At 36.8% G+C, this 72,089-nt stretch overlaps 3 protein-coding genes across 3 annotated transcripts; 1 reads left to right on the top strand and 2 right to left on the bottom strand.

Moving 5' to 3' along the window:
* Positions 1–20,336: 20,336 nt before the first annotated feature.
* On the bottom strand, positions 20,337–31,361 carry LOC125259417 (lipopolysaccharide-induced tumor necrosis factor-alpha factor homolog). The gene is made up of 8 exons (XM_048177078.1): positions 30,969–31,361; positions 28,062–28,165; positions 26,964–27,222; positions 22,922–22,954; positions 22,769–22,801; positions 22,610–22,642; positions 22,019–22,166; positions 20,337–21,339 (listed from the first exon to the last, which is right to left on the bottom strand). The coding sequence occupies exons 3-8, from the start codon at positions 27,208–27,210 to the stop codon at positions 21,234–21,236; spliced, it is 600 nt and encodes a 199-aa protein (XP_048033035.1). The 5' UTR covers positions 27,211–27,222; positions 28,062–28,165; positions 30,969–31,361; the 3' UTR covers positions 20,337–21,233.
* An 8,786-nt stretch (positions 31,362–40,147) lies between these two features.
* Positions 40,148–50,075, bottom strand: sstr5 (somatostatin receptor 5). The gene is made up of 3 exons (XM_048176972.1): positions 49,652–50,075; positions 45,367–46,527; positions 40,148–41,173 (listed from the first exon to the last, which is right to left on the bottom strand). The coding sequence occupies exons 2-3, from the start codon at positions 46,456–46,458 to the stop codon at positions 41,093–41,095; spliced, it is 1,173 nt and encodes a 390-aa protein (XP_048032929.1). The 5' UTR covers positions 46,459–46,527; positions 49,652–50,075; the 3' UTR covers positions 40,148–41,092.
* A 6,961-nt stretch (positions 50,076–57,036) lies between these two features.
* LOC125259272 lies at positions 57,037–67,967 on the top strand. Its single transcript, XM_048176849.1, has 16 exons — positions 57,037–57,435; positions 57,826–58,173; positions 58,257–58,607; positions 59,098–59,202; positions 59,293–59,379; positions 60,495–60,584; positions 60,774–60,842; positions 61,095–61,187; positions 61,606–61,758; positions 61,937–62,017; positions 62,394–62,489; positions 62,709–62,792; positions 64,543–64,638; positions 64,761–64,847; positions 65,333–65,358; positions 65,516–67,967. Exons 1-16 carry the CDS (start codon positions 57,390–57,392, stop codon positions 65,654–65,656), a joined length of 1,953 nt encoding a protein of 650 aa, XP_048032806.1. The 5' UTR covers positions 57,037–57,389; the 3' UTR covers positions 65,657–67,967.
* Positions 67,968–72,089: the final 4,122 nt, after the last annotated feature.

Here is a 72,089-nt window from a genome sequence, read left to right as displayed (position 1 = left end):
GCAGAGTTAAAGTAATCACATGATCTTTTACAGTAATAATATTGACACTTTTTTGCTCACCGGCCACTGTGGCTAGTGGTTTTTCAAAGTTTCTAGCCACTCAGCATTTTTTCTGGCCACAATTTTGACATTAATACCATGGAGAAAAACTGCCATATAGATATTTTTAATATCTCTAATAATAATATATTTGGCAGCAGGTATATTAGGCTGCTGTCACTTTAAGGCTTGACACAGAGATCTATTATACTGTTGCACATGCGTTTTCTTTCTTAACTGTTTACGTTCACTTAAAACATAAGTGACTGTGTTTAAGTGAATACTCACCAACACTGGTATTTTAACATTATTTTGTGTGTATTTGACTGTTTAAGCGCAATAAGTAGTGAAAATTTATTCAATTTGGTACCGAGAGACGGTTTTATGTGCATGCACTTTGGGTGTGAGCACAAAATCAATGGGAATGAGTGAAATTATGCGCAATATAATCCAACAATTAAATGTATATAAAATTCAACTAGTGACTAGTATGAGTGACTGCGTTACACGCCACTGCTGAAATCCACCTGCATATATATATATATATATATATTATTTGACTTTTTTGAAGTTTTTTTATGACAGTATCTTACATTTAAAGATGCTTTTCTGAACAAAATGTGCTGCAGTAATAATGATAGGAAATATTATGAATATGAAGAATAAGTTAAAAGGTTTAAAACCAACATAAATAAACAACCTTGGTGCAGCAAAACTCTAAACGTGAACTCAAAGCAACAACACAGTACATTCATTTCCTAACATTAATTTTGCATAAATAATCTTTTAGATACTAATCAAATCACTGATTATATGACAATGATGGAAAGCACATGCTCTCCATTGCTGTGGGTCACAGAGTGCATTTCTTCGGCACCTGTTTACTTTGCATACTTGATCAGTCATATGTGTGATGTGGAAGGGAAAAGGCTGATTTTCTCCATGTCGTCCTTCTCATAAAGTCATTTTCCTAGAGCCCAGTAAATGAGTGTGAAGTGATAGAGAGAACACGGGCCGTTTAATAAAATATAGCTCAGTGACTCGCATTGATTACCGCGAGCGACAGAATGGCAGGTCTTTCCTCATGTTCACATACAGGCCTGAGGCTAAATGGAGCAAACACTACTCTACACTCAATGATCTACTTTACTGATACTCATTGCTTATTAGACTGCAGAGCAGATCTTTAAAAACAATAATAACTGGTATGAATTTATTTTTTAATATTGATTTGAATATTAATCACTAGATAAGGTTTTATTGGATCACTCCAACAAAGCTTTACTATTATGGCACAAGTTCATTTCAGAGAGACATAGAAAGAGATTCCATCTCTAACAGCATTATCCATCAGCTCGGCTCTAAGCGATAGACTGTATTAATAATAAATCACAAGCTTTAATAGCAGCCCGGTATGCATAACTGTTAAATTAGATGTTTGATTTTGGTAAAGGGGTGAAGGAGTTCACACATGCCTTTTCATTTGTCTGCTGTCGCTCTCTCGCTTGTGTTCATCCTTATAAGAAAAAGACCTGTGTGTTGAAAAGGTCCAATAAAGAATAAATTACAAACCCGATTCCAAAAAAGTTGGGACAAATTGTGAATAAAAAAGGAATGCAATAATTTACAAATCTCATAAACTTATATTTTATTCACAATAGAATATAGATAACATATCAAATGTTGAAAGTGAGACATTTTGAAATATCATGGCAAATATTGGCTACAGATTCCAAAAAGTTGGGACAGGTAGCAATAAGAGGCCAGAAAAGTTAAATGTACATATAAGGAACAGCTGGAGGACCAATTTGCAACTTATTAGGTCAATTGGCAACATGATTGGGTATAAAAAGAGCCTCTCAGAGTGGCAGTGTCTCTCAGAAGTCAAGATGGGCAGAGGATCACCAATTTCCCCAATGCTGCGGTGAAAAATAGTGGAGCAATATTAGAAAGGAGTTTCTCAGAGAAAAATTGCAAAGAGTTAGAAAGAAGTTATCATCATCTACAGTGCATAATATCATCCAAAGATTCAGAGAATCTGGAACAATCTCTGTGTGTAAGGGTCAAGGCAGGAAAACCATACTGGATGCCCGTGATCTTCGGGCCCTTAGATGGCACTGCATCACATACAGGAATGCTAGTGTAATGGAAATCACAACATGGGCTCAGGAATACTTCCAGAAAACATTGTCGGTGAACACAATCCACCGTGCCATTCACCGTTGCCGGCTAAATCTCTATAGGTCAAAAAAGAAGCCATATCTAAACATGATCCAGAAGCGCAGGAGTTTTCTCTGGGCTGAGGCTCATTTAAAATGGACTGTGGCAAAGTGGAAAACTGTTCTGTGGTCAGACAAATCAAAATTTGAAGTTCTTTTTGGAAAACTGGGACGCCATGTCATCCGAACTAAAGAGGACAAGGACAACCCAAGTTGTTATCAGCGCTCAGTTCAGAAGCCTGCATCTCTGATGGTATGGGGTCGCATGAGTGCGTGTGGCATGGGCAGCTTACACATCTGGAAAGTCACCATCAATGCTGAAAGGTATATCCAAGTTCTAGAACAACGTATGCTCCCATCCAGACGTCGTCTCTTTCAGGGAAGACCTTGCATTTTCCAACATGACAATGCCAGACCACATAATGCATCAATTACAACATCATGGCTGCGTAGAAGAAGGATCGGGGTGCTGAAATGGCCAGCCTGCAGTCCAGATCTTTCACCCATAGAAAACATTTGCCCATCATAAAGAGGAAGATGTGACAAAGAAGACCTAAGACAGTTGAGCAACTAGAAGCCTGTATTAGACAAGAATGGGACAACATTCCTATTCCTAAACTTGAGCAACTTGTCTCCTCAGTCCCCAGATGTTTGCAGACTGTTATAAAAAGAAGAGGGGATGCCACACAGTGGTAAACATGGCCTTGTCCCAACTTTTTTGAGATGTGTTGATGCCATGAAATTTAAAATCAACTTATTTTTCCCTTAAAATGATACATTTTCTCAGTTTAAACATTTGATATGTCATCTATGTTGTATTCTGAATAAAATATTGAAATTTGAAACTTCCACATCATTGCATTCTGTTTTTATTCACAATTTGTACAGTGTCCCAACTTTTTTGGAATCGGGTTTGTAGAATTACTGCATGTAAAAAATAACAAAAATGGGTGAATGCAGACAGTGAGTAGAACAGCATCACACCTGATACTGTTAAAGTAGTGTGAAGATCAGCAGAGCGAAGACTTTCTCACTCAATATCTCTGAGTAATCGCTCAAAAACACGTCTGAACCTGTCAGAATCCCAGAGTACTTGTGCTCTGCTCCGAAACCTAGTAAGCTGTCTATGTAGGCAGCATTTTCAGGCATTATAGGCATGCTGTTGAGACAAAAGTTGTGCCAATAATTTTAATTACACTGCAAATGCTCTTTTGGCCAAATAATAATGCAGCATCACATTTAATTTCATTTGCAATGAAATGCACTGCAACAACTTCAATGAAAATATAAATCCAAGATGATCTGAGAGAAATATAACATTATTTAAAAATTATATTAGAAAGATAAATTAAAAACATATTTTATTTTACATATTTTGTTTTTTAACTATGCTTTTTGTCTGGTACTTTATACAAGACATGTATTTAAAAAAAAAAATCTGTGATTTTGGCGCCCCCTTCGTTTGCACCCTGAATCGAGGTGTTACATATGTTGCATGTCCTCTCTCGAGAGAGATATGCTGATCATGTTTTCAGTTGTCTCAGCCTGGAGGCGTTTGTATATTGAGCATATTTCAGATGACATATTTAAATCATAAATTAGAATCACCAAAGACAGGCCTATTCTTAACAAGGCGGGACACGTGATTGAAACACGCGTGTGCTTCTGCGCACCTACCTTTCGTAACGCCAATTACTCCAAACTGCAGATGAGATCTGTAAAAAAAAAATGCAGCTCTCGCGATCTTGGGTTACAGTAACGAGAGAGTACTGCCGAATCGTGATTTAAAAAAAAAAATAACGACCGATTTTTGTCAGCCAATCGATTGATACCAAAGTCCCTTTCAAGGAAAGTCTGTTCACTCTGCGGCCATATTTGCAACGCCTCTGGCCAGCTATTCCGGGCATCCAAGACCAATTCATATCTGTTTGAATGGGGGAATCCTGAAATCTCAAAAACTGTTTGGCGAACTCACAATTAAATAACATATTTCAAATCAGCAACAAAATCTGACATGAACTGTCCCATAAATGTTGTTTCTTATGCTCAATTAGCATTAAAAAGCTTATTTTTCAGGCTAGAAGAGTCAACGCGCATGTGCGGTCCTAATCGCGAGTGTTCGGTTTCTATGGGAACTGGAGCCTCTAACGGCAGCTGCAGTGACGCAATGACTTTACCAATCAGCGATTGGCTCTTTTACTTAAAAGGCGGGATGTATTCTGCCATATTGCGCGTTGTAGTTTCTCCCATTCATAACTAATAGTATACTACATAACTACTCAGAGGAATATCATATAAAATTTATTCGATGATTCACTCATGTAGGCTACACTTACAAAACATGGTAATGCCAAAATGCAATTGACCATTCGCAAAGACCTGCCGCCTTTAGTTACTGTTGCTATGTCCAACAAGCCATACCGATCTCTGGCCACACATCATGTTCTCACAGTGAAAAATACATCGCGGAGCAAAGAGGACACTGACAATGCGTCAACAGACAAGACAGAGCAGGTTACTTTTGATATGAAACAAAGTCTCAAATTTCAAATTTTGTCATTTTTAAAGAAATTTAAACAATAAATACTGTTTTGTGGCTCTTTAATGTATCATGACAGATCACTGTAGCACCCCAGTTCAAGCGGCTCGTGAACCGACCATCTCTTCCAACTAGTTCATTTATAGCATCAACATGAATGAACATCATAAGGAATGTTGTTTCAATCGCGGAAAGACATAAATACACACCATTTTTCAAGTTCAAGTCCATCTACGTTAATCTGCTAACACCCCTGACTGCTTTGTCGGACAAAATGGCGGATTTGGCGTTATGACTGGTTAGATCGCCTGTCAATCAAACTCCTGGCGAAGGGTCAATTGTTGCCACAGTTATTTTTAATATGATAAAACTACTTGACATTTCTTTTTACTATTATCATAAAAATATACATATATGAAGAGTGATTCAGACAGTTTTCTATACAAGGAAATATCATGTTAATATTATTATATTGAATATGGAAAGTGTAGGACGTAGCGAATCGTTTTGAACTGCTAGAGGCATTACACTTTCTTTGTAACTTGAATACAGAAGGCGGTCTGGTGGAAGCTAGTTATTTTACTTTATAACTTGTTAAATATGGATATTTTTCTTATACAAATGCATCACTTCGCTTCAGAAGGCCTTTATAAGTTCATTAAAAATGAACAGAGACTTTTGATTTCCTGTTCCTCTTTCTACCACTAGGGCCATTTGGAATTCCTAATGGCACAAGAGGTGCTGATAGTGATCAAGGCCTGTAGGCCAAGATTTGTGTACATCGAGGGTCTGCTAATTGTCAAATATTTACTATGGCGGGGGGAATCTGTAATCCGCTGATTGGTCAGTTTGAATGTCTCACATTTGGGTTTCAGTCACAGGGTCAAGGAAGGAATAAAAGACTGTTGCTCTGTCTCTTCTTTTCCTCTAGATCCCTTTCTTGGGGCACTCTTTCCTTGCCTCCACTTTTCTTTGTCTCCTCTTCTTGGGGACTTTGCTTTCCCTCACTTTTTTCTTGCACTTGCTACACTTTCTCTCTCTCATTACTAGTAACCGTTACTAGATATTGTCATTAAACCCTTTCAATTACAAATGATGTGCTAACTAGGTTTGATTCTGTATTAACTTTCAAGTGCTACTTATTGCTATACAATATATAGACACACTGTGACTATAGCAAAGCTCTCCCACATATTTTGCTATTCTAACTGCACTTATTTCCTTCATTGGTATCCACCTTATTCCAACGCCCCATGACACTTTGCGTGAATTATGGGTGTAACTTCTGTTTAGCTGTAAACAGTCAGTGAAAGGCTCGCTTTATGAACCCAATAATGCATTTAAAAAAAAAAAAAAAAAAAAAAATGGGTATAATGAGATGCCATTTTTCTTCTCACCCTTCAACCAACAAACATTAAAAGGACATTTAAAAGTGTAAAAGCATCAACAAGGTACTTTCAACAGGCCATGAAAAGTGTGATTCTTTCCATAGCAATAACAGACAGGTTAAATATAACTATAGTGATATCTGTATTATGTAATATATATTCCTTAATAAAAAATGTAAATGAACTTCAGCACTGTGTGACACTGTTTTAAAGTGATTTCCATAATTTTTACAGATAATACATTGTATTTACCTGTGAAAATATCCCTGGAAAGAGACGTGATGTTTTGAGGAGAAAAACGAGAGATTCTTCATGCATTCCAGTGAATTATTAATGGGATATATCATAAATTATATCGGGAGAACAGACCACAAATGTGCAGTATATGTTGTCCATTTTCAAACTATAACAGCGGTATGCAAATGGACAAGAAAATAATCACGATAGAAAGCAGCGACTGAAAAGACCTCCTGCCATAGATATTCTTGTTATAACATGTTAGGTTAAAATACCAAGTTATTTTCATGATGTCTAAAATAAAAACATGAAAATCATGTTTTATTTTATCTTTCATGTTTTATAAAATAAAACATGAAAGAAACATTGACAGCTCATTCAGTCAAACTGACGGTTAAGCTTTATTTTTAGGGCAACCTTATGATTTGAAATGATTCATTTCAGTCTTTAAATGGAAGTTTCCCAAACCGGAAGTGCAACCCATAATTCGAAACGCATTAGGCTAGTCAGGAACAAGGTGGATAAGTAGGAGTGGGTAGTAATAGATGAGAAATGTACAATTTTACACCATCATACTGCTAATGTTTCTTCAGATAATGTCAAAACCACCCTTACAAAAGCATCTGCCAAATGCATAGACATGAATCTAAATAATGAAGGGGTTCGAGCCCCTGCTGGACTACTTAAAGAAGAAATATAAATGGATAGATAATGTGAACACAAGGAATTGATTTTTGCTTCACAGTCTGTGATGACCAGCATTATTGCGACTATTTATAATAAGTTGAGTGCATTGCCTGCATTTGTTGGGACTTTGTGTTCTTTGGTATCATTTTTCTTAAACACATTGTCATCATGACAGTGAACAGTGCTGACATTTCAAAAGACACTTTTTTCAGACACTACGACTGTTTCTTAGCATCCACATGCTTGTGTCGGTGCATATTTAGGGATTTCCAAGGGCTGTTCCTGATTCACATATCAATTTCAAAAGCAGAACGCCACATGAATATGCAGAGATAAATTAAGAGCTCTGTTTTGTTCAGACAATGTGTGGAGTCCGTGTGACGTGCACGATGAGCTTTGCACTTCAAACACTTTCCCATCTGCCTCTCTCATTAATACTATTCTTTGAAAAGCATCAAAAACCCAAAGAAAGGTTTGACGGCTTTTATTTCCCTTTATTAAACCTTCAGAAGTGTTTATTAAACCATTCATCTCCTCACATCTCCCTTTATTGCTAGTTAGTGCGTTATTAATGACTGTTTAATGTATTCTGTCTCTCTTGGGCTCTGTGCTGCTCGTCTCTCTCCCCGCAGCCTTGATCTGTGCGAGCTGTTGCTGAATAAACACAGTGTTTTAACACCCCATACAAAAACTGCTTAATCTGAGGATGCATCTACAAAACAACAAAGTCAAGCTGACATGTATTGAACCTGAGTGGAGGCCACTGTGAAACCTTCAATGAGAGACTGAACCAAGTGCAGCTATTTGTGCATTTGACAGGGTTTTTCATATTTCATTTTATACTGTTTATTAATCCTGGAGATTCAGGTATCACAAAACTGGACCACTGAAACAAATTTTCAGAGCGTATCCCTTCTTCACTCCAATTAACATGCATGAAAGTTTCTGTGATTGTAGAAAGCTCATGAATGAACAATGAACAATGCAAGAGGTGTGTAGTTTATGATTGGTCATTTGCTTCCAAACAACTGGCCATTACATTTTAACATGGCATCATTTCACACTATATACACATTGTGTGGTTGGCATCGCAAAAGCAAGGGTTAAAAATGATGAGGATTAAAAGTGAAGTTTAAAAACAACCCCAACAAAAATAATTGTTGTCAGTTTGTATTTGTGAAACTTTAGAACATGTTAATGTAATGAAAATCTGTAAATCAGATCTCTGCAGCAAATATTATCTCTAAATCTACATTATCCCCTAATTACAAGCTGTATTTGCATTCATCTTTGATTAATATCTTTCACTTCTCTTCTATTTGCCATAGTTTTTCGCATCAGATCATCCAGTTAAATGGTGTTCAGAGTGAAGCATTAAAGAGGTCAGCGCTGCAAGGTTATAGGAGCAGCTTTGTTTGCTTTTCAGAGCTTGCGTCTGATTATATCTGATTTTCTAACCCTTAAGCTGATCTCTTTTTGGATGGTCAGATTGCCTCAGAATGAACTGGCTGGATGATTTACTACTTCCTATTTCTAGTCAGTAGCAGGTGTAATTAGGAGGAAGAACATTAAAATTCTTGGAGAGCATTTAATTAGACAAAACTTTAGACAAGCCCTTGAGTGCAGGATGATTCATCAATATTTTTGTTCAATTTTCCAGGAAGAGAAAGATTAAAATTTGCTTGTCATATTTTAGAGCGCATAGCATAGCGAGATTCACTAATATACACTGACAGGGTGAACGTGATTTCACCAAGTACAACATGCTCCTGTATCCACATCTTTGTTGATCCTGGAACAACATTTGAAAATGAAAGTGACATGTGAAAGCCAAGGTAACCCATACTCAGATTTTGTCATTTGCATTTAACCCATCCAAGTTAGTGCACACACATGTGGCACCAGTCTGACACTCTAACAATTAGGCCACGTACAATTAGGTTTTCAACCAATTAGGTTTCATACAACCAATCAGATCTGAGGGTTTACATGTCCCTCAAATATCAAGTTTAGGCTTACAACCAGGGTTAGGTGCTTCTACACTGATGTAATTTACCTATTATTTCCCCTATATAAGGGATAAGTTATGGTTCACTCAAAAATGAAAATAATGTCATTTAGTACTCACCCTCATGTTGTTAGGGTTAGGGTTAGGGTTACACCTGTAAGACCTCCATTTATCTTCGGAACACAAATTAAGATATTTTTGTTTAAATTTGATGGCTCCGTGAGGCCTGCATAGGGAGCAATGACATTTCCTCTCTCAAGATCCATTAATGTGCTAAAAACATATTTAAATCAGTTCATGTGAGTACAGTGGATCAATATTAATATTATAAAGCGACGAGAATATTTTTGGTGCGCCAAAAAAAAAAAAAAACTTATATATTGATGGGCAATTTCAAAACACTGCTTTAGGAAGCTTCGGAGCGTTATGAATCATTTCTGATTCGGATCACATATCAAACTGCTGAAATCACGTGACTTTGGCGCTCCGAACCTCTGATGCGACGCGCTGATTCATTATGCTTCGAAGCTTCCTGAAGCAGTTTTTTTAAATCGGCCATCACTATATAAGTCGTTATTATTATTTTTTTTTTTTGGCGCACCAAAAATATTCTTGTCGCTTTATAATATTAATATTGAACCACTGTACTCACATGAACTGATTTAAATGTGCATTTAGGACATTAATGGATCTTGAGAGAGGAAATGACATTGCTGGCTATGGAGGCCTCACGGAGCCATCAGATTTCAACAAAAATATCTTAATTTGTGTTCCGAAGATTAATGAAGGTCTTATGGGTGTGAAACGGCATGAGGGTGAGTAATAAATGACAGAATTTTCATTTTTGGGTGAACTAACCCTTTAATCATTTAGCAGAAGCTTTTATCTAAAGCGACTTGGAAATGAGAGCAATAGAAGCAAATCAAACAGCAATAGGGCAACAGTATGCAAGTGCTATGACTAGTCCCAGTTAGTCTAGCAGCACAGTACACATGTACATTTTTTATTATTATCATTATTTAATAGATATATAGAATAGTAAGTGTTAGTATTAATGGGTCAAGTGTTGATGAAAAAGATTTCTTAAAAATGCACTGTAAAAAATTTTACGTAAAATCAACAGTAACTTACTGGCAACAAATAGCCAGCAAGCTTCAGTATTTTATTCCACGGTAATATTACTGTAAATCTGACTACAGTAGTTCACAACATACTGTATAATAACTTACAGTATATTTATACTGTAAAATTAATTACAGTTCATGTTTTTGCACTGTATTTTAAAATACTGTAAAATTACTATGCAGTATAATTGATTACGGTAGTTTTTATATTCACATATACGCATATATACACAACATATAACTAACTACAATCTGTTACATGCTTAAAAAAAAAAGAAATATAAAGGCTTGTATGCAAAAAAATTCACACAGTTATATTACTGATTAAAGATGTCACGTAAATTATGACAACACTCGGAAGTCCATTTAAAAACTTTTATTACAATTTAATTCATTAAACGGTAAAAACACTCTCCAGACTTGACAGGGCCAATGCAGATCCCAGGTTTTTGCTGCCTATAGAGAACAAAACACAAAAACTGAGTTGCACTACAGCTTGACAGACATCAATGTGATAAACAGACTTGAAAATGACTTATATGCTAAAGAGCAGCAGCTTGGGTTGAGTTAGACAGGTTATTCCACCAGCAGGGAACAGTCAAGGTAAAGGTCCATGAAAGTGATTTTGTGCCTTTTTGGGATGGCACCAGAAGGCGCCGTTCACTTGCAGAATGCAAGCTCCTGGAGGGCACATAAGTCTGAAGTAGTGAGTTGAGGTATGGGGTGCAGAGCCAATGGCAAACATCAGTGCCTTGAATTTGATGCTAGCTGCAATTTTCAACCAGTGCAAATTGATGAAGAGAGGCATGACATGTGCTTTCTTTGGCTCATTAAAGACCACTCTTGCCAAAAAAGCATTACAGTAGTCCAGTCTGGAGAGAACAAGAGCTTGGACAAGGAGTTGTGTAGGGTAGGGATAGGGATAGGGTTAGGAATGAAATATTGCTCCAGGATCAACAAAATATGTTGATCGAGAATATGTTTTTTATGACTTTGCAAAATCACTGTGACCACACCAACAGCCAGAAAACTCTCTCTCTAAAGTTTGATTTGAGGTCTTTACAGGAATTCGATGTTTAATATCTAGTGTTTGACCTTGTCATCTTTCGATCACTATTACTATTGCTTACACTCTAAAAAACACTGGGTTAAAAACAAACCAGATTGGGTTGTTTTCAACCCAAAGGCTGGGTAAATATAGGACAGAACACATGTTGGGTTAATTTTACCCTGCAAATTGGGTTGTTTATTTAACCCAGCATAATGGGTTGATTCATTTTTATTATAATACTAGGCTATTTTTTCTTTAACTTCATACATGAATTAATGTTTACGGATTAACTTTAATCCTCTAAACTTTTTTTTTAAATACTCCAGACAAGCACTGGTTTGCACGATAATTCCTTTATTTTCAGTCATATTTTATACATTATAGCATATTTTATATCGTTTTTAATACATATTGCCTACATTTAAGCTTGTTTAACAAATATTATAAGTAAAAATTAAACATTTAGAAGTAATTCAAGTGTAATTGACCAGTCTCTGTTGTCCTGTTTCCAACGGCGCTGGATCTCGTGCCGGGGGAACTGCTAAATTTAGACCGCTGCCTGCGTTTCACTCGTAGCCGGAAAAATCAGCGACTGGCTCCATAACCTGTCCATAAATAATCACTGTACAATTCTGATAACATATTTTAACATCTAAATATTTATATTTTGTATCTTTTTGAATAAAATCGTAAGATTTTATGGAAAGCATCAGGCGTTTCCATCACGCAAAAAGACCGACGCGACACTGTTGCTTTGCATAAAACTAAACAATATACAGATAACTAACAAATTTTTATATAAAATAAAATGTGCACAAACCTGTATTTTACCGAAGACATGCACCAATTTGATGTAGCTGCACTGCTCTCTCTTGAAGAGGACACAAAAATCCAGTGATAAATAACTCAACCCATGGGTCTGACCCAGGATCTGGGTAAAACAAAAACTACCCAAAACTGGGTTTTTTTATTTTATTTTATTTTTTTATTTAACCCTTATTTAACCAGGAAGAGACTCACTGAGATCAAAAATCTCTTTCACAGGAGTGACCTGGCCAAAATGGCAGCAATACAAATAGTTTCATCACAAATTTACATCATACATACAGAATTAAAAACACAGAATTAAAAACAATTACATTTCACTGCATCATCTTCCATTTGCCGGATAACTGTTTTAAATTGATCTAAAGACAGCCAATTTTTAAAGTTCAGTTTCGATTGAAGGTGATTCCAATCAAACGGGGTTGCATACACAAAGGCTTTCTTACCAAATTCGGATTTAGCAAATGGAACAAAATAATTAAAACAATTTTGTGAGCGTAGGAAATATTTCGTAACAGATTTCTGTTGAAGAAGACAAGAAAGATACGAGGGCAGCATCCCCAAGATGGCTTTGTAGATGATTAAGTACCAGTGTATTTTTCTCCTACTAGGCAAAGATGGCCAACCCACTCTACTATTATTATGTCTGACCCAGGAGCTGGGTAATGTAAAATCTACCCAAACTGGAAAAATAACCAAAAAATGGCTCTTGGGTAGAAAAATAACCCAAGATTTTTTTAGAGTCTATGTCCAAACTTTTGGGCTTTTTGAGGAGAGTTGTGCTATATCCAAGTGATTAGACTTTGTAAGGAAAACAGACTTAAGATGAGGTCATGTTTGCTGTTGCTTGGGTGAAATTTAGCAGACAAATTCCAGGCTTTCCAATAGAAATCCACACAATTGGGAGTGAAGTTCACTCAAGTTGGTCGTGCAAATTTTGAAAGTGACTTCTATGTGAGCAGTGCTTCATTTCTAAGCTATTGACAATGGACACCGAACCTGTTTTTTGCTAATATGACCGCACCATAAGGCCGTTTGAACCTGGCATGTTTTCTCCCTTTGGATCATTTCAGCGTATGTAAACATGGCAATTTAATTCGGATCCACACCAAAATAATCGGTCCGAGACTGTCTGAAGTCTTATGGTGAGAAAGCAAACTGACCCAATGGACCAGTGAACCAAGCTGTATTATAATTTATAATGGGAATATGATAGATGATTGTTTACTTGGACTAGTATGCAAGCACCTTAGATGAAACAATATGTATTACTTGTCAGTGACATTGCATGTAAAGTGGAAATGAAATAAAATACATGAGCAGTCAGCGTAGATACTTAATTGATAATGTGTATATAAATTAGTTAATATCAGCACAGTTGGTTGGGTCCGGATGTCATTTCAGTCATGCATAATATCTCAGTACAGTACAGAACATATAAAGGTATTAGTATTGTGTGTGTGTTTCATCATGTGGGTGTTGTTTACAGTTGCAGTAGACCTCTGCGTTGCCCCCCTATCCCTCTATGAAAGGAGCAATCTAAAGGTCACTGCCTCCCACATGTGAGGATGTTACAGTTAAAACAGTGCAGCTCCATACACATCGTTTCATGTCCCCGGGGGGGTTTTCTTTGAGCCGCGGGCCCCTCTGGCCACATGCGAGGCCCCGGCAATGCAACTCTTTGAGGGATGAAATGATAAGGCTTGATTATAGAGTGATTATATCTGACACTAGCCAGGCATGAAAGGCGTTTGTTTTAGAGGAGCCTTGTTTTCGAGGTCCGGTTTAACATCAAAGACGAAGAGGACATGTGATATTTATTAAAAGGGAAAAGAGCAATGGCAGGTCACTTTCATTTCCTTACTGTATGTCATTTTCTGGCTCAACTCGCTGCACTTTCTTATCTTCCATAGAAACAAATACAGCTTTACATTTTTCAAAGAGGTGGGAATGGTGCTTCCCAACACAATCTTATGAGAAAATTTAATTGTTTTATGTTCTGTGATTCATATGTAACTTTAATTTTTTTACGTTAATTTAAAAAACAAAAAACAAAACAAAAAACAGAAGTATTAACTGAAGGTCCAACACTAAGCCTGACTGTCTGTGGGGCTTAAGCTCATTGTACACAAATGTACAAATGTCATAAACAATTCAAATGAATTGGCCAACAATTTGGCAATACATCAAATAGTTACGAATTTGCATGACAGTGTGCTGGTGATTTCCCATGGAAAACTCATTGCAACTGATGTGTGGTTGCCATGGCATTGCTATGCAAATGCTAGGGTGTTCTGGGTGGTTGCTAGGGCTTTTCTATGTTGTCATTGACTGGTCAGAAAGAGCCCACCTTTAAGTCTGTCTAATCAACTGTTTGGTTCTGTTTGATCTAATAAAATAAAGGGAAAATCAATGCTGAATGCAAATAATAAATTATACTGATAGTCTTGCGTAGTTAAATAATAAAGTTTAATAAATAAGTGTATCATTGTTTAAGGGAAAAGACACTACAGGTGAATTTGGTAACATTTTAATTAATAGAGATATTACCATACTTTTGGATGTTATTTGATATTACATACTTTCCCAGTTGTTTAACCACAATTGTTAGACATTTGTTTTGTATAAGTTTTCTGAAATTGTATAAATTTAGAAATTGTATAAATATTCAAAATAGGTATTATCTAATTTAATATACTCCACTAATTTGCATACATTTCCAGAATAGGTCTTTAGATAAAGCCAGGTTCAAAATTCTTGATTTATTTTGTTGACATAAAGGTTTTACACTTCTTAGGTTTTGCACAAGGAAAAAAAAAAAAATCACTTCAAGAAAACGGCCTTTAAAGATATGTATTGTAATTGAAATCTACAGATGCAAATAGATAAAGCGTAATAAATAAACAGTTAAATGTGTATTTTGGATGTTTTCTTTCCACTAGTCTGAAAGAAGACAAGTTATGGAAGCAAAATAGCCCAAAATTGAAGAGAGCCTGAAAAAACAAAGGGTTTGCTTGCAGTGTTTTAAGGGTGTTAGTGTTAAAAGGGTGAAAAAAAACACTTCATATATTATTTGTTGTTGACATTATAGGTTGTACATCCAATCAAGCTTGGTATATTGGTGTAAAATGCATCATTTCTAAAGGATGTGTTCATATCCTTGCTATGAGCAATAGTAAGGATATGAACACTATGGTTTGCCAAGTTAGTGATGCTTAACTTGGCAAACAACACCACAAATAAAAGACAAATCAGCCATTTTAGCTTTTGTCTTTCCTACAAAGTGAAGGGGTGGTGTGGGGTTTGTCTGACAAATTTGAGGCTCTAAACAGAGCCCTGAAAGTCTCCCCCTCCAGCTTTTCCTTTGATTCATTTTCTGAATCGGGAGACATAAATGGATGTTCATTGACAGGTTATCAGTCAGTAGGGCCGCCTCTCCCTTCTGTTCCCTGCGGTGAGCCTGCAGCACCTGTCTGCAGAAGCACACGTGCAGCAGATGCATGGACACCTGTGAGCACGCCCGGAGGAACGTTTACTGCTCATATGTTCAACTTTCAAAGCTCATGAGTCTTAAAGGAATAGTTCACCCAAAAAATGTATTTTTGTATTTTTATAATTTACCCCCAAGCCATCCTAGGTGTATAAGACTTCTTTTTTCACCCAAACACAATTGGAGTTATATTAAATATTATCCTGGCTCTTTCCAGTAATGGCGTTGAATAGTGTCCAAGTTTTTGAAGCTACAAAAAGCGCATCCATCCATCATAAAAGTAATCCAAAGGACTCAAGTGGGTTAATAAATGCCTTATGAAACAAAATGATGGGTTTTTGTAAGAAAAATATCCATATTTAAAACTTTATATACTATAATCACTGGCTTCTGGCAACAGCCGTACACGCATTCACTAGAGTCGAGTTCTGGCGCAAGGGTGACCTCTGACCTGATGTATGATGTAGCTCCTCTTCTCTTATATGGAAATCTTCTGACTTTTTTTTTTTTTTAAACTTTGCATTTTAGACTTTTAGATTTGATTCTCTCGTGAGACTCTCTTGTTGCCGGAAGAAAATCGTATACTCCTAGGATGGCTTGAGGGTTGGGGTGTGACGAGACAAGATTGAGTTCACGAGAATGAAATTAGATTTTTCAAAATTATTTTTAAGGAATCCTCAATGACGAAATACATAACTAGAAAAATAGTCTGCAGGTGCATTTGAAATGTTTTAACTGATCATCATGTAATGAATGTCATTTCAGTTCTACTTTCTGAGTATGAATTATCAAATGCAGTAAAAGACAACAATTCTCAAGCACTGTAAATGGATTTGCCACAAACTCAACTGACTGGCTTCTCTCCTGTATGATTTATCTTCAGTATGATATGAGTCTCTTCAGACCTTAGAACTGTACTTGATTTATGAGCTTTTGACAACACAACTTTTGACCTCCTAACTGAACTCCTTTCCACAAATTGATCACAGAAATAAAAACAGTATAAATAAAAAATGAACACAGTTTTCTCTTATTAAGTGTAAACAATAAGTGCAACTATAATCAAAGTGCTCTCTCAATATTCAAAGTGCAAATAGAGACCAAATTTTCTTCAAGCATGATACTGAGCTGAGAAATGGAAACTATACAACCCGGCCTAAGATATATTTTATATTGGGAGATATTTGCATGCATCAGGGAGCCACTTTCAAAATGTGTTATATTGAAATAGCTTTGAATGCGTGCTCGCGTTTTACTCTGTTATTAGGGAGCTGCAGTGCTGAGCATGCATTCTGCAAAATAAGACATACACTATATTGCCAAAAGTTTTGGGACGCCTGCCTTTACATGTACATGAACTTTAATGACATCCCATTCTTAATCCGTAGGGTTTAATATGCAGTTGGCCCACCCTTTGCAGCTAACAGCTTCAAATCTTCTGGGAAGGCTTTCCACAAGGTTTAGGAGTGCGTTTATGGGAATTTTTGACCATTCTTCTAGAAGCGCATTTGTGAGGTCAGGCAGTGATGTTGGCAAGAAGGCCTGGCTCGCAGTCTCCGCTCTAATTCATCCCAAAGGTGTTCTATGGGGTTGAGGTCAGACTCTGTGCAGGCCAGTCAAGTTCCTCCACACCATCCATGTCTTTATGGACCTTGCTTTGTGCACTGGTGCGCAGTCATGTTGGAACAGGAAGGGGCCATCCCCAAACTGTTCCCACAGTTGGGAGCATGAAATTGTCCAAAATGTCTTGGTATGTGAAGCATTAAGAGTTCCTTTCAGTGGAACTAAGGGGCCAAGCCCAACCCCTGAAAAATAACCCCACACCATAATCACCCCTCCACCAAACTTTACACTTGGCGCAATGAAGTCAGGCAAGTACCGTTCTCCTGGCAACTGCCAAACCCAGACTCATCCATTAGATTGCCAGACAGAGAAGCGTGATTCGTCACTCCAGAGAACACGTCTCCACTGCTCTAGAGTCCAGTGGCAGCATGCTTTACACTATTGCATCCGACACTTTGCATTGCACTTGGTGATGTAAGGCTTGGATGCAGCTGCTCGGCCATGGAAACCCATTCCATGAAGCTCTTTACACACTGTTCATGAGCTAATCTGAAGGCCACATGAAGTTTGGAGGTCTATTAGCTATTGAAAGTTGGCGATTTCTGTCACGGTACAATACCTTGAATTCACTGAGCTCCTGAGAGTGACCCATTCTTTCACAAATGTTTGAAGAAGCAGTCTGCATGCCTAGGTGCTTGATTTTATACACCTGTGGCCATGGAAGTGATTGGAACACCTGAATTTAATGATTTGGAGGGTGTCCCAATACTTTTGGCAATGTAGTGTATGTCAGATGCTTTTAGGTTCTGTTGTGCAACAAATCCTCTGCCATGGTCTTGTCAGTCATCTTGTCACTTACTCTCGTCACATGATCAGTTAACTCTGATTCCTGCTGCATACATACGACTCTGCAGCTTGCGTTGGATGGGATAGAAGCAACCATTATCCAACTGAATTACATGGTTTTTATTTCTATAAAAAGCAAAACGACAGTGGAGGCGTAATGTAAATGTAGCGGTGGCATATTCTATCCTAATTTCACCCTCACACTCCGTCATGGCAGTATGGCTAGATAGCTTTTCAACTCGATGAGAAATCTCGTCACATTTTAATCTCATGAGATCTCATGGCATGAGATCTTGTCACCCCCCTACTCAAGGATGATAAATTAGGGGATAATTAAATTTTTGGGTGAACTATTCCTTTAATGGTTGTGATTCATTTAGGCTCAGATGTTTTGGGGCAGAAGTACACTGTAAAATTGATTTTCCGAAGTAGTAAATACAACAAAGATTATGTTTTTGAGTATGATGTTACGTTATGTTATGTTAATATGTTTTACAAGCAAATACTGTTTCAGGCTTCCTACTTCAAAATTTCATATTTAATTCAATGTGTTACTTGCCATTTCTTTTTGATTAAATGTTATACTAGCAATTTCTGAGTGAAATTGTAAGTCAAATTTGTGTAAAAATATATACAAGTGAGAATATTTCCATACAGTAAGATCATATTGCTATAAAATCAATGTGGATAGAAGCTCAGATAATTTGGTCTCAGAACAATATGATGAGGATTTTTTGAAATCATATTCAGATCTCTAACTTTTGATGGCAGACTTTATCATCTTGGCAATTCTGAGCACATTTTGTAATGTATTCTGAAACTCTAGAGGAGACACAATAGATTACCGGGGTTTATTTCACAGAAGAAAATTGCAAAACTCTAGAACAAAATCTCTGAAAGTTTGAGTGGTTGCTGTTGTTTGCTTGAGTAGAACATTTCAAAAAGGTATTTGCCATAGGAAAAACTTGTTGTCCTTCCTTCACTCTTAAAAATAAATGTTCCAAAAGGGGGGGTTTGCAGTTGTGAAGAACCATTTTTGGTTCCAAAAAGAACCTTTCATTGAACAGTTCTTTTGTGCAATGAAAAGGTTCCATGGATGTTAAAGTTTCTTCTTGGAGCCATCACTGTCAATAAACAACCTTTATTATTTGGAGTTTACGAATGTTAAATAAGTTTCAAAAAGGTATCTGCCATAGGAAAGACTTTGCTGTCCTCCCTTGGGTCATATACCTCATTGAGGGTGTTTAACACTCCTGTTCATCTGATTTAACTCCACCTGCGCTTCATCTTCAGCCCTGCGGTTCACTGGGTTCATGCAGTTCAGCAGTGTTGGCACACTAATCTCTCTCACCTCACGCCTTTCTACACCTCTCGGCCTGACACAGTTTGATTAATTAGTATTGCATACAGCAGAGTGGTGGCCACCATTCCCCTTACGGCTCAAACATACACACACACACACACATACACATGGACTCTCCCTGCCATTTCTCCTTTACTCTTTCTATCATAAAGATTTTATGGGGCACCAAAATGGATGATAAAATTTCCCAACGGACTATGCGGAGAAATAATGCAAAAAGGACAGTGATAATGATAAAGACATACTACTTCTTCTTTTTTTTTTTCTTTTTTTAATCAGTCTCATAGCTTGTGATTTATTGGGTTTTGTGGACAATTCTACCTTATGTTTTTTAATCAGCTGGTAAAATTCAAAGCTGCTGATATGAAGCTTATCTTTATATAGTCCATACTAATACAGTTAGTAATACTACTGAGCAAGTATTGAAATTTTAATCACTTCTTGTCTTATTCTGCAACATGAATTTTTTGGCAGACAGTTGAAATAAAATTATATGTATGTATGTATGTATGTATGTATATGTATATGTGTGTGTTTTTTTTTTTTTAATTAGTAAATTAAATTGTGTTTCCTGTCTGTTTCTCAACAGAGGGACTTGCTTATGAAATAGCTTACTACGCCATCTATTGGTTCATGGACAGACTGCAGGCAAACATTTGTGGATTTTTTTTTAATATGCTCCAGAATATGGAATACTATATTTCTGACAAATCTTTAAAATAAAAATTACTTTAATTTCAAACAAACCTGCAGATCACAGATCAATGGGACTGGCATGTTATGATGAACTGATTTTAGTATACAGAGCAGATTATGTAAAAAAAAAAAAAAAAAAAAAAAAAAAAAAAAATATATATATATATATATATATATATATATATATATATATATATTGATTAATGTTTACATATGTATCTTCAGTGAAACAGTTGTTGTTACAAAATTCCACAGAGCCTGAATACTAATTTTTACACAGATCATTTCAGCCTCTCAGAAACATTTATTAATTTCTGCATGACTGTAAATTAAATTTTACATTTTTTTTTTTTTTTTTTTTTTGGTGTAATCAAATTATTCAATCATGCTACCCTGTAAATCTCTCTGGGGAAGAGAGTCTAAATTACTAAATTATTCCTTGTTATTAAATGTAGGTCACAATCAACAAAATTACTGTTGATAAAAGTGGTTGGCTTCACATATTCTTTCTGAGAAGAACTCAATATATTTAGTTTGATTTATTTAAACCATTTTATTTTATTGATAATAACAGTTGACCTTGAAACCTTTCATTTAAGAGAGGCTAATTGAAAAACTGAGTGTGAGAGGTAACAATTACAGTAGAACTGGGTAGCATAGCAATACAATTTATTTATTTATTTATATAAGCTTATGAATCTAACATTTATTAACATTTATATCATTAACCCTAGCTAGCTATGCTAGTTTACATTTTTACTTTAAAAGTTCATACTTAAAATTCATTAAAATAACAAAAACACTAAAAGTCATAACTACGATCTACATTTACAGGCAGAATTCAGACAGAAGTTAAATGCAAAGCTTTAAAATAGTTCTGAAATATTCTATTTCATACAATATTTATATTTGCAAGTAATATAAATAATATTTCATACAATGTGAACACTTACCATAGTCTTACTACCTGTAGCTGTTGCATTCAGATAAGTGATAAAATTATTTATGTGAAATCACTTTTCTTAGAAAGTTGTGTTGAAATGTATTTTTACATAGGCTGTTAAGTACTGTGCAATTAAATTCAGATATATCCCTTTTTCTTATACCCATTAGATCCCATTAAATTCAAAGACTAAGTGGGACATGTTTGCATCCAGATTACATTCGCTTGTAGAAAGACAAGATGTTGTTGCAGTTGGGGCAGCGATGCTCAACATCTTTACATGAATCCATCCAGAAAGGTGCTAGACAACACAGCCAGCACCTGCAAAACAGACATGAGAATCAATCACTCATCTATCTAAGTCTGTCTACGCACAGTTACTTCCTGGTTTTCGTTAAACCAGCTTGGTCAATTTGGGTGAACTGTACTCGCTGTACATCAAAACAAAATAAAGCAGTTATCACACTTGTCTAATTTGCCAATAAACCAGTTTTACTGATTGCAATAAAGATGAAGCCAATGAACGTTTGACTAAGAAACACAGCGTCTGTATTTAGACACGCACACACAACAGTTTTCCAGCACTTCAAATATTAATTTTGATGTTATGACCAAAAACATAATTTGTTCAGATTGTCCCCATTTGTAAAACCAAACATTTCAAGATGAAATCTTTATTTATTGTCTCATTTTAGCCATTTTCTGTAACTGTTTTTCCACTCAGTTTCACTTTTGAATAAATATAAAACATTATAAAATTACTAGGTTTAAAAATACATTTTGTCAAGGTGAAGTATGTATGAAGTACTCATAAAATCTCATGAAAAACAATAACTTTTCTTGGAAATTAATTACACAGCGCGAGCACCGTGCTCTCCCTTTTTAATCACAGACCCTTTTGTTCTTCATGGAACTATCGATGCCGATAAAGAACCTTTATTTTTAAGAGTTCATAGTATGTTCTATGGAATTATCAAGGAGTAAGAAGGTTGAATTTTACCCAATGAGAGCAAGGCAGCCGCAGGCCAGCCAGGTCATGAGTCCGGAATAGTGATTTGTTATAGTGATCACTTGATGCTTACAGTGAGGGCACATGGTCTGAGCAGGTAATTCACGCAGGCTAGGGAGCATCACTGTGGTTGTTACAGCTGTAATGCACAATAAACACAATAAACGATCCTCTGTGTTGATAATCGAACAGCTGCTGAGCTAGTTCTAGAATTGCATAGCAGCATTTAACCTTGTTGCTATAGGAAGTATTTTATTGACAATCAAACAACTTAAATGGTAGCATATGGGTATATTTGGAGATATCAAGTTGAATATTTCACATCTGACTTTGAATGGAGTGTAGGATTACACTGAAAAAAATGGCGTTGGATTCACTTTCAAACCATTTCCATTTTCACTCAAAAATTGTTTGTAAATTTCACAAATAATTACAAAGAAACTGTTACAAGTATCACATTGATTTGAACATGAAGTAGGATGATTCAAATAGTATTTTCTTGTAAAACATACTCCAATATTCATTAAATGTTAATCATTAAAAGTTTTTGTCTGAGATCGATATTTGAAAACTAAAACTTACTTGTAGTTTGAGGATACATCCCAGGGTTTGGACCTTTAAAAGATTTTAAAAGGGTGTTATTGCAATAATATCAGTGATTTACAAAAGATAAAATATTATTGATTCATTTGGGGTATTATCTACTGAAATAACTGTTTAAGATTGAATACTGCAACTTACTGGTAGCTTGAGGGTACATCCCAGGGTTTGGTCCTTTAGAAAAACATTAAAAAAATAAATAAAATTTTTTTACTTTGATTGAAAGATTGCTAATGTAGTAACTATTAAGTCATTAAGTTTTCTATTATTTGACAGTTAAAAACGGCAACTTACCGTTCAGTTGAGGATATATTCCCTGTTGTGGACCTTTAGAATAGGATTTTAAAGCAGTAAAAGTTGTCATTGACATGAAATAAATTTTGTTTTCCTTAAAAAAAATATATATATATATATATATATATATATATATAAAAAAAAAAAAACAATAATAAACCACAGTTGTCAACATGCTCTGTATAACCTTCATTTATCATCTGATCAACATGTGATTGTCAAGTCAAGTCACCTTTATTATAGCATCAATGGTAACTGATTACATGTAATCTAGATTACATAATCAGATTCCAAATATTAAAGGTGCCCTAGAACTTTTTAAAAAAAGATGTAATATAAGTCTAAGGTGTCCCCTGAATGTGTCTGTGAAGTTTCAGCTCAAAATACCCCATAGATTTATTTAAATAAATTTTTTTAACTGCCTATTTTGGGGCATAATTAGAAACGAGCCGATTTCAGGTTGCGGCCCCTTTAAATCGCGTGCTCTCCGCCCCCTCCCGAGCTCTCGACTCTATCACAGCATAAACAAAGTTTACACAGCTAATATAACCCTCAAAATAGATCTTTACAAAGTGTTCGTCATGCATACTGAATGCATGCGTCGGATTGTGTGAGTATTGTATTTATTTGGGTGTTTACATTTGATATTGAATGAGTTTGAGGCTATGCTCTGTGGCTAACTGGCCTACACTACACTGTTGGAGAGATTTATAAAGAATGAAGTTGTGTTTATGCATTATACAGACTGCAAGTGTTTAATAATGAAAATAACGACAGTCTTGTCTCTGTGAATACAGTAAGAAACGATGGTAACTTTAACCACATTTAACAGTACATTAGCAACATGCTAACGAAACATTTAGAAAGACATTTTACAAATATCACTAAAAATATCATGTTATCATGGATCATGTCAGTTATTATTGCTCCATCTGCCATTTTTCGCTGTTTTCCTTGCTTGCTTACCTAGTCTGATTATTCAGCAGTGCACATCCAGACGTTCTGCCCTTGTGTAATACTAACTGCCCTTGTGTAATGCCTCAATCGTGGGCTGGCATATGCAAATATTGGGGGCGTACACCCCGACTGTTACGTAACAGTCGGTGTTATGTTGAGATTCGCCTGTTCTTCGGAGGTCTTTTAAACAAATGAGATTTATATAAGAAGGAGGAAACAATGGAGTTTGAAACTCACTGTATGTCTTTTCCATGTACTGAACTCTTGTTATTTAACTATGCCAATATAAATTCAATTTTTAATTCTAGGGCACCTTTAAGTATCTAGAAGGTAACTTACCCTGAGGCATTTGACATCCTTTTGCATACCCTTAAAACATTGTTTTAAAATACTCGTAATGCAACTACAGTTAATTTTGTATCGATTACATGATTACAATGGCAGTAAATCATTGCTGACTTATTGATTCTTTTTCATGTTTTAAGTTTTCCTTTCTAAACAAGTATATTTCTTAATATATCCATTCAGAAAGTCTTCTAGTTTTATGAAATTTCACACACATGCGTCAGGTGGCTTTAAGTACACGGAAATTAGTGTGAAATAGTCTTTAACACCAGTACAGTAACGTGTATATTCTGTTTTGTTTTGGTTCTGTTTCTGTTTGCCTGTGAAGTTGACCTTGTTTCCTCTTGTGTGGCAGTTAATTACTGATTACATTCACCTGTTGTTCATTTAGTTCCCTTGTTTACCTCTGTGTATTTAAGTTCTCAGTTTGCTTTGTTCAGTTGTCCATTCTACCTTACATTGCGTTCAGTTGTTCTGTTTCCATGTCTCCTGAGTTCTATGTTAAATAAATCCATTACTGTTTCTTATAGATCCTGCTTTCAACTTTTTTGCAACCCAGCTGTGACAGAAGAATGGACCAATTAGATTGATCTTGCTGCAGAAGACTTTCTGTTATCGCTCGATCAGCAAGGACGGCCACTAAAGGATTATGTCGAGGACTTTATTGAACTGTACCATCAATTTCGCTGGAATAAGGCCACACTAAAAAGCTGTTTTTGGAGTGGGTTGGATGATTACCTCCTCCAACTAATGCCCATGTGGGAGACACAAGGTGCTTGTTACGGCAGTATATTGATTATGCTCTGTGGATGACTGGACCTCCCCTGACCATTCAGGAGATGGAGGAGGATGCCAACTCCACAAATGCCCTGCCCTTTCCAGCCATGACAGTCCATAATCCTTCAGTGAGTCCCTCGGACCCAGCAACAGTCGCTATCCAATGACTGTGAAGCTCAAGCCCACTGTTGACACAGAGCCGGAGCCTGCCACGATCAATGCACCAACAACAAAAACTGAGCCGAGGATCATCCCAGAGCCTGAGCCCCATGAGTCTGACTAGTTGTGTGAGCCGTCAACACCATGTGTTCCAGTGGGTGTGTTAGTGAAGCTTGAGGGAATGGAGAAGACCCCTGACACACTCCCAGCTGGCAGCTGGCCAACTGATTTTGTAATGATTTGGAAGAGGACTTTTTTCTTATTTCTCCCATCCCAGCTGTGTCCCCAGAGTTCCCATCCAGCCTCTCTCTCCCACCTCCTCTTCCAAAGTCAGGCATTTCCTCAGCGCCACCTCTGCTGTTTCCCTTCAGTTCCTCATATTTATGACCCATTCATAAGACTGCCACTTCATTACTAAATGAATGAATGAATGAATGAATGAATGAATGACTCAATCATCAAAACAGAGACTTACCTGTTTTAAAACCGCCACCTACTGGCAGTTTTAGTTTAATATTTGAAAGTATCACTTTGTTTTTATCATCAATGCATTTTTCTTGATTGAACACATATTTAAAACATTATTTATTTTATAAAGGGAAAAATGCACTGGAAAATCAATTTAAGGGGGCAAATATTGCCCCTTAATAGAAAATAGAAAAGGTGTGACTGCAGTCTAAGTGAAAGAGCAGGTACTCAAAAGGATGTTAAATGCCTCAGGGGGTACGCCACCCTAAAAAGTTTAGGAGCACTGGGCCTAAGCAAGAGGATCCTCTGGCTCCACCTCCAGCATCCCAACCCATCACTCCATCTCAGCCTGTCTACCTATTGAATCCGCCTTGGCTCCTCTTTCCTCTTTCTGGCTCTGCCTTGGTCTGGCAGCACAACTGTCTGCGCCATGGACTTAAGGGCCTTCGGCTATGCTTTATCCCTTCACACCTTTAGCTCTGCCTTGGTCCTCAGTCACACCGGCTCTTCCTCAGTCCCCTGGCACCCTGGCTCGGACGTTCACTCATCCCTGTGGCTCCGCCTCGGTCTCCAGAGCCATCGGTGTTGTGTGGTCCCATCGGCTCTTCAGCTCCACCTGTGTCTCCACTCCCATCGGTTCAGCCTTCATCAGTCGTCCCCCTGCTGTCATCAGCCAAGACTTCTCCAAGGCTCCTCCCTCCCTCGACTCCACCGTGGGCCATTGTTCTGGCTGCGCTTTGGGTCCCACCTGGCTACTACTGCTTCTGGCTCCTCCCACCAGCATCACCTCCCTGTTCTCTCCTCTTTCATTTCCCCTGGTTTGCTGGTTTTGCCTGCACTGTGTCCTCCACCAGAACCCCTGCCCTCCCTCCTCTGTTGGACTCTTTACGGAGCGAGGACACACCTTTCCCCAGGGTTAAGTTAGTTACTGATTATGTTCACCTGTTCATTTAGTTCCCTAGTTTATCTCTGTGTACTTAAGTCCTCTGTTTCCTTTGTTCAGTTGTCCATTCTACATTACGTTATATTATGTTGAGTTGTTGTTTTCTGAGTTTGATGCCAATATCCTTTAACTGCTGCTTGTAGATCCTGCTTTCAACTTTATTTGCAACCCAGCTGTGACAAGTACCGATAGAGCATGAAGGTTCACATGCATCTGAAATGCTCAAGTGGCATCTTGAGCAGTTGCTTGGCCAAACCATCTCATGAATAATAATTAGTTTCCACAGATGTATATTTGTTTAAATTTGGTACAAATCTAATATGTACACATATTCACAACTGGCTTGTACCAACAAGAAACCTATTAAACTGAAGTTTATCAGAAGAAACATACCTCCCTGATAGTTTGGGTTAACTCCAGGCTCTGGGTATGAGGTGTATCCCATATTAATATTGGGATATGGAGATGAGTGATAACCTGGGTTATGGGTCACATCCTTTCCATAATCAACTGGAAGACCTGGGTAGGGTGGAGCAGATTCAACAGCTTCAATAGCTTCCAAAGCTTCTATAGCCTCCAAATCCTCCAGATATTCCACCGTTTCCAAGTCATCCAATGTGGCTTCTTCGGTCTTATCCATATTCTTAGTTCCCTAAACGTAACAAAATGACACAGAAAATGAGTTACAAGTGAGGTTCACTGTACTTTTTAGGTGTTTGGACTACTTGCACACCAATGCAAATGCCAACAAATGAATGCTGATAAGACACATTCAAATCTCTACAGTCCAACCAAATTTTGTTCGGACATGGAAATGTTCTGTTTGTAAAGTATTTTGCGCTGCTTTTCCTTTTGGTCATGGAAACATACTTTAGTTTTCCACCACATCATCAAGACCAGAAACTGGAGACATATGAAGTACAGATTCATAGTAAACTTTCCTTCTTTATAAGTGAATTCAGGTTGATTGGGATACTTTCTTCTCAATGGCAAAAAGTGTTCCAATCACCCTGAATTCACCTACATTATACATGTACATGAAACACTGATTTAGGGACAGACTGGCGAGACAAAATTACTAATTGTGAATGTCGTTTGTATGGATCACCAATTCAAGAACATTGTTGCCCAACAATGAGTCTTTACAGACTTGCCATTTCTCTCATCCTTTGCCAAAGACTTGTCAAAAAATTCTCTTTGTCGTCATTCACACAAAGGCTGTAAATGGAGCTCTTAGTTTTCTTGTGCAATATATAATATTATAAGGAAATGATATAAGGAATAATTGCACCAATGAATCATTGGAAATGAATCCATATAGCCTGTCATATTTCTTTCTGGCTAACTTATCTGTCACTGTTGTTCAATAGATTATATCTAACTGCACTAGCTCAAAACCAGCCAAAGAAATGTTTCACAGATATCTCTCGTTTGTATATTCCTCTTTATCTCTTTCTCACAATGATAAAATCTGCTTCCAGACCAACTTACCTACAGGAATTAGAGGTCGGAGAGACTTGAGGTTAGATGTTGTATTGTCTTGGAGACCAGAAGAAACTGAGTTCAGGAAAAGGAGAAACAGGTATGTTTGAGTTCTAGAGGAGGGGGAAGAAAGGAAGCAAAAGGGAGGAGACTTTAGTCTGAATCTAGACCATTTTACACTCCAGAATCATAATCAAAATGAGCTTTATTCGCCAGGTTTGCACAAACACACAAGGAATTTGTTGTGGTTTTATATATATATATATATATATATATATATATATATATATATATATATATATACACACACAACTAATTTTTACTCTCTCTCAAGTACTAAAAGTGAATACTAAAACAGGGGTAATTGCTATGTTAGCTGTTTAAGCTGGAGATAGCGTTGAGCAAAAAACTGTTCTCATGCCTAGATGTTCTCGTGCACAGAGATCTGTAACGTCTGCCTGAGGCCAGAAGTGCAAACAGGTTGTGTCCAGGGTGAGAGGGGTCTGTGATGATGTTACCTGCCCGTTTCTTCACTCAGGAGCTTGAAAGAGGGGTCTTTAGAGGTGCAGTCATTTGTGAAGAGGGAGAAGAGCAGTGGGGAGAGCAAACAACCCTGAGGAGCTCCAGTGCTGATGGTGAGGGTCCTGGATGTGAGTTTTCCCAGCTTCACTAGCTGCTGCCTGTCTGTAAGGAAGCTGGTGATCCACTGACAGATGGAGTTGGTACAGAGAGCTGGATCAGTTTATTCATGAGGGTATCCAGGATTATGGTGTTGAAAGCTGAACAGGATCCTTGCATAAGTTCCTGGTTTGTCCAGATGTTGTAGGATATAATGCAGTCCCATATTGACTGCATCATCCACAGACTTGTTTGCTTGATAAGCAAACTGCAGGGGGTCCAGCAAGGGTCCAGTGATGTCCTTCAGGTAGGCCAGCACCAGTCTCTCAAATGACTTCATGACCACAGACGTCAAAGCAACAGGTCTGTCTTGGTTTCTTGGGTGCAGAAATGATGGTGGAGCATTTGAAGCAGGAGGGGACTTCACACAGCTCCAGTGATATGTTGAAGATCAGTGTGAAAATGGATGACAGCTGGACAGCACAGGCTTTGAGACAGGCTGGTGAAACACCGTCTGGGCCTTTGGCTTTCCTTATTTTCTGTTTCCTGAAGACTCTGCATACATCCATCTCACTGATCTGAAATGCAGGAGGGGGAGGGAGAGGGGGAGGGTGTTGATGGCTGTGTGGTGAGCCGGTCAGAGCGGGTGTGGGGTGTGAGACCAGGCTTTTCCGATGATACTTCAGATGACTCCAAGATTGTTTTTTGGTGGCTAAATACTAATTCAATCAACATACTCAATCGGGTGACAGTGGCAAGTATTAGAAATTAATATAGTAGTGAATTTTATCCAAAAGGTCTCATAATAGACATATTTCTTTGTCATCTGCTTTAGTGCTTTTTTGTTGTTATTTATTTTGTTTTCTTCTTCTGTGCTACTGCAGGCTCTATATGATCTGCCTGTGTTCTGCAGTTTTTCCTGCTTATATACATTAGTTTGGCTTTCTTGAGCCTTGCCGTGCCATTTGAATAACTTTGCATTCCAGGTTGTTTGAAACAATTGCTAAAAGAAGTAAATATAGTGGTTAGTTATGCTGTTATAATAGTGTCTGAGTACAATACAAAATCCAAGTATGGTTTACCATACTTGGCTTTCACATCACTTAAAAGATAGCCTACAAATTAGAGACAAGATTGAATTTAATTGTTTCAACCTTCAACCACTAGATGTCACTCTGACCTCCTTTTATATCAGCATGCAGATGATGTCTGTTAAGCACATAATCAGTCTAACTATTCAGTGTCCCTTCCATGATGTATAAAAAAATATTGGAGGCCTTAAACACAACAACTAAAACATTTCTTCCACCTTTGAAATGTAGGCTATATGAGTATTTTGTTCATACATTTTATTGTTAGAGTTAGCTCTAGCAGAATGTATCTTCTGTAAAGCCTTTGAAAATCAAGTGATTAATTGATCTTTATGTTGTGAAGTCAGTAGATTCATTGACCCCAGCAGACTTCTTCAAGCTGACGCACCAAGCTGACGAAAGCAGACTGCGGGGTTGGCTCACGTTGGCAACATCTGGGTCCAAAGTTGCCTTGACACACCAAACCAACGCTCGACACCCGACAGCCAAGTAACACGTCCATTCTGCGCCTGCGTAAGAAGAAATGCCTTTCCGTAGCAGCAGGTGGCAGTAGCTGAACAGTCAATCAAAATGATCAGATGGCCCGACTGAACATCGAGCTCCGACGCTGATTCAGCATGTCGAATTGGCCGGATAAAAGCTGACGGTGCGGAACACACTGAGAAAACTTAGTCGGCCGACGAATAAAAACTGTCCGACGGCCGACCGTCTTCTTGGTGTGTTCCAGGCTTTCCGTCACCGCCAGCCGGAGTGACTACAGTTACGCCCACTGAGTGGCAAAAAGATTGAGTGGCAGCATTGGTTTTCAGTGCATAAAGACCTCGAAAAACACACAAAACACATCTAAAACTTTGCGACTGACAGCACAAATCTTAAGTATTTTTTACAGACTGCCAAAAGCAACCCAAAATGGATAGAAAATGGTTAATGGATAGCTGCAATTCACAGATACTGGACTCCAGGCAGCAAAAAAGTGGATTTGCACTCAGTATAGTTTGTGTCAATATGATGAATTTTGAGGTAATATCCTACCCTATGTATTGTATTGGTATAATGACAACTTATAAATTAAATATTTACCATCTTATTTTCTGCACAATTGGATGTTTTTCAATAAACACTGACAAAAACTATACAAGTTTTAGGTCTGGACAATATGACGAAATATATATCATTGATATAAGTGATCACCCAGATTTATACCTACCTATATTGTGGTTATATAAAGGGTCCACAGGCAAAATTTGCTTTAATTATTTCCCCGGTGTCGAAATCAGGCACATATAAATGTCCGAAACACGATTTCTGGCTGCATGTCAATATCCATGGATCTTTGGTAAGCTGTAAGGAACATTACATCGAGTCCAGCCTTTAGCTTAAACTGATCATCATTTGTTTTACTTGCATTTTCGCAGTTTCCCCTGTTAAATCCAGTCATGCAGCAGCTCTTTTGCAACTCAGTCCGGCAGAGGGGGCGTGTTCTGGCGGGAAAGTGACGTCAATGCATACCCTATTAACAGTTCCAATTCTTTTGATAAAACTATAGGCTCATTTGAGATGAGCAAAATCTGAGCAGAACCAATCACCAGTGATCACCGCGAGATGCATGCCGGTTAGAAATGTGTCCGAGTGTGGACCTCCTTGCTCTGATGTCATGCCAGTGTGTGTGAAAAAAACACCGTTCATGAATTAGAAGTCTAAAACGAGAAATTCTTAAGAGAAATGTTGGAGGATTTTGATATAGAAGAGGATCTTGAGTTTGTTGCCCAGCCCTATTTGTTTAAACTGCGAGAGACATCTAATCATATGATAGCCTACTCCTACATCCTGCGTCATACATCGCGTCACGGGTTACTTATTTGGCGCAAGTCGACTTGCGCAGTATGCGTACGGTCGTCCGCCGGAAGCTAGTTATTTGAATTTCTAAAATTTTTAATTTGGATATTTTTCTTACAAAAACGCGTCGCTTCGCTTCAAAAGGCCTTTATTTACCCACTGGAGCCATGTGGATTACTTTGATTATGGATGGACAAGTTCCTATATTTAACCAATCTTGATATTGAATATCTGATATTCAAATAAAACATAAGATTACACTATCAAGTAAATATATATTCTTATTTCACTTCTTTTGCTACAATCAAAGCAAAAATCGCGTGGTCTGGCATACCAGAAAAAAAGATTTTTTATTTATTTTTTTTTTTTTAAATTGAACGCCATACAAAATATAAACAAAATATACACCTACAATGGCATTGATAAATACAGTTAAATGAGTATCAAGCAAGGCACATATCAGTTAAATAAATATTAATAAAAGAAAATTACATATATTTAAAGAAAAAGAAAAAAAAAACACAAACTCTTCATTCCTCTTCCTCTCTTATAAGATACAAGTCTCTTATTATTCCAGCACATTTCTGGGCCTTTTTCATTTTCATACATTCCAATGAGTAATTACAAATAAAGTCTCTTTGAATACCGAAAAATATGGTTGTCTTCATACATTTGCATTTATGAAAGAAAAAGTTTCCAAGAATCAACATTACATTTAAAAAATTATTCTTCTTCTTTTTAAAAAAAAAATTATCATTCCAAACAGCATTCCAAACATAATATGTTTCCTAGCAAAAGTGGGCAGTGAGTGAATCTTTGTCTCCAACCAATAAGAAATATTTGAAAACACACAAGGAAAGAAAAAGATTATCCGGAAAGCACAAAGTGTCCGACCTGACGGCCGTCTCTGTTCTCCTCCCCCGCCTGCATCCAGCAGATCTCGCCAGCTGGTGGGTGGCAGGCTAGTGTAGTTCATCTCAAACAAGCCTAATGTGACCTCATTACATCAGTATTACCGCGTGTGTGTTTTGCTGAGTAGGCTATTGGTTGCTTTACAACCATTTTGCAGCTAAACATTCCTGACGAACTACCTTGCTTGGCGGAAGGATTATTATTTTTTGGTCAATAAATTATTACATTTTTGTTGCTGTCATTTTATTTTTACTATCAGACTATTGTATTTGCACTGACAACTTACGTATGTACCTTGATCTTGTTCTAGCAGCCACACTTGAACGTTTGCTGTTGCCCACTAGATGTCACTGCCAGATAATTACTGTGAGCTGCCAAGGTTTATTTTTTATTACATGCAGTTTGCAAAGCTCACTTGAAATCCTTAATTTAAATTAATTTCATTTCATTTCATTATACACACATCATTCAATACTCATTTTAAATCCTTAAATTAAAAAATAAAAAATAAGTAAACACAGCAAAACCAATATATTTATTATAGTAATTTTATAATGACTTTAAAAAAGTTTTTTTTTTCTTCTTTATTTTCTGCATTTAACATTTGGTTTATATCACAAACAATGCATCACTTTTCTTCCAAGCAGAACAAACACAAAGATTAAAGACATGTTCAGGTCCACAGAGAAGATAGTTATGTTTACATACAACACATTTTTCTGCTTGGCTCAAATGCAGTGCAAATAGCAAGTGTGATAAACAGGCACGTATTTTGAATTGCAGTTTCTATGTTAACACATTTGCTTGCTTGAATACATTTTATTTAGATAAAAACAGTGGCATATTATCTTTCAGTTCTTGTTAAGATGGAAACGGAATTAATCAAAAGCTATTATCCCTGTTTTTCAAGTCAAACTCTTCAGTCTCTTTGTCTGAGGTGCACTCACCTCTTTTGCTGTCAATAATTTAGTTCTTTTTTTTGCCTCTCTAATGCTGTTTTTTACCCTTGCAGCCCTGCAGTCATTTTCCATAGCAATTTAATCTCTTGCATATAGACCTTGGTGCACTGGTGAAATAGTGTAGGACAAATTATGATTATTATTTCCTATGAGGGGAAAATTGTTTCCAGGAAGTTCCATGCCATTTGATGGACATGTTATTGTTGTATGACCTCCTGGTATTTGTGACGTTTTATTAATGGGTTCAAGTGCCGCTTGCAAAATATAATTTTCTTGGAACGATTAGCAGGAACAGTCCTCAAACCACTTAGATCTTTTGCTTTGATTAGTGGAGTCAAAGACACATCTATCAGATATTATATTCAATACTGAGACAGAAATGTGAGACAAACATACAATCGTCTGCCCTTTAGGTAAAGTTCACAGGTAATCCGTCAGCATGGGAATGAATACCAAATGTGATTTTGGGAAAGGCCAGTTGTGAGCTGCAGGCAACTCAACTGGTTTTCTGATTCAATCCATTCAGGAAAACGCAATTTGCTAACAGCTTCCTAAAATAACCTACTATCCCATCTCTATTTAAATGAAATGAGGGGAAGGTAAAATGTCTTATTTGTTGAATAGTAGCTGTAATTGCATTTTTCTTCTCATAAACCCTTATCAATGGGGCTTAACACCACACTAAATTGGCCAATTTAAATACGATGGGACATAAAGGGCACTGGACAACGTTATTTTCACTCTCCCATCTATCTGGCTTTGTGTGTGAAAGGGTTTGAATGCAATTTTATCCTGCAGGGCGTCTCCCTCGTCCACTTTAAAAGAGCTCAAATTTACCACCCTTATTGTGGATATAAGCTTCAGATTTCCTAAAAATCAAACATGACAAGTGACACAAGCCACTTACGTTTACATTAACTCGCAATCCTTAAAGACGTGTATAGTTTAGGTTAACTTTATTGTCCATTCTGTTTGTCACAGAGCAGAAATTTGTCATACATATATACATAAATACATCCACATAAATGCTTATACATTAACAACACAAACACAGAATTAAACAGTATTACACTAACCACATAATTCCTTGACACAATTCCTAGTCCACAATAATAAAGGTTCATCGATTAAAATGCTATATGTCAACCATTCTTTTGGATTAGACTACTAAAAAAAAAACAAAACAAAAAAACAGTGCTGTTTAAAATAATCACTGCAATTGGAACAAACCATTTTGGCAACACTTTACTTAAAGCCCTTATGAATAGTGCATTATAAAGGTATTCTTAATCTATGTTTTATAATGCATTATATCTTTTCATATAAAATCTAAAAGTTAAAATGCATTATAATATTTGCCGATTCTAAAGTTGTTTGTTTGTCATGTGTTTTAATATATTAACTGTGGTTAGAATTATTCATGAGACTAATGATATAATGCATTGTATGGTTCATTATCTTATTTGCCTGGTTATTTACTTGTGAAAGTTTGTTTCATGGTACAGTGATCTAACAGTTAAACAGAAGAACAATGTTATATCTCAGTCACTGATTTATAAACCATGGTTGAATTCTGATCATGATGTTTATGCGTCGCCAACTGTTTTGCTTCACTCTGCAACACATCAATTGCAAATTACGTCACCGCAGGACTAACCAACAACAACACCTCACACAGAGAAATTATGTAAAGAGAAACTCTGAATAAATGTACATGTAATTGTAACTGTCTATTCAGAGATATGTTTTACTATGTACTGGATAAATTGATATTTTGAAGTATTTCATACATTATTTGATATGTCATTTGACCATCAGCGATTTGTGTATAATGTAAAAATTGACCCCAGTATTTTTCAGTAAACTCTATTGGTGCTAAATGTCAAGGTTATTAGAGTACAAATGAAAAAGTATACAATCATACAACTCCAATGAAGTTCACCCAAAAATGAAACTTCTGTCATTAATTACTCACCCTTATGTTGTTTCAAACCCGTAAGACCTTAGTTCATCTTCAGAACACAAATTAAGATATTTTTGATGAAATCCGAGAGGTATCTGAACCACACATAGGAAGCAACGTCATTGAAATTTTCAAGGTCCAGAAAGCTAGAAAAGACATCGTTAAAATAGTCAACATTAACAAAAATAATGACTTTTTTTCAACAATTTCTTCTCTTCCCTGAGAGTTTCCTACGCAGTTTACGCAGTGCAGGGCTTCTAGGTTCTACATCAGAACACCGGCGTTGTTCACGCGAGCAGCACAACACATGCGTGTGATGATGACGTAGAACCCGGAAGCGCTGCACTGTGTTTACTACGTTTCGTCGCTTCATAACATTATGGTTGAACCACTGTAGTCACGTGAACTATTTTAACGATGTCTTTTCTACCTTTCTGGATCTTGAAAAGTGCAATGACTTTGCTGCCTATGTGTGGTTCAGATACCTCTTGGATTTCATCAAAAATATCTTAATTTGTGTTGCGAAGATGAATGGGTGTGGAATGACATTGGGGTGTGACAGAAATTTCATTTTTGGGTGAACTAACCCTTTAAAAAAAAACAGCCAACACATCACACCAGCTTTGGATAGGTCTGGCAAGAAGCTGGGTTGATGCAAAAATGCAATGAAAACAAACGTGACATTTAGCACCAATATATATGTTTTTTTCTTTTTTTTTTCCTTCTGGTTTTTCAGTATAATTAAAATGAGCCAATGTAACACAATTCTTGAATTTTGTCACATTAAATGGTAACTAATTGCATTGCGTGTAATCCGATGAAGTTCAACTTTATCCATGTCTGTACATGAATTAAATTGTTTTTGCACTAACTGAAACTGGGCAGGGGATCCTTAGTTCCCAGCATGACTTGTATAGGACTTAATAGGGAGAATGTATCTTGAATATAAATTCGGTGTTGATTTTAAGTGTTATTTTATGTATTTTAGTGAAAGGGGAGACATGAACAGTATGACATTTTCTGACTTAATTGTTGAGAAATGACTATTTAGCATGCTACTGTATGTTATTAGTTTGCAAGCCTGTGGAAGCTTGGAATTTAAATATACAAAACGAAATGAATCATGTGAATCACTAATTTGGTCACTTAAAATAATTGTATTATTGTGAACAAATGGTTCAAAGAAAACTAAGAGGAAAAAATATGTTGATGTATCTTCACTGATATGTGTCACTGATGTAAATTATGTCAATTTAAAGCACTTTTGTTCAGTGCATGCTGGGTACTGTCCTCTGCCTTGACATTGAGAGTTTATATACAGCAGGTTTGGACATAGAAAAAGGACAAGTAACACAACAATCCTACACCCTGACAGAGGGATTGTCAGTAAACAACATGAAGATAGGGGTAGAGATGGCAAAATTGACAAAGAGATAGAGGGTGGAATGACACAGTGTTGAAACTTACAAACTGGTTTGTCAAGGCTGTGGCTGCTGGTAAATGTGTATTTAACAAGTCCACTAAAGCTAGTAGCTCCATCTGCAAATGAGTGACTCAAAACAAACACTAGACACTATATGACCAAAAACACAAACAGCCAGAACCTGTTAATGATACGTCAACAACAGTGATTTTAAGCGTCATTGTTCAGCATAATGAAACATTTAAAGAGAAGTAAAAAAAAAATGAAAGAGTAAAATGTGCACTTGTAAAGACGGTATGATTTGCAGGAATTCACCTGCGTGCCAGAGAGGGCACAGTATTGCGTGCCTTCAGTAGTCTTATAGAGTCCAAAGTGCAACAGTGACCATTTAATAGAAATGTCTTGAACCCTCTTTCAGGTTATTATGAATCACTTGAGCATATATTTAAGAAAAGCAGTGAAAGAAAACTGGTCTGTGCGCTTTTTTAGCAAAGCACAATGAATCGTTCTGCCTACTTGATGGTGATGTAATGTAAAACCAGATCTAATCTTGCAGCAGTTTCTTTAGTTGGAGAAAGCACATCATCTGAGTTTCTCATAATCATGTTCAAGGGTCAGTTCACAGAAATCCTGTCATTCCAAACCTGTATGACTTTCTTCTGTGGAACATAAAGAAGATATTTTGAAAAATGTATTTCTATTGTCTATACAATCAAAGTCAGTTGGGTCCAGTGTTGTTTGGCAGTGCCAAAAGAATATATTAGAAGGCAGCACAGTTATGCTGCTTACCTTCTGAAACAGACATTTTGCTCTTATTAAAATGTTAAAGGATTAGTCCACTTTTAAATACACTTTTCCTGATAAATTTACTCACCCCCATGTCATCCAAGATGTTCATGTCTTTCTTTGGTCAGTCGAAAAGAATCGCCTTGAACGTACTTTCCGCTTCCACATTCTTCATAACGCTTACGCTGAATGTCCTACGCCTTCCCTATTCAAGTTACGGAAAAAAACGAAACTGGCGCTGCGTTCGTTCCGTAACTTGAATAGGGAAGGCGTAGGACATTCAGCGTAAGCGTTATGAAGAATGCGGAAAGCGGAAAGTACGTTCAAGGCGATATTTTGTTTATAAAGCATAAAAAGTTGTAAATCGTTTCCCTAGATAAGACCCTTATTCCTCATCTGGTATCGTTTAAAGCCCTTTGAAGCTGCACTGAAACTGCAATTTGGACCTTCAACCTGTTGGTAGCCATTGAAATCCACTATATGAAGAAAAATCCAGGAATGTTTTCCTCAAAAACCTTCATTTCTTTTCGACTGACGAAAGAAAGACATGAACATGACATGGGGGTGAGTAAATTTATCAGGAAAAGTGTATTTAAAAGTGGACTAATCCTTTAAGCTCAATGCTACTGACAACATCTTACTAACACCATTTGTCTAGGCAGTTTTTCGAAGTTTGTAACTAAAATGAAGACAATTGGAGTACATTTTAAAAGAAAATATTTTTGTTTTTCTACTTCAAAATGTCATGTTTAAAGGGATAGTTCACCCAAAAATGAAAATTTGATGTGTATCTGCTTACCCCCAGGGCATTCAATATGTAGGTGACTTTGTTCAGTAGAACAAAAATTATGATTTTTAACTCCAACCGTTGCCGTCTGTCAGTCATATAATGCATGTCAATGGGAATTCCATCTATAAGGCCCCGTGTCCACCAAAGCATTTTTATAAATGTAAGGAATTATTATTAATTATTATTATTAGCCAGCTGAAAACGCTAGGCTTAAAAAGCCTATCTGTGAGCGCCTGTCTGAGGTGCTTTGTTGCTAAGATACGGAATATCTGTTGCACTGTTACTTATAACTGATTTTGCAGGTAATTTGTTTCAGACTAAAAATGTTGACACAATGTGGAATTACTTGCTATGTATGTTCGGAGACCAGCAATATTAATTTCTCATCCATTTTGTTCCGTTCTCTGCTTGCTGATGTTGTTGTACAGCATGAATGTTGTGGCAGTTGGCTGGTGTTGTATTTGTCCCGGCCCTCCTCCACTCTGATTGGACAGCTGGCTAAAATTTACAGTGATGAGTGCAGCGTTTTAGTTGAAAAAAACGCCGAGCTCTCAGCGCTTGAGCGTGAAAAAAGATGCTCAGCGCCTCGTTACGCTCCTGGCGTTTAAAAAAACGCGGCGTTCCCATTGAAAACAATTGAAAAAGTACGCTAGCAGCTGGAAAAAACTGCTTTGGTGGACACACAGCCTAAGAGTCAAAAAAACATGCACAGACAAATCCAAATTAAACCCTGCGGCTCGTGACGACACACTGATGTCCTAAGACACGAAACGATCGGTTTGTGCGAGAAACCGAAGAGTATTTATATAATTTTTTAGCTCTAAAACACCACTATGTCCAACTGCCCAGTCAGAAAATGCGTTATGATGATGGAAGTGATCTCTCGCACTTTGCTTCAATGAGTGCCAGAGATCACTTCCGTTGTCAGAGCGCGTTCAGACCTCACTAACCAGATGCGCAGGGCAGTTGGACATAGTGGTGTTTTAGAGGTAATAAATGATATAAATACTGTTCGGTTTCTCACACAAAACAATCGTTTCATGTCTTAGGACATCAATGTGTCGTCACGAGCCGCAGGGTTTAATTTGGATTTGTCTGTGCATGTTTTTTTACTCTTATAGATTTTGTTACCATTGACATGCATTATACGGCTGACAGACAGCAACGGTTGGAGTTAAAAATCATCATTTGTGTTCTACTGAAGAAACAAAGCCAACTACATCTTGAATGTCCTGGGGTTAAGCAGATAAACAACAAATTTTCATTTTTGGGTAAACTTTCTCTTTAATCCAATGTTACTTGCCATTTCTTTGTAATTATTTGTGAAATTTACTAGCAATTTCTGAGTGGAAATTGTTTCTACATAAATTTTGTCTTATCCGTATAACATTTTGTCTGTATGCTTCTCGTTTTGAGTATTCTCGCTTCTGCGTGCCCCTCTGTTTTTCGTTGTACCAGCCCAGGGGATATAGTTGAAAATTGTCTAAACTGACCCATTTACAGAAGTGTCTATTAATGTGTACAATCTCTGTAAATCTAAAGCCAATAAAGTACGGAAAAGTCTGCTGGCCTTTTGGCCCTGGAAGCAAAAATGGAGTTTGATGATGTTGAGGTGAGTAATAAAATAAAATCTGTCTGCAATTAAAAAAACAGAGTAAAACAAGTCATGATATGTTAATGTTTAAACCAAGATGCATGGAGGTATTTTTTTTAATCCTTCTTTTTTTTTTTTTTTTTTTTTTTTGAAGGTAAGCAGCTGTTTATATACCCGGAGAACTGTGATTGCATTGTGATTAACAAGATTATACAAATAAGCCCCTCCTACCTCTATTTAAAGCAATTAACTTTACAGTATTGTTTACAATATACAGCATAATAATCAAATAATATGCATGTCTTTTACTAGAATTACACAAAGTAAAAGATAGTATACGATGCCCATGTTTCGATCTGAAACGGATTGTAAGTCAGGTTTATTAGCAGTGATACAAACAATTTCAACACAAAGGTAGCATAATACAGGTATACCTTTTCCACCACGATTAAAGAAAACATCTCGATTTCTGCCTGTGCAGCTTCCTACTGCTCTGAGAATGTTTTGGGCATTGATTCTGCTCCAACTAGGGAACTTCTTCATCCATCATAAATAGGTTTGTGTTTATAAATAGGGTATTTGGCATTTCCATCAACTCCTATGAGGCTTATTCTCTTTGTGTATCACTCTGCTTTGAGGAAAATTCCACCAAGAGAGCTTTTTTGAGAGTGAATATTTTCAGAACCACCACCAAATTATCAATGATCCATCAAAATGTAACAGCAGAAGGCACTTCCTCTCTTAACTGTCCAAACTGGTCCAAAGGTCATGGATGAACAGTTTCCCAGTTTCATTCAGTCATGCTGAACAAAATGATGAGCCATTTCCCATTATAATACATATTTACAGTCACATAATAACATCACAGATTTCTTCTCATAGAAGAAATATATTTATTTGGAAATGTATCGTTTTTGTGCACCAGAGAGTGTTTGATCTAGGCATAGACAACAACTTTATATATGCAGTTTTGTTTGTATGCAGGAATGACTTCACTTAGACAACATACTTGAACAGAACAAAAAGCATATACATGTAAAATCCATCCAACTTTCCTGCCACAGAATTTTATATGGACTGGCTGATCACTTGTGGTCCAGGATGGTGGATTTCTGTTTTGGCACAGGGCTCGGCCTCCAAACCAATGGACTGAAAAGGAAAAGGTAGGTGTAGAATTTCAGAAAGCAAAAACAATGTATAGATCAAAGCGTTCTGCCTCGTAGCAGCTATTCTAAGAATTGTATTCTTCGAGTGCAATTCAGATGTAATCTGAGGATTTGTTTTCCCTAAGATGTACTTTTAAGGGCATTTACTTATAGAACAACCAGATGAATTATTCATGCCTTCAGTACAGTTGTAGAGCCCAAAGTGCAATAGTGACCATTTTAACAGAAATGTTGTTTATTAAAGCCCCAACACACACCAACATTTAAAATTCTAAATGGATTCTAATTAGAATGTTTTGAATGTTGGTGCTGCATGTACCTGGTTGTTTTGTGTTTATGGTTCTGAATCACTTCTTTGAGGATAGTGTTACATAATCGGATGACTAAGGTGTGATGGGTCAGACCTGTGTGATTCAAGAAGATTTAGTGATGTTCTACTTGTAATGTTCTCTGCTGTTTGCTCTGATAAGCCTGACATTTATTACTGTAATCAATGAGCATCCTTCCCTCTTTATTCACAGTGCTATCAATGATGAGCGATAAAATGAAAGCCTTTGAAAAACTGAATGATTACAACGATTGTTTGCTGGTTTTTCATTGAACGTTACAAATACGTTACAAATTCTTAAACAGCTGCTGTAAATAATCCACAAGAAAATGTAATTGTTGGATTATACTTTTCTCTACAGTCAGCTTTATATGTAATCAATTTGATGTCGCTGAAAGTGTTTTCACACTTTATAGCTTTATTTCAATTAACAAAAATGATTTTTAATAGTTTTAGTTTAATTAACAATAGCAACATTGATAGCCACAAGACCACATCAAACGCTGATGAAAACACCAGGTATAAACAAGGCCTACCCAGACAGCAAGGTGACACTGATACAATGTTGAGTTTTGATCCAAACCATCATTTTAGTTACATTCGTAGTGTGTTGGTTCAGCATTGAAATTTTGATGAAAGCCGACAAGACAGTGACATTGAGCTAACAGTGATTTGTAGTTGATGACCATGAGAACACTAGTGGCTCTTTCCCAATCAGCTGGGTAATTTCAACCTCTTTACCTGATTTGCTCTAATCCACTGGGGGCTTGGTTTAGGCATGGGCCTTCATGATTTTCGGTGCATTCCAAACGGGATATATCACCCTCCGAAGATCACTTCGGAGTGAAAACAATCATGGCTGCCATATTGAAGGGTCGTTCCAAACCGAAGTATTCAAAACTGGCCAAAATTACATTGTACTTCAACAAAAATACATTACAGTTCCCTTTATCAGTCCATTCAAATGTTTCAAATACACAGACTCAATATATTTAACGTAAAAGGGTGGCAGTAGCTTATAATGTTACTATAGTAAATGAATGTGTATTAATACAAAGAGTACACCAGGGGAAAAAAGACAAAGGCGCCTCCTTGATTGTCTAGGTAAGATGACACAGAAGTGTGTTCCAAATTGATGTTTTATTGTTACTGACTGTAATTAGATACATTAATTAAAAATTAAAGTGTTTGAATAAAGCATCCATTTTTCTTGCTTTTGTAATATTTATTAGGAATTTCCTGATTAAAGTTGTAACACAGATTTCTTGAAGTGCAAGAGACCATGAACATGAGCAAGAATGTCACACTTCACTCAAAGCCCACGTATCGCATCCATTACTCAATGCTTGCAGAGCACCTTGGCTTCTTTCCTTTGATGAAGGAACAATTTAAAAAAAATGAGAAGCACTCTCCCGATAATGGTGACATTGATTATACATTGAGTTTTAGTCGACAGCATAGTCATGTGACCTGGATTTGATGCTATCCTGTGCCTTAACTCCTGCTTCCTGATTACTGCATAATCAGGTAATCATTCATATTCCTGAATCACTATTAAATCTGAGAAATGTAACTGATCTCCTTTCAGTTTAGCCTGTTCCCTCTGAAACGCAATCACAAAAAACATCTTGCGATTATGAGAAAGTGACTGACATGGCTATTTTGTGATATTTAAAGAGATTTAGGTCTACATAATCACTGAAAAAAAACTAAGCTCTTTTATTCTTCAAGATAAACTTGTCATTTGAATGCTATATAGTTTTATGGAAAATGAACTGAGATATAGGGATGAATTCAGGTTGATTGGGACACTTTGTCCATGTCATCTCTATGGCAAAAAGTGTCCCAATCACCCTGAATTCACCCTAGTTTATTGAAATGTATTTCTTTTCATGAACTGTTTATCTCCTACACACCTGCCTGGAAGTTTTCATTGATTTAATGACCTTGATTAGCTTCACACTGGTTCCCTCAACAAAAACCCAACAGGATTTTTCCATCGGCTTTTGGTTTATCACAAAGAAAAAAAAAAAAAAACAAGCTTTGTGATCAACAAAAGTTTATGATACTTACAGGTTTTGTCCATCAAGACCATTTTTACAGATGAACACAACTTTTATGAATTTTGGTTTGGTTTCATGAGTTTTCGAGCATGCTTAGGCCCTCAAAAATTATTCATTTCAGAGAAGAAGAATTGACTGAGCAATTACATTAGGGTCCTCATTAAAGCTGGGTATTGACACAAAATTTCCGCGATTCGATTCGATTACTATTCACATGCTTTTGATTCAATTCGATTACGATTTCAATTCGATTCGATATTGATTATTTTGGATGTAGTAGGCCTATTTCAGTTACAGTACAAATTTTCTAGAGGAAAAAAACTAATACACATGGGAGTCAGTTGGTACTACTATAATACCATTAAAGGTTAAATTAACTTATTTATATACAAACACTTAAATTACACTCAATGAAGATTTTAATAAAGTTTAGAATTTCATAATCATATTTCTACTCCAATTCGTTTTTTTTGAAATATAAACATTTAAATCACGGCTGTCATAACTGATTTATTTATTTATTTATTTACAAACGTGCATTAAATATTAAAGAACATTAAAAATTATAATGAATATGTAACGGTGCATAGCTATATTTATCAGAATGCTGCTTTCTAGAGTTCACTTTTCTAGCTCACTAATGAGTTTATGGTCACTGAATGTTTTTCTGAGGTAAATGTGATGTTACGTGACATTGTTTACAAGCTGTTTTATTGACGTCTTTCCGAGGTTGAAACACTGAGCTATTACACGAGACATGATACAGATTTCAGTAAGTTGTACTGTATCTTTCAACATACCATCAGATGTTCATTCATGTTTATTTTGTGCTGTAACTGGTATTAAAGCGGAGGAGAGGATGTTCACATGTGCTCGGTGCTGCGATCCGTTACATCACATTAAACAGCACCAAAACAGTATTTATTTTTTGAATCTCATAATAAGATGGATGTCATTTGAAATCTGAGACTTTGCTTCATATCAGAAGTAACAAAGCTCAAAGATTATTGCGATTTATTGGATGGGAGGCGCTACATATTCTGCTCATTCATCAACTGAAAACAGACTAGACTAATCGATTCTTGGGATTTAAGAATCGATATCGCTTTGTAAAAATAAGAATCAATTAAATCAAGAAATAAATATTTTTACCCAGCCCTAGTCCTCACACCATTGGTGCTCAGGCCCTAATAAACCAATACTATAATCATAGTTAGAATATTTTGTGTTGAGCAGTTTTTTAAAGTGAATTATATTGTTCACCATATTAACTTTCTTGAATGTGACTATGTGTGACAACTGAATTGACTTTTTCTTAAGCATCATCACGCTTTCTTTATCAGATTTCAGAGAACCCAAAGGAAAAGTAGTCTGATGTAAGACAGATTTTTAAAATCTGAACTCTTGGACCTCCTGTAGTTATAATGTATAACATATATAACAATATATGACGCTGATTCAATGGGATTATCATTGATTTTTTGTTTAAATCTCAATTTTTTCAACATTAATTGTGGTTGCAAAAGTGATATTGAACCAACATCACTTCATAACATTTATTCTGTGACATTATCATTGATTTTTTTGTTTAAATCCCACCGTTTTTTCAACATTAATTGTGGTTGACAAAGTGATATTGAACCAACATCACTTTATAACGTTAATTCAATGCGATTATCACTGACGCATTAATATTGACTCAACATTGTTTCAATGATTGCTTGCTATCTGGGTAGGTATTTTAGAAACATAATAATGAAAATATATTGAATGAAAGAAGCTTACTTGATAGCTCTGGACAGGGTCGTTGTAGTCAAAGCTCCTTGGAGGGAAGATGGGCTCATTATGATGGGTCCTGCTGAGGCGTGCACGACTAGGTTGAGCGTCGCTGATCCCGTTGACCCTGTGGATGCACAGCACTTTCTGGAAGCTCCGCTTGAAGTTGTCCGACAGAAAACCGTAGAGCAGCGGATTGGCGCAGCTGTTGACGTAGGTCAGGATGACGGTGAGAAAATACACGCCGGTGATGATGCCGTTCTCCGGGAGTGTGCTGATCACATTGATGATGTTGAGCATAAAAAACGGCAGCCAGCACAAGACGAACACCACTACGATGATCACCACCATTCTCGTTACTTTTTTCTCAGACGCACGCCGCTTGGAGAGTCCGGCCCGTGCCCCGGCGGATTTTACCTTGATCACGATGAGCAGATAACACAAGCAGATGACCAGCAGTGGACAGAAGAAACCTAGAATGGCGGTGTAGAGGATGAAGGCAGTCGACCACACATCACGTGGTTCAGGCCAGCTCAGGTTGCAGGTGTTGAGCTCCGGCTGAACGTCACAGTAAATGATGACTGGCAGTGTCAGCAGACAGGCCAGTGCCCATACCATGCTATTTATCACCTTGGCAACACTGGGTCGCCTCCACCTTGCACTGCGGATAGGATGTACCACAGCCATATAGCGATCAATACTCATTACTGTCAGACAGAATGTGCTAGTAAATTGACTGATGGAGTCTGCCCACATCAGAATACGACAGAGGAAGTTTCCAAATGGCCAGTAGGTGAGAACGTTGTGGGTTGTGAGAAATGGAAGTCCCAGAATGTACAACTCGTCAGCCACTGCCAGGTTCAAGATGTACATATTAGTGACCGTCTTCATTTTGGTGTAGCGCAGAACCACGAAAATGGCCAGAGAGTTTCCCGTCAAACCCACGACAAACACCACGAGGTAGATTACGGCCAGGACCTTTGCGCTGTCTTCCTCGCCCAGCAGGCTATCATTCAGGTGAAGGGAAATATTGGTTATTTCATTGGACTGGTTTGCGTAGTTGAAGATTGACGTGTTGCACATGGGCCCATTGGTTGCCATATTTAGATGCAGGCAAGCAGCCAGGCACCGATTTGGCAAGGAACGTCTGATTTTTGAGTCACTGAAGGGCTAAAAACAAAATGAGAATGTAAAAATAGGGTTATCTCAGTTGCACAACATTTAAAATGAGAAATTAAACTTGAATGCTTGACTCTCAGCATACTGGTTGAGTGCATCAATGGTTTTTCTAAGGCCCTGTTTACACTAGTGCATTTTCGTTTTAAAACGCATAAGTTTTGCTATGGTTACATCTGTCGTTTACACTATGCCAGACTTTCGAAAACTCTGCAGACCCCATTTTTAGTTAAAAAACGCCAGAGTTGTGTTTCAGTATAAACTAACCAAAATGAAGACTTTTGAAAATGATGGTGTGGCTGCCCACGTTCGCTCTGCGTATCCTCGACGACCGTGTAAACAATAACATGGAGACTGAACTGCAATCTTTGCTGGCCTTGTTGTCATTTTTAGCAGCCATTGCGCAAGAGGCAACTGTTTACACTTGTACGCACATGCCCAGTGTGCATGGACAGTCATGTGACATGCGTTTTCGGTCATGTAATATAAGGTACATGCAACAATATGCTTAAAATGGAAAAGTTTTTCCTTTGAGTTTTCCACATACAGACTACATTGGCAAAATGTTCCCCATTCACACGAATCCATGAAAATGACTAAAAATGTGTATTCTGCAAGCAGGCCATTATATGGCGATGAAATACCATTGACCGAACATAATACGCATGTGCATGACGTCATCGTTTTCACATGACATCGCGTTTCTGTTGTTTACACGGAGACCACATTTAAAGGAACACTCCACTTTTTAAAAAAAATAGGCTCATTTTCCAACTCCCCTAGAGTTAAACAGTTGAGTTTTACCGTTTTCGAATCCATTTAGCTGATCTCCGGGTCTGGCGGTACCACTTTTAGCATAGCTTAGCATAGTTCATTGAATCTGATTAGACCATTAGCATCTCGCTCAAAAATGACCAAAGAGTTTCGATATTTTTCCTATTTTATGACTTGCCGGAATGAGAGTATAGTTCCTAGCCATATCGGCCTAGAAAATTGCAACTTTTAATTTTCCGTCGGTCTTAGTACACGATGTAACTACAGAAGAGTCAAGTTTTAAATAGGAAAAATATCGAAACTCTTTGGTCATTTTTGAGCGAGATGCTAACGGTCTCTAATCAGATTCAATGAACTATGCTAAGCTATGCTAAAAGTGGTACCGCCAGACCCGGAGATCAGCTAAATGGATTTGAAAACAGTAAAACTCAACTGTTTAACTCTAGGGGAGTTGGAAAATGAGCCTATTTTCAAAAAAAGTGGAGTGTTCCTTTTAAAACCCTTTTTTAAAAGTTTGCATTTTCAGGCACCAAAAACGCTGTTGTCATGTAAATGAACAAAACACATAAAAAGTTTTCAGTTTTTAGTTGAAACTTGAAAATGGTGTCGTGTAAACAGTCCCATAGATGGAGATTGTTTCTGAAATGCTGTGGAAACGCCAGTGTAGATGAGGATTGTTTTCATTTTTTAAAACGCCATTTTACAAAGACACACTAGTGTAAACGGGGCCTAAAGCTCTAGAGTAGCCTATAAACAGCTCTTTGTAGATTTTAAAGGTTCTTCTATTTTGGTTATAATTGGAATCTTAATTTTTAAATTTGTAGCCTACCACTGGAAATACAAAACTGCCGTATTAGAAGAAAAAATGCTGAAATCCTTTTGTTCCCCACACAAAACACCATACGTATGCTTCAGCGTGTAGTTGGTGTAGCAAGAACTTTGGACAAGTACCCTTTATTCCCATTACTAAAAAAAAAAAAAAAGGCCAACTGTTCTTTTTTTTCCATTAATTTGTGTAATAGGAAGTCCCTAAAGGGACATGGTGATGTAAAAAAAATATGTCACTGCTTCAGCGTTCTCTCTCAAGTGTTTTCGTTCCCCCAAGAAACTTTGCCTTCACTTGCAGTTGTTTCAAAAACATGCCTATTCCTACTGAATTGCCATACATGTAGCCGTTGTTTAAACTGTCAGGCAAAACTCTGAGTGTAGCTATTGTATGACCTTGACTTTAAGTGGCACTCGTGCTAGATATGAGGCGTGCAAAGTGAGCAGCGACACAATGTGTTGCACAAATAAAGCACTGCCTCAGAAATGCGCTGGACCGTAAATCGAAACAAAGGGTAACGATGTCACTGTTATGAGTACAAACAGTCCAGTGGACACTAGTTCAGAACCGTCTGCATTTCCACCGCACCGGTGAATATTTAACTCGCCTTCTATGCCACACGCTCTCATTAAGCAAGTGCATGACCGTGACAAAAGGTCGTGTTGATGTGCCACACATCCATTTATTTTCCATTCCCTGTATGACAGAGCAGTATTATACAGACGGTTTATTTGATCACGAGCCCTTGTTCTGTCTTGCTTAGCTTATGAATCCTCCGGGTGAGCAAAATCTTACATATATAGGCCTACTGCTTCTAAAGTTTCACATACAAAAATACAAAATACAAAAATTAAAGGGTGCGAGTTTTCACTTTGACATTGAATCGCGTTAGCTGAACTAGTAACCATAGCAACAGTGCGCGGCTCGAGCGCGTGCTGTGCCTATTCGGGCGTTACGTCGACAAAAACAAAGTATTGTCACTTTATAGTTTTGCATGTGCCAAATGCATTCTTTATCACGTTTAAAAAAAAAAAAAAAAAAAAAAAAAAAAAAACGAATTGTGCTATTTTTCCCCAAATGACAACTTGCTCGAGACATTGATCTACAAAATAACCCAGAGAAATTCCTATAGAAAGTCTGTAAGGAATTATATAAATCTAAGCCTATAAAATAATATCTTTATATAGCCTATGGAAATCTATCTATAGAGAAAGTCACTCAATTTCTGAATTCTGTACAATTCACAAAGAACTCATGGGCAAACTAACTAAACATTTGTAATATTTAAACTAACAAAATGTAGATTTAACTGCCAGTTATTTGCAATAAGATGCTTTGCAAAACCGCGTACGTGTTTCTGATGCAATAGCTAAAGTTTTCAGGGAATAAGACTTGCCATTTGAAAGGTTGCCTGTAAAGTTGTTGTGGCAGTTATCGTGTTAAGTAATAATCAGCAACAGAATTAAGCTGGTAAAATGTTTTCTCCACTGTTTAGTTATAGAGTGTATTCAACCTTACCTCAAACGCAACGCATCGTCCTCTGGGTTTCAGGAGCGCATCCACTAATTAATCAGACTCTTCCCAGTTTTTAGTGATCAATAAGGATTTAATGACTGAATGTCTCTTTGTCTAAGATCCAACATCAAGATCCAGCACATCACCGTCATCCCCGATTCCAGTTTTAATGGGTTCACTATAAGGCGTTATATTGCGGCGCACACATAATCCGCATTATTTTTCTTGAGAAAACCACAACTTTGAATGGCTAAACATTCACATACGGCAAATCATTTAAGCAGCTATTTGTTCCCAACTACCTAATAAATGTAAAACTATGCTTGTCGTGCTTTCCTCACTAGGAAGGTTGAATTATCCAGCTCGGTTCAGGTGGAGAGGTGCTGCTCTCTCCGTGCGCGCGCGGTGTATGGGTTTGGCTGGTCATCCGCGCGTAACAGGACCAGAGCAGAGGACTTCATACGTCACAGGCACATACGACTTTCTGTTTTTCTGACCTACACAATATCCTTCTTGCCGTGCATTGATCTGCCCGCTTCACGAGGTCCTAATGGTGGATTTATTGATTAGATTGTAGTATATTAATGCGTCAGTATCATTCCCAGCTGAAGCAGGTGACAGATCATAAAACTGTCTTGCACAAAAACGTAGCAGTGTAAAATTTTATTGTCTTTTTATGATCCCTACGCCTTTGAAAACACACTACTGTACATGTATACTGTGTGCCTTTGTAGGCTTGCAGTGTTGTATTCATAAAAAATGCACATTCTACTAAATTGCATCTGAAATGAGTTACTCTGGACAATATGCACTAAAAATGAAAACTTAAGGCATTATTTTGGTTTCTCACACCTTTTTGGGTGCATCAGATATCAAACTGTGTACTTAAGAGACTTTAATATTTGTTTAATTTATTAAGTTCCTCATAGTCTTTCTTTTATGATGGAGTCTTTAGAGTTCTTGCAGGGTTCAGGGTTTTGTAAGTTCTTCAATGATTTGTTCTTTTTGAAAGGGTGAATGTCTCAGTAAATCTTTACTGCCAGGGTGAATGGCCCCGGTATGCAAAACCAGTGAAAAACTCTATTGTCTGAGAACTTCAGGTCGAATATTTTACTGGTGTAATGAAATGACAAGGGTGTGTATGTCTGAATTCCAGTTTCACAATATAAACCTACATCTATATGAAGTTTACTAAACAGTAAAAAAAGAAATGCTTTGTTTTTTGTTGGTTTACGAAGCTCTGATCTCAGTTAAGTTCATAAAGAAGGCAACTAAAGTTTTTCAAGTGTATAAGGAGTTTTTTTTTTTTTTTTTACCTGATGCAGAACCTGCATCTCCATTAATAGCCCAAGACCATATTAAAGGGGACCTATAATGCTTTCACAAGATGTAATATAAGTCTCTGGTGTCCCCAGAATGTGTCTGTGAAGCTTCAGCTCAAAATACCCAACAGATAATTTATTATAGCTTGTCAAATTTGCCCTATTTGGGTGTGAGCAAAAACACGCTGTTTTTGTGTGTGTCCCTTTAAATGCAAATGAGTTTCTGCTCCCAGCCCCCTTTCCAAAGCATCTACCAATGCATTTTTTTTCCAGCAGCTAGCAGACTTTTCCAATTGTTTCAATGGGAGCGCCTCATTTTTTAAACCCCAGGAGCATAAAAGGCGCTGAGTGTGTTTTTCACGCTCAAGTGCTGAACGCTCAGCGTTTTTTAGCAGTCGCCCCGAGTTGAAGAATGTTCAACTTTGAGTAAAACGCTGCGCTCATCACTGTCACTTTTAAGCCAGCTGTCCAATCAGAGTGGAGGAGGGGCGGGACAAATACAACACCGACCATCTGTTACAACATTCTTGCTGTACAATAACATCAACAAGCAAAGAACGGGGAAAAAAATGGATGGGAAATTAATACTGCTGGTCTCCGAGCATACATAGCAAGTACTTTACATTGTGTCGACATTTTTAGTCTGAAGCAAATTATCTACAAAATAGTCCCGCAGATATTCTGTATCATAGCAACAAACTGAAAAAAAGTCTTGACTGAAAAAAAAATGGTGTGCTGCTGAAGTGCTCTCAAGCGCTCACAGCTAGGCGTTTTCAGCAAAGCGCCTAGTATTTTCACCTGGCTAAAAACGCTTTGGTGGACACACGGCCTAAAAGCTCGCTCTACGGTTGCTCAACAACAAAGCTGGAGAATCTCACGCAGCCTTACATTGTTCAAACCGGAGTCGGACACTGATGGAGAGATGGAAAGAACTTTTAGAATGAAACTGGACGGTTCTGAATGGTTAGTGGATAAATTTATGTAGTTGCTGTGGAGGCTTTTGTGCAAATCCATTTTGGATTTCATGAATTGACCCTCATTTGTGAAGCAGTCCGGTCTAAAATGACGGCATGACAACAACACTCTAATACAACAACTCTTCCTCTTCTCTTAAGCAGCCCAACATGGCCTCAACCCCTTTGTTGCATGTATTCGGGGTTTATGTAAATTTTAGGGTTTGTGATGTCACTAACCCGGGAAGGAACTCGTTGTAGTCCCTACCAGCCTTTTGTTGTAGTCCTTAAAAAGCAATTCCTGTAAAGAGAAAATATCTCTCATTTGCATTGAACTTTGAGCGTCGTAACTGTCATAAATGTTGTTTATCCTTTTACAGCAACATTTAAACTAAAGTTAAAAAAGTGAAATCATAATCAATCACCCCTTTAAAACTCAGTCTCAGTTCAACCATGCAATTGCATCTGCAGTTTAGACATTTTTAGTTTCATTGAAACTCTACAGGTAATGTTGCCTTAAATACACATTAAAATGCCAATTTTCTTCTTGTAACTGACTGATAGAGTAATATTTTCCACATCAGACTTGTTTCTTTTTTTTTGGTTCAAACAGGTTAATATGTGGTGTATGTGACTGGCAGGCCTTTTAAGACCATGTTCCTCACTAACGTTCAATTTGAACCCCATGATGTCTTTACATCCATGGATTTGACACTCTGAAAGCACAGTTACATCAGTGGTCCTTGCAGACTCCTTCTTATCAGACTTGCATGAAACCGCACAAATTAGGGCAGGTAGCTATAGTAATAAAAGTCACACGCTGAGTTTAAATCCCAGAAGGCAAGACACATCTGTGAGGCAGAGAACATTTTACAGCACAAGTGATTATAATATGTCCATCAGAGGTGATTTTCAGTTAACTGGACATGTTAAAGAACGTATTTTTAGACATTTGGCAAATAAAAATGTGCTGATTTATCTAGGAATCACTCACACTGCTTTCCTTCTTTCATTTTTTATTATTTATATAATTTATATAAACATGTATGGAAGCCAATTTCTGTCACACAAGAAAAATAGTGCTTTGGTGAATCATAAGTATGATATTAAAAAGTCTAATTATAAGATTGAAAAGTTAATTATGAGATAAAAAGCAGAAAAAGATAAAAAGTCAAAATTATAACAAATGTCAATTATGAAAAAAAGTCAAAAGTATGGGAAAAAAGTTGAAATTATGTCAGTCATTATGTGAAAAGTCATAATACTAAAACATTAAGTCATAATTTAAAAATTTTCTTATAGCTATGACTTATAAATGTCACGGATGGTCCAACAATAAGACAAAGAGAGTAGCAGTAGTTCAAAATTAAAAAATATTTTTATAAAAAAACATGAGTCAAAGTAACAACACCAGACCAGAGCTTATACAGGATAATGGACTAAATACAAAACAGGTGGGATCTAATTAATGAGTAACCAAGGAGACAAACTAGTGGCGGGAAACTAACTAGATAACAAAAGGCAGACACAACAAGATCTGAATACAATGAAAATGAAACCAAAACTAAGCATAACTGTGACAGAACGCCTCCTTTTGGCAAGTCGTGTACTCACCCTGTAAAAGACCAACTTGGAAGGGAGTGTGGAGGCTTGGGAGGTGGATGAGGGGGCAGTGAAGGAGGAACTAGGGTGGTGATGATGGTGGGAGGAGCCAGGAGCAGAGGTAGCCAAGTGACGACCCACGGAGGAGTCGACGGAGGGAGGAGCCATGGTAGAGACTTTGCAGATGACACCCAGGGTACATCTGACAGAGAAGAACCCGATTTTAGTGGACCCCTGGGAGCAGTAGGGGAGGAGATGGGACTGGGTGACACCGATGGTCCTGGAGGCTGAGGCGGAGCCACATCAATGAGCATCTGAGGTGGAGCCAGAGGGAAGGCAGATCCAAAGGGTGGAGAGATGGAGCGCAGCTGTTGACTCATAAGTCTGTGGCGCAGGCATGGTGATGTCTGACCAAGGAGAAGCCAGAGGAAGGGGAACCTAGTAGAGGCATCAGGGCAATGGTATCTGGTGGAGCAGAGGGAGGGAGGAGCCAAGTTGGAGCCAGCATGTCGATGGGTTTTCAGCTCCTCCCCGACTGCAAGGGGCAACTCTCGCCGATCGGTTGCATCCAGCCGCAGCCGATGTCAAGCACACCTAATGGTAGTGAAGCCATGAGCGCAGATGGAGAGCAGATGGGACCGGGCGACACCAATGTTCCTGGTGGCCGAGGCAGAGCCACAGCAAGAAGTGAAGCCAGAGGGGGTTGAGAGACGGAGCGCAGCAGATGGCTCATAAGTCTGTGGCATAGGCTACCGTGAGGACGATGGTATCTTGTGGAGCTGAGGGATGGAGGAGCCAAGGTGGTGGTGACAGGTGGACGGGCCGAGGTGGAGTAATGGGATCAGCAGCTGGAGGTGGAGCTGGGGGATCCACTTGCCTAGAAGGTGATGGAGACCGGCAGACCTGAGGCTTATCCACACAACAGAATGGTGTTAGAGGTGAAGTTGATGGGCTGAAGGGAACCAGTGGAAGTGGGGCTGATGGACAGGCTGTATCAAGATATGGAGGTGAGAGAGGGAGGCTGGGTGGGATTAATGACGATGACATTATATCCACTAAATAATGAGTAACCTATGAGACAAACTGTGGTGGGAAACTGAGAACAAACTAACTAGATAACAAAGGCAGACAAAACAGGAACAGAATACAATGAATAAGAAACTAAGCATAACTGTGACAATAATTATGACATGCCAAGTTAAGTCACAATTTTGACAATTTTATGACTTAATATGTCATAATTTACATAGTGAGTCATAATTGACTTTTCTCATAGTTATGCCTTTTTATCTCACAAATATGACATACTAGGTCATAATTGTCAGAAATTTGAAATGATTACTTAAAAGTAGAAATTTTGTTATTTCTGTCAATTTCAGCTTTTTATTTCATAATTATGACTTATAAGTCTTAATTTTGACCTTTTTGTTCTTTTCGTTCCTAATGTCATATTTATGATTGTTTTATATCATAATTTTATGTCATTTTATGAGTTAATAATCTCTTATGTGGCATAAATGGTTTTCCATAAAGGGACAGTGGTAGTTCTTTTGAGTCCTAAAAGCAGAAAGGGAAATGGCAGGCAGTTAAGGAGGAAAAGGAAGTTTCATATCATCCATATTTTGGTATTACTGTGGTTTCTAATCAGTTGGCGCTTGACTTGAAGTCTTAAAGGGATAGTTCACCCAAAAATAAAAGTTCTCTCATTATTTACTTTCTTTAAAGAATATAGTTTTGGAAAGATATGACAAGGGTAGTTTATTTTACAGGAGAACTGTCCCATCAAAGTAAAATGTTCCTTTTATTATGTTCGTACGAGGTCTATAAATGTTCATAGATCTGTAGAGTATGTTTTGTTTAATATAAAAACAGAAATTTTAGACAAACAATCAAGTAGTGTATACACATCTTTGTATATAAACATCAGCCAAATGCATGAATCCTGTTTAAAAAAAAAATCTGTTTTTCAGCTTATATTGCTAAATGTAAATGGTTTGTGTCATGGTAAATTAAATTGCACATTTGAAAAGTGTTTTCAGATTAAAACCAAATAGTCTAAACAGCAGGTGTTATCCGTCATTCACTTGCACCAATATAAAGTTTTGTGAACTGCAAAATGAGGAATGTAAGGGATGTGAAATGGCCGAAACTCCATCCAGTATCTTATTTCTCCTCACCTCCTCATCAGCCTTTATATTCCTCTAGTGAAGGACATCATGAAACTCTTCCCTGTATCTCTCTACTACTCAAATGTGACAACAGGCTAGTTTTTGACCATGTTGACACAAGCATAAAAACATCATTAGAGCCATTCTGAGCTTATCAGGTTTTTTTTTTATGGCATTGTTCCACGTTCTCATTGGTTGCTGCACTGTTTTTGTCCTGCATCATTCCAAACTCTGGACTCTAGCTGCTGCTAATGTTGGTTAAATAAATCCAATCCCGCCTCGAGAAACCTAAGTGACATTATAAGGTAGAATGAGGATGAAAGAAGACATCTAGGTTATTCTTTTACTTCTGCTGATAAGAGTACTGATATGATTCAGGGCCCAGTTAAATATTTGAAATCAATTAAAATGGAATTTATTCAATAGAATTGCATATACTTTACAGTGCCTGTCAAAAGGTTTTTCTATTATTATTTTTGAAAGATGTCTCTTATTCTCACCTAGGCTGCATTTATTTAATCAAGACTACAGTAAAAATAGTAATATTGTGAAATATGATTACAATTTAAAATAACTGTTTTAATATGATTTAAAGTGTAATTTATTTGTGTGATTCAAAGCTGAAAATTACTCCGGTCTTCAGTGTCACATGATCCTTCAGAAATCATATAGTATTATGAATTTATTCTCAAGAAACATATTTATTAGTATGATCAATGTTGAAAACAGTTTTTTCTGCTTAACATTTTTTTTTTATTTTATTTTTTGTGGAAACAATGTACCATTCAAACATTTGTAGTAGGATTTTAAAAAAGAGAGAGACATTAATACTTTTATTCAGAAAGGATGCATTCAATTGATCAAAATTGACAGTGAAGACATTTACAATGTTACAAAAGATGTCTATTTAATAAATGCTTTAATAAATGCTGTTGATTCATTAACTTTCTATTTATCAAAAAATCCTGAAAAAAAGTATATTAAACTGTTTTCAACATTGATAATAACCAGAAAAGGTTCTTTAAGCATCAAATCATCATATTAGAGTGATTTCTGAAGGATCATGTGACACTGAAGACTGGAGTAATGATGCTGAAAATTCAGCTTTTATCACAGGAATAAATTACATTTTAAAATATATTCAAATAGAAAACAGTCCTTTTAATTTGTAATATCTCACAATATTTCTGTTTTTAATGTATTTTTGCTAAATTAAATGTTGGCTCGATGAGCAGAAGAGACTTTTTTCAGGACTTTTTTTTTTCCAAAAACTTTCAGATGAGTTCCGCTCTTCCTCTATTAACCACTAGATGGCACAACAAGACCGTCACAGAAAATATCAAGAACTACGCATAGCCTACATTCTTTTGTGCTAATCGTCTACTTCTAATAATTTATATATTTTAATTTAAAACTAGCTGAACACAATTTCAAGGAGTTTTAGCGAGCTTTTAATCATCTTAAAATATATACAAAAAAATTCTTACGACAGTTGCGCAGATCTTTTTTGATGATCTCTTTAAAATCTCTAAAACTGGTCTCAGATCAGGTGAATACCTATAGTCTAGGCTACTTGTCACAAAGAAACCAAAGAAACGAAAGTAACGTTAGCTGAACTCACTTGACGCAAGGATCTACCCGAAATATGTAATTTTCTTTATTTACACCAGAAATTTGTTTCGTCAGAATATCGAAGATGCATTTTCTGTACAGCTTTGTCATGCTTATCTTCGTGATATATGGTATGTATATTACTATACGTTTGTTTAATGCAACAGGAAGTAAAGAAAACATGCTTTCAATTTGAATCTCTCTCTCTCTCTTTCTCTTTACTATTATTTCATATAAAAATTTCTTTTTCATAGTGTGCGCGTCTCCTCAACTGACTTTTCAGCTTTTAAGACCGCAACATTTAAGGCTTTTAAATGTTTAAATGTCCTTTGTCATATTTCCGGAAATCGTCGACAATCGTTTGACAATTGTTTTTGTGTTGTGAACTGTTGCGAGAATTCATTAGTGCGGTCAGACCCTTTAGCTTATTAATAGCATTTTTTCTTGAATATTAATAGTAATAATAATAATACAATTAATTATTGTAATGATTTATTAATATCTTTCTCTCAAAAATGCAGAGACCCTGGAGTTTATTGTTCGAGGTTCTGTTCCTCTGGTTGCTCCTTTGGGAGGTTCAATCATTTTACCCTGTTATGTTGAGACATCAATGATGGAGAATGTGAAAGTTATATGGAGTAGAACAGACTCAGAAGCTCTGGTTCATCTGTATCAAGATGGAGAGAGTCGACCAGAGGCCCAGCAGCAGGAGTATCATGATAGAGCTCATTTCTTTACTGATCAGATTCAACATGGAAACTTCTCCCTCCTGCTGGAAAACATAAGAGCTGAAGACAAAGGCGTGTACAGATGTAAAGTTTACAGTCAACAGGTTGCTGACAAAACTTTGGTTGAAATAAAAGCTGTTGGTGAGTTTAAATCACTTCAGTTCTATTGAAACTATTGAATTTATGATCTCATTCTGTATTATTTCACCTCTTCTTTCTTTTAGACTGCCTGCTAGTATCAGACTCCGATGAGTCCATATCTGCGTCTGTGGGTGAGGACGTCACTCTGAACTGCTCTGTCGACTCTCACATCAAACCTGAACACATTGAAGAGGTTTCATGGAAGAAAACTGATGAAGATATGCTGGTTCTGCTCTACCAAAACAATGAGATTTTATCAGATTCATCAGATGAGCAATACAGAGACAGAGTTGAGTTCTTCTCGGATGAAATCCCCAAAGGAAACTTCTCTCTCAGACTGAAGGGTCTCAGAACTGAGGACAAAGGTGTTTACCTGTGTCAAGTGAAGGCTGGAAGACTTTCAGCCAATGCAACTGCGGTACTGAAGATACTGGGTGAGTAATGGATTTTTACTCTTTTAAGAAATAGTTATACATAGAAGCATTGACATATCATTTTTTTCTCCCATCTCCATTTTTTCCTTCACCATGTCCCTTTAGGGCAGTGGATCCCAAACTTTTTCTGCAAGGCTCCCCCTTTTGTAGAGAAAATATTTTTCAACTGATAACAGACAGCTTAAGCGAGTACTGTCCAATTATGTACTTATGTGTCAAGTAGCCACATAATAACCGGAATAATTATGCAGTTGGGTCTTGTATCACATTGAGGTTTCTTTTGCATAACAGTATGATAACCATAACCATTGGCCTGACTAGAACCACCAGACCTAGTCTATATAGAACCCTAATCAATTTTTTAGAATGATACAGCAGCAAAATTTCTAAATTTTTACCCCTGAAATTCAATAACTGAGTTTCATTTAGCTGTTTAGTTGCATGCAATGTTACATAATGCTGTTGTGTAACTGATGTCTGTGTTTCACAGGTTTCTCTGGTTATCACACAACAGTGCTGATTCTCTGTATTATCTCTATTATATTGCTATTATCTGGATCTGCACTGCTTTTTTGCTCCAGACCAGAAAATGGAGGTATGTATTTTAGGCTTCAACAGGCTTCACAAAATTTATTCAGTAACATTCCAGTTCTAACTGGAGTTGGTATGTATCTCTCTACTGTAGACAAGAGGCTGTATCTTCTAGTTTCTCTTCTCCTTTGTCCGAATATTACTATGCTGTTGGCTTCGATCATCTGGCGTGTTATTGAAGGTATTTCATCAGAACTCTTTTATCTACGATCTATTACATAGACCTTACAGCTTAATTCAATTCTGTTAATGTACACTTAAAGGTGATAGAGAGGATTTTTTCGTCGACTGAGAATCCAAAGACTGTTACTGAGTTTTTGAAATGAGCGCATGCGTAAGAACAACCCCCCTCCTTCACAGCTCATTTCGCGGGAACGCCTCCCAAAACTCGTGCACGAGTGACAAGCCAGAGGGCCAATCCGCGCACGTCTCTCACAAGGAACATCGTGGCAGTGATTGACAAGCCAGAGGGCCAATCCGCGCACGTCTCTCACAAGAAACGTCATGGCGGTGATTGACAAGCCAGAGGGCCAATCCGCGCACGTCTTTCACAAGGAACGTCATGGCGGTGATTGACAAGCCAGAGGGCCAATCCGCGCACGTCTTTCACAAGGAACGTCATGGCGGTGATTGACAAGCCAGAGGGCCAATCCGCGCACATCTCTCACAAGGAACGTCATGGCGGTGATTGACAAGCCAGAGGGCCAATCCGCGCACGTCTTTCACAAGGAACGTCATGGCGGTGATTGACAAGCCAGAGGGCCAATCCGCGCACGTCTTTCACAAGGAACGTCATGGCGGTGATTGACAAGCCAGAGGGCCAATCCGCGCACGTCTTTCACAAGGAACGTCATGGCGGTGATTGACAAGCCAGAGGGCCAATCCGCTCACATCTCTCACAAGGAACATCGTGGCAGTGATTGACAAACCAGAGGGCCAATCCGCGCACGTCTCTCACAAGGAACGTCACGGCAGTGATTGACAAGCCCGAGGGCCAATCGTTTACGCGATGATCGCGTAAACGATTGGCTGATGTTTTTAAGGCCCTACCTCGTGCACAGATGATGTATATTAATATTATTCCTTTCAGTGCACCTAATAAATAGTCTTTTATCAGTTAGTAAAGACAGTTTCAAGTAATATTGCAAAAATGTATAAAACAAAACATCCTCTTTAGCACCTTTAATCACTTAATTGTTGTAGAATAACTATACAAATGGTCAGTCAGACTTTCGTCACTGTTTACAGCTGATATACAGCTATACAGTATTTCATTATAGAAATAATGTGTTTCAGGTTCTTTGTATGAGACCATCATATGCTGTGTGCTCTACATTCTGAGGCCTCTGAGGTTTTGGGTTACACCATCAGCCACAGGTTATACAGGTTGGTTTTTTAAATCAAATGCTGCATAATACTCAGATTCCGGTTTCACATAATATTTGCGTCTACTAAGATTTATTTACATTTCTATACATAAAACTGAAAGGGATTAAAGAAGAATGACATATTTGTTCAATTACCATTTTAGTGCTTTACGTGATTTTACAAGTTTTTTTTTTTTTTTTTTGGCAGATCAAATTCTGAAGTATGTTATGACTTCACATGCTGATCATGCAGCATTTATGTCAGTAATGTATTCAGGTAGGTAAATCCACATTGACTTTATGTATAAAAACTGTTGGGCTCAAAATGTAACATTCCATGTGTAAAATAATAGCTTTTCTTAAATAAAATCCCTTTAATTGTTGTTGTTTTGTATTTGAAATTACACCTAATTTTCTGCCAAGAATGTTGTTTGTCTGTTGTAATACAGAAGTAGTATATTTATTGGTTATTTTTCATTCTCCAAGCTCATACTCCTGTGTTTAAATTAATAATATATTTCTGCATCAGTCCTTTTAGCTGAACATTTTAAAGACATCAACACAGTCATCAGAAATGTCATCTTTGGTCTACTTTTCCTGATGTGTCTACTCTTCATTATACGTGAGTGTTCATCCATTATCCATTGTTTCCATTGCTTTAAATGCCCAGTTGAAAACACAACATTAACAGTTTTTTAACAGCATTTTTATAGAGAAAACTTCAGTTTTAAATAATCTCAGTACAATCTAGTACAATTTGCATATTTCAGCTTTTTTAAATACTTGAAATTAATTCCATCATTTACATAACTACTTACAAAAAGGTTAACTATGGTACACATGCTGAACATTATTTAGCATTTAACATTTTATGTTCACAGAACATAATTTTAACATTAGTACAAGACATTTAAACAATAGTGAACCATGTTTCTTTGGGACATTTTTTTTTTTTTTATTGGTAATATGCCGTAAGTGTGAAAGATGTTTGTTTTTTTTATTGTTATGTACTGATATATTTATTTCACTGTTTTAAAAAGATTTGGCTAAAGAGAAGATTCTGTCATGCTTTGGAGGGCCATGCAGAAGGATGTACAGTAAAGTTCAACCATTTGTAGCTGCTTGTAGCTTTTCATTGCTGCCTTCATTACAGCTCGCCCTTCTGCTCTACATTCGTTTTGCCTCCAGTGCTGGTAAGCAAGATCAGTTTTGAGCAGAGACTTGAGATTTAACTGATTAATATGCTTGAGGAGCAATCAGCTTTATCTGCTTCTTACACCTACTTCATCATAAATAACACTGAAAGAAGCCACTCATGCAGTAATTGTTACAATTTAAGGTAATAACTCTAACAGCCTCTGTCTCTTTTAGTTTTTAGCGTTGCAGTTCTTTCAATGCTTTATGGGTTCCTTTATTACTTTCACAATGAAACAAGTAGGACAATTCAATGCTGTAAGTATGATAAATTATATTCTGCTCTGTTATGACTGCAGTATTAAATCAGTAGATAGATATATGATCAAAGAAAAATATGAATATTGTATATATGCCTATTTCATTATTTGTGTTTTCATTAGATAATGTTGAATGTAAGTGAATAAGTGACAGAGTTGTTTCTGTCTCTTTGTACTATAAATAAAATGTCAAAGATGACTTCAAAATCATGTTTCAGAAGTAGTCGTCCTCATTGGTTTCCATTACATATCAGCTGTTTCAAAGCCCAGTGTAATCTGAATTGTGGGGCAGTTTTTTGGTTTTAATGAATAAATAACTACATTTATTATTATTTATTATTGGCATATTTTGACTGTTTCTTTCATATTTTCAGGTCTTTGTTTTCTAGATAAATTATTTCGGTCAATGATGATTGTGATGAGTCTTGCAATGGTGTATTTTTACATTACGCTCTTGAGAAATGAACAAGGTATGCATATATTTTATACATATAGGTATACATATATATAAAAAAAATTTGTTGTTTAAAAATTTGAAGTATCTAAATGTACATCTATCTTTGCTAAAAAAATCAATTTTTGAATATCTGTTGAATATAAAAATAACTTTTAGTTCTCTTTTTAATAGACATGGCCAAAAAAATAAGACTTTGCTGCTTTTTAAAAAAGACTTGATCTTTAATTCACAGATGATGCAGGACTGATCTGTGTAGCAGGAATTCTCCAAGTATTGTGGGTGCTTGCATTTTCTGAAGTCCCATTCCATTATCTGAGTAAAGTATCAATCGTCTTCTTTCTTCTTCATGTGTTGTTTTTCCATCCCCCTGCTTCATTCTCATCAACTGAAGCTTAAAGTCTTGATGAGTGTCTGATTCTGCAGAGTTTTATTATACTCCAGCCAATAAGAATTGCTATTTGAAAATTTTCACTCAATCACATATTCACAATTCCTTAATGAACTACACATCTGAGGAAAAAAGAAAACTCTGTAGTGAACATGCATCATAATGCCTTTTTACCGGATGAATGTTGGCAGAAAACATTCTTTGAACATCATTCTTCGAATGACCTTTGAATATTAAGGTTTGCTAACTTTCTGGCTTAAAAATGGCTTAAAGGGTTAGTTCACCCAAAAATGAAAATTCTGTCATTTATTACTCACCCTCATGCCGTTCCACACCCGTCAGACCTTCGTTCATCTTCAAAACACAAATTAAGATATTTTAGTCGAAATCCGATGGCTCCGTGAGGCCTTCATAGGGAGCAATGACATTTCCTCTCTCAAGATCCATAAAGGTACTAAAAACATATTTAAATCAGTTCATGTGAGTACAGTGGTTCAATATTAATATTATAAAGCGACGACTTATATAGTGATGGCCGATTTCAAAACACTGCTTCAGGAAGCTTCAGAGAATAATGAATCAGCGTGTCGAATCAGCTGTTCGGAGCGCCAAAGTCATGTGATTTCAGCAGTTCAGCAGTTTGATACACTGATTCATTATGCACCGAAGCTTCCTGAAGCAGTGTTTTGAAATCGGCCATCACTATATAAGTTGTTATTTTGTTTTTTTTTGTCACACCAAAAATATTCTCGTAGCTTTATAATATTAATATTGAACCACTGTACTCACATGAACTGATTTAAATATGTTTTTAGTACCTTTATGGATCTTGAGAGAGGAATTAATGAAGGTCTTACGGGTGTGGAATGGCATGAGGGTGAGTAAAATCAGGAACAAACATTTATATTGACATTAAAACATCACCATTATGGTGATCAGTGTTTCCTGTAGTTGGGCTCTTGACCCTTGACGACTTATGATAGTTTTTTCTCCGGCTGCTTTAACATTGTGTTTAGATAACATGTACTACAGCAGAGAAAGTTGAGACATAACTTCAGGTGATGTTAGCTATTAATTAATGAATTTTATAATTAATAAAGAATGTTTCAAGAACAGCACACTAACCTTTAAATGATGTTCCATTAACATTAAGGAAACTGAACCTTCATGTGCTCTCGGAATTATCGTAAATACGAGTTTCCTAGGTAAAAATTGCACATGAATGCCCTCCCATTCCGAAACTTGAATGTGATGAGCTCATAATCGCAACTTCAGAAGTGGGAATTATCAAATTTCCAATAGCACGTGTGAAGGCAGCTTTATATACAAGGAAAACAAAGAAGCAAACAAGTTAATTAATGGGGTGATTGACAAGGCACAGGTGAATGGGATTCATGAATCAAACACATGGGGAAAACTGGGGAAAACACAGAAGACAAAAACACAAAAACAAAACAAACATAAACCTGACAGGTATTCATATGACACAGCACTAGTTTCATTTTGAGCAAAAACAATTCTGAAGATTATCTTCTAGTCCAACTTAAATTAATTCCCTTATTTGGACTTGAAATGCTTTACAGGCATTTAATTAAAAAAAAAAAATTATAGCCTTAAAGCAAATTACAACATTATTATTATTTTTTTTTTAACAAACATGTTTAACTCTGCTCTACAGGTCTTCACAAAAGGAAAATATTGTTCTTGTTTGGATCAACTGGTTTTGTTTTAGCAAACTCTGCTGCACTGATGACAGAAGTGATAGTGAAAGCAGGTGAGTTAACGCAGCCTTTTAATGAGATTCAGAAAGCCTTGCAGGAGCCCACAGTATACCTGGGACCATCATTTCATTAGCAAAACATATACTGTTTGTTAAAAATGACTCTCCGTCCACAGTTAATGGTGAACGTCTGATGGGAGATTTGAGAATTGTTGCCTTTCCATCTGCAAGCATCTTTACCGTAACACTGCTGATTACACCATGTGAGTATGAATAAGAATTGATTTTAGCAGTCTGTATACTATAATGCTATTAGTGTGTGATGGTATTTAATGTGTAGGCTAAAGCTACACATAAATAAAGTTATGTCTTTGAATTTGGCCACAATCCTGACCCATTTCTAATGAAGGCATCTTTCATTAAGGTAGTTGTAGTTAAAGTGTCTAAAGTCTGATGTGTGACATGCGTCTCTTTTTGCGCATACTTGTGTTAAGAGGTTATTTATTAAGAACAGAAGATCTACAATGATGAATTTGAGAGCTGAAATTATTCTAATCTGTACACTTACATTGAGATCAACACATCTTGTTCTGTACATTCCCATTCTCTAAAAAAAAAAAAAGACACAAGAAAAAAAAAATATATAAATCACCCATCATTCTGACTTTTGTATTTAGTGCCTCTGTGCTTTTTCTGAGACTGATGAATTGTAACTCATTCTGAAATCTTTTCCTCCCCCACATCTCAGGGAAACCTATCAACACAGAGTCCCAAGTGAGTATTTATGTTTTCATAAGAATTGGGTTACATTAATACACGATTTTTAAATACACTGAGATTAAAAGTGAACAAAGTGTAAATGTATGTCAATTATCCAAAAGCAGTCATGCAGATACTGTTTAAAATAAATGTTTTATTCTAAATTCTAAAGTCACCAGATTGTAAAGAGACTCCAGCTACAGAGTATACCAGTATAGACATGAACCAGAGGAAAGGAGAATCCAATGAAATCGAAACTCTGGGAGAAGTAGCTGGGAACTGTGAAGAGCAAGAGGAGGAGATCAACTCATAGCACAAGGTTCAGAAACCCCAGTGGTGCCTCCAAGTATAAATACTGTGAGTAGTGTATTCAGACTGAAAATTCCAAAAAGGAATTCAAAATGCATGGATGATGCACTTGGTGTTGAATGTTGTACACTTCATGCATTAGAAGCTGTAGCAGCTTTAATTATCAGACTTTATTGTTCTATTATGTAAAAGGTTTTGTTATGTTAGTGTTTTTTGGAGATTACCATTGTGGTGAATTGTTGAGCTTGTGCTTGGGTTGAGAACCTGGTAACGAGATTTGCCCTATTTTTATATAACGAAGCAACGACTATGATAGTGCTTTGGATCAAACCAGTATCATTTCTAGACTGCCAACACTGATTATCACATGTGTAAATAGTTACGTTTAGTTTGTTGCTATGTTAAGACAAAACAAAAGCATTAACCCTTTCAAGCATGAGTTTAAAATGTTCTAAAGTGATTTTTTTTAAGGCGAGAACATTTGCCATTATTGTTTCCATGGCGACGCATCATGCGTGTCACGAGCTCTGAAACGCAACCACAATAACATGACAAATGGATCGCTATTATTTAGTTTTTCTTTTTTTATTTAAAATATTCTAAATATGAATATTCCGATTCTCAAATATGTGTAAGTGAGTGTGTTTTGTCGTTTCAAAACCCTTATAAATTATCTTTATCTTGATCTGTAACGCGAGATGGGCGCCGCCATCTTAGTTTGCTCTGCAGTTCAGAGTTCTGTCAGTCTGATTTACAGCAGGTGAATTCATCGGTTTCTCCCGAAATATATGCAAGTAAGTGGCTGTTGAACTGGAAGAATAATAGAGTAAACTTTATAGTTTCTAATGAAAAATCTATACTTTTACTTCGCTACGTTTGGCGACGTTCCTCTCGTTACTTTATTTTAATGCAATACTGTAGCCTACATGTTAAGAAATGCGTAGTTTATGCCCATTCACAAACGAATCACTCTTTTGAGTAGTTTCTGTTCAAAGACTTGATCAAACAAGTTGGCAAAACTGACTAAATTGGTTCGCGAATCAGTTTGAATGATTTGTTCAGTTCTGCACGCACTGAATCGTCTGAAACGGTTTCTCACTCGGAGCGTTGGATGAAGTGGCAGTGGACCTACAGTCAATTAAAAGCAAACCTGTAAGTGCATCCTATTGTTTGCCAGCGATGAAGATCTTTATTAGTTGATCTGCGTATGCTGTCTGTGAACAATTCCACACAGGTATCGATTTCAATTCATACAGCCAATAGCCAACATTACAACAAAGCAAATTATTACGCCACGATAACAAAGTATGTAGCATTTCTTTACCGTATTTATGGACATATATCTTAAATACATTAAATAAGCTACCATTGTTCATAGAGTATATGGTAATTAATTTGTGGATAGCCTATGGCGCAGTGGCGGCGCCGGCGACCTGTTCGTCTTGAAAATGAGCGCCATTGAGTTTGCGGTGACACAGTTAAGTTTACACGCGCCTGCAGAAATATACATTTGATTACATTTTGGAGAACAGACAGAAGATCCGTCAGAGTGCATTTGATTATTGTTTGTGTGATGTTCAGTGGTTATTATTAGCGCGAGCACATGTAAAGAGTTTTCTCTCTGCTTTCAAATGTAGCTGAATACGTTATTATACAAAGCAAAAGATATTCGGGTTACAGATGCCAGAAATAATGCTTGTATCTTTTTTGTTTGTTGCAAAGATATCTGATGATAATTAAAAAAAAAAAAAAAAAAAAAAAAAAAAAAAAATATATATATATATATATATATATATATATATATATATATATATATTATATAATTTAAAACCAAATTAATCTAGTTTATTTTAATTCAGGATTCCATAGTCCAGGTTTTAGTAATCTGTACTTAATCAGTTTCAGAAAGCCATTTTTAAAGTCACGATTAACTATTCCAGATTAAGGCCTATCCTGACAAACCGTCACAGCTGTATTTTGTAAATTATCTGAAAACATAGTTTGGATCGTTACTTTTTGATACAGTGTTTGCACTATTTTTACAATTTGTTCCATGGGACAAGAGTGTTGAAAATGTAACTACCTAATGGTAGCATGTTTCACATATTATATTTACATTCTAAGAGTGTTATTGACTTTCACACTGAACTTCTTTACTTTATCAGGTACTTTAACATGTTTGTTACTTTATCAGGATTTCTGATTTTGTAACCCAACTAACATGGTTGGTGATTGTTAATTTTGCTGTTGACACTTTTTGCCACTGTTTGCACCATGAGAGTATAAATAAATACAGAATCTGTTTACATTTTAAACTTGTAATTGATTATTAATTATTATTGTGTAATTGTTGTTGTGTGATGTTTTTCAGCACAGTCACTGGAACACAATTTAAACATAATCTGCTATTTTACATAAGAAAATCATTTATAATATATGTGACATCATGACCCAAAAGAGGGAAATAATCAGGCAGAAGGCAGTGAAGCTTCAATAAACAAACATTTTTATTTAAAAGAAAATAATATAATTACGAAAAAAACATTAACATGTTAAAAAGATGCAGCAGACCTTCAATGCAATTACCCACAAAGAAAAAAAAGAGTAAATAAAAATAAAACAAATAAAAATAAACAAAACCCACAGATGGCCACAGGTTACCTAGGTTGTGAAGACAGAAATGGCATACAGACAAACGTGCTCCCACTGCAATCAAGCTCACGGCAAATCACACTGCAGACCTAGAAGGAAAGAAAAATAAAGTAAACCACCACACCACTGCTATCCACCAGTGAAGGCAACCCCGCAGCCACCGTCAGGTCAAAAAGAAATCTACAGCAAAAAAACAAAAACAATAATATTAACAGTGGGTAATGCAAATAGAACGAATAAGTCAACACTGTAAAAGGACTATGATCTACTTAGTCCCTTTTTTGTCTTTGGTGTGATCTCAGTTCTCCCATGGTCAACTCTGGTCCAACATCCAACCAAAAAAAAAAAAAACAATCTCAACAATAATTCAACCTAAAATAAACAGTAGTCGTGCATCCCTCTACCATCCATTATTTTGGTTTATGACACTCGGGCAACCATCCAGCCATAATACTCCTAAACGATGCATCATGTGTTCAACACTCAACAATGTTCCAATATTTGACATGTGACTGCACAAACAATCCTTACATTTGGTCTATTGCCACCATGCAACATGTAAACCTGCTGAGATTTAGATCTGCCGCGACTTCCATTCATAAATCGTCAGCGGAAAAACAAAGGGCGGAAGTGGAAGAACAAATCTCATCACTTCCTTTTATAGAACTGAGGCTGATGGGATTTGTAGTTCCTGAAACATAAATAAATAAGAAATAATAACGGAGTGTCTTTAAAACCCTCTTTTGTGCAGCACTACTTCCTTCCACCACGGTTTCAAATCTCAAGTTGACAGTTGGACAATGCCTCCGTTACTAACTCTAAAATGTCACTTCAGAACTAGTAACGAAGGAATGTTGAGTCGCTTCATTGAAACTCATTGAATTTTGTACAGTATTAGAGAGAGAGAGAGAGAGATCGCCTGAGCGTGGGTGCGCCTATGTTTATATAAAATATTTGTTGATTTATGGAACAACAAATTAACAACAATAGCCATTAAAAAATTACAGTAGGAAATAGGACTGTGCGGTATATCGAGTTTGTACTATATACCGTTATATTTTTAATATACGATACCGTTTATATCAATATACTGTAGTTTTACGAGCGCATCTGAAAAACAGCGGAGAACGTCATAGATGCTGCTGTGGGGGAAATACATAATACAATTTGGCTTAAACATGAGACATGGTTAATAATAGTAAGGGCTTTAAAAATAACTCGTAAGATTAAGATACACACTGCGTTCCAAATTATTATGCAAGAGACAAATCAGTAAGATTTCTGTACAATAAACATTCAGATTTTAGTTTTTCTAAGAAAATGTTTATTTATCTGTAAGATCAACAGATCCTCAGATACTTTGATCTCCTGAGATATGGACAGCACAAACCCCACAGAGTGAAGTTGCGGGAAAGCTTCTTTCCATCCTGTCCTTCCTTCACATTTGCTCCTTCTCCCCCACTTCCTTCCTTTTACACATTCTCCTTTTCCATCACTCAGTTCTCATAAAAAGATTATATACACATTATAATGTTTTGTCAATGCAAATGAATTAACAGTCATGTTTGGTATCATTTGAAATGTCTCAGTGCAACTGGTACAATGGTCTCGTCTACATGAAAATAAACCAAAGGTATTGAAGGTTTTAAGGGTTTTAGAAATACTTTGGTTGCAACCATGGGTGTGCCTCTTTCCCAGGGTCTTTCATCTAAATTACCTCCTGTTCCACAGCAAGGTGCGAACCCCTGAGGTCTGTGACCCTAGTCAATGCAAATTCTGATTGTAAGTTCATGCCCCACATGGGGATGTTTTGTCTTGGTCTGAGTATTTAAGGAAATGTTGCAAAAGGCTTGGGGCGACTCTGTATTCAGAGTGCATCTTTACGCACAACTGCCAGCCTGCATGGGGAGATTCTTGAGACTCCAGAGACACCAGCAGCTTCAAATACCTGTTTGCTGCTCAACACTGGCTTTTTTTTATAGCTGCCCTTTTAATACAATTATTTTTTTTGATAGGAACTTTCCTTAATAAGCCTTTATCTGACCGAGTTCTGCTGTGCTCTAAATCACTCACAAATCTTATGATAATTTGATCATCTCCATTCAGTTTTCACACAGTATTAGTTGTTTTCATGCCTTTTGCACAACATTGGACCATTTCATGCTTTTCATCTTCAGAAAGATCTTTCTTCCTCCCCATATTCCATGAGAACTGTGACTTGCTTAATAATGTGGAACGACCTCTAAGTAGGGTTTCCATAGATCTGGCAAATTATTTTGTCTGAGATTGATACCAGTTATCTAAAAAGACATGGATAAATAAACAAACAAACATTTTCTTAGAAAAACTAAAATCTGAATGTTTATTGTACAGAAATCTTACGGATATGTCAATTGCATAATAATTTGGAACACAGTGTAGTTATATAGGCCTATCGTTTTAAAGCGGCTTGCCCCGTCAGATACTCTGACAGATTAATGTGCTGACAGACACTTGTGCTGTTTAATGCTTTTGTGATGTGGTGCACAGACTGGCTTATCCACCTTGCTCGCTATTGGCGGGTATAACACGATGACGATAGAGAAGCGACGGCAAGCATGACCGTCTCTCTCCACGATGCTGAATGACTTCTTTAGTTTAGCAAACAAATCGCTTGAGTGGGTGTAAATACCACTCACTTTCAAGTTTTTTTGCACAACCTGCAAAAATCGCTCGATGCCATTGCTGCTTCTGCAAACCGCTGATCAATGCTACAAACCAATACAAACTAAACCTGTCTGGAGTTTTCGCGTCGCTCTGCAAAGTACGTCACCCGGATCGTTGATCTGATTGGTTGAAGGACTATCCAATTGCGTGAATAATGCTCGTTGATCACGCCTCTTGTGCAGTAGAAAATACATACAGACTCTCCAGACCAATGTTCAATTTTAAATTGAGCTTGGTCTGGTGATAGCCAGACAAGGATCACCATAATTCTGACTAAAATATACATTTTTATAAAATGTTTGTTGTGGAACAATAAATGTGCCATATGTAGAATTTTAAACCTACTGATAATATATATAAATTTAGAGCATTTTTGCACATACTGTAGTGTAGGCTAGTTAGTGTGCCAGACTATGGTTACTTTCACTATATTTTTATTAATAGCTTTCAATATAAACACAGTATTTGTAGGACAACATTAGGCAGGATGTTGAATCAAGATTTTTTTAAAAGTAAAAACAGATATTTTTTTTTTTAAATCCAAATAGAAAAATTTAGAAAATACCGAGATATATACTGCATATCGCCATTTTGTCAAAAAATATAGAGATATGACTTTTTGGCCATATCGCCCAGCCCTAGTAGAAATTAAACAATTGTACAGTTCATTCAACCGTACAAAAGCACCAGTGTGCCCGTGACAGGTTATCAAGATTCAAGTGTCCCAAGCCTGTGCCAAAACCATAACTCCATTGATCCTCAAACTGTCTCAATCCTACATTAATAAAAAAAAAAACAATAATAAAAATTAAAGATTATCAACAAGAAGAATATGCCATGTCAAACAAGTGTGTCTTAAGTTGGATTTTAAAAACATGTACAGAGTCAGCATCCCTAACATAAGCTATTCCAAACCGTAAATACACAATCCCCTTTCTGGCTTAACTTGGTCCTTGGAATTTTAAGTAAACTTTGAGTTGTTGATCTTAATGTTCTTCCAGTCTGATACTCAATTAGCAGATCTGATAAGTAAGCTGAGCAAGGCCATGCAAAGTTTTATAGACTAATAAAAGAAGCTT

This window comes from Megalobrama amblycephala, linkage group LG1 (assembly GCF_018812025.1).
Source record: "Megalobrama amblycephala isolate DHTTF-2021 linkage group LG1, ASM1881202v1, whole genome shotgun sequence".
Taxonomy (NCBI): domain Eukaryota; kingdom Metazoa; phylum Chordata; class Actinopteri; order Cypriniformes; family Xenocyprididae; genus Megalobrama; species Megalobrama amblycephala.
This window is presented reverse-complemented; position numbering and strand designations above follow the sequence as displayed.

Bases quoted from the DNA above. Each gene is read 5' to 3' on its own strand.
- LOC125259272 (XM_048176849.1), top strand. From the start codon at position 57,390: ATGCATTTTCTGTACAGCTTTGTCATGCTTATCTTCGTGATATATG. The intron at 57,436-57,825 runs GTATGTATATTA...TCAAAAATGCAG, and splicing joins GCTTATCTTCGTGATATATG to AGACCCTGGAGTTTATTGTT. The intron at 60,585-60,773 runs GTTGGTTTTTTA...TTTTTTTGGCAG, and splicing joins ATCAGCCACAGGTTATACAG to ATCAAATTCTGAAGTATGTT.
- LOC125259417 (XM_048177078.1), bottom strand. From the start codon at position 27,210: ATGGATAAGACCGAAGAAGCCACATTGGATGACTTGGAAACGGTGGAA. The intron at 22,643-22,768 runs GTAAGTTGCAGT...AATCTTTTAAAG, and splicing joins GATGTACCCTCAAGCTACCA to GTCCAAACCCTGGGATGTAT. The intron at 22,167-22,609 runs GTAAGTTTTAGT...TGTGCATTACAG, and splicing joins GATGTATCCTCAAACTACAA to CTGTAACAACCACAGTGATG.
- sstr5 (XM_048176972.1), bottom strand. From the start codon at position 46,458: ATGGCAACCAATGGGCCCATGTGCAACACGTCAATCTTCAACTACGCA. The intron at 41,174-45,366 runs GTAAGCTTCTTT...TTTCCTTTTCAG, and splicing joins ACCCTGTCCAGAGCTATCAA to TCCATTGGTTTGGAGGCCGA.